Source organism: Ziziphus jujuba, chromosome 3, assembly GCF_031755915.1.
Source record: "Ziziphus jujuba cultivar Dongzao chromosome 3, ASM3175591v1".
In the NCBI taxonomy this organism is placed as follows: domain Eukaryota; kingdom Viridiplantae; phylum Streptophyta; class Magnoliopsida; order Rosales; family Rhamnaceae; genus Ziziphus; species Ziziphus jujuba.
In genome coordinates this window covers 33,069,193-33,136,154 of record NC_083381.1, presented here as the reverse complement: position 1 = coordinate 33,136,154, position 66,962 = coordinate 33,069,193, and the positions used below count along the sequence as shown (strand labels likewise).

The window sequence follows — 66,962 nt, the reverse complement described above, 5'->3', positions numbered from 1 at the left end:
AAGTAAACTTTTAAATGAAAAACATTTAAAAATGAGCTAATTAAATATTGACATGTCACTTGGTTAATAAATTTGATAAATATTTTTAATAACTTTAATATTATGGTAAAAAGAAAAAAAAATTAAAATCAAAGAAAACTAGGTGAACCAATAATAAAAAATGAAAAATAATTATTTGATAAGAATCTTTTAGTAAAACATATTCTTATATGTTTTACAAAAATATAAAATATAAAATATTGAAAATGAAATGTTTACAAATAGTAACATAATTATCTTCATGAAGAATTAGGAAAAATTGAACGAATAATAAAATAAATGGAAAAGTCATTATTTGATAATAATTTATGTGAAAAAGCCATATAAATAATTTAAAAATATAAAAATATATTTTACTAAAATATAAAAAAAAAATTTATTGCGTACAAACAATAAAAATTAAGTTGTTATTAATAAATATGTAATTACTGTTCATAAAGAATTAGGAAAAAATCGAATCAATAATTAAAAAAATGAAAAATAATGATTTGACTAGAATATTTATAGAAGGTCATATGAATAGTTTATTCATGTATCCAGGGTTAGATTCTTGTGGGCATGAATGGAGGGGGAGTGCACTTTTAAGATTGCCTAATTAGCTATCTAAGTGTGCATAAGTTGACCTGGACACACTTTAATGGTTAAAAGCAAGAAATAAAAAATAAAAACAAAATTCCAGAACCAATATTTTATAGTTATAATATTTTTATTCATTTTTTATTATTTTTGGAAAATGCACATGTGTAATGTTTCTTAAGTATCTATAAAGTTCTTTAGAGGAAAATATCATTTTTTTTTAAAAAAAAAAATTCATAGCAACTATATATTTTTCAATCTAATTATATTCTTTTAATGATTTATTATACACTATTTTCTTATTGCTAATAAATATTTTAAATTATTATAATTGTTAAACAAATAATTTGGCAGGTTTGAAAGTACCAATAGTCAACATTTTAATTTTAATTTTTTTTTTACAAAAAAAATTTAGATATAAATATTTTTGAAAAATTAGCATAATTGTCTCTAAGGGATGTCTTATTTGCATTTTATCTTTTTTCTGCAAGCTTATATAATAAAATGACCATTGATATTCTTTTATAAGCCTTGCACATGAAATTTTTATCGAGGATTTCACATAAAATTGTAAACATTATGAGTTTAAGGAGCAAAACGCCCAAAAAAAAAAAAACATTAAGACACCAAAATATAATAACTTATAAAGATCAAGGAGTATTTGTGTACCCTTTTAATTTTATCAAATTTGTATATGATAGTCTTTATTAAAAAAATTAAATTATCTATATTTTAAAAGTGTATATCCATCTACGTATATGGATGGATCTATTTGTATACCTTTTTTTTTTTTTGGGGGTGTGTGTGAAGAAATGCACAAAAAATTGAAGCTAATAAAAAAAAATTAAGGCACCAAAATATATTAACATGTAAAGTTCAAGCTATTTGTACTGATTACCTTTAAATGTAAACAAATTTATATATAATACTAGAATGATTATACAGTACAAACATCCGTATCTTTTTATCGTACAGACGTCTATAAAGACGACATTTTGTGAAGAAATTGTTATTTTTATATGATAGTATTGACAATAATTTTTTTAAAAACTGTCATTTTTGTGGACATCCGCATAACAGAAGGATCCTATAATACTATTGTAACACCCTGTCCCGAACCATGTCGGAATTTTTGCACGTTGACCGAGGTTGACTGTTGACCGTTGACCTAGGGCTCAAAAGTTGACTTTTTGACCCGGTTGGAATTCTAGGTTGACTGAGGTACCGTTACGAAGTAGACGTTGGCATGAGTTCGTAAACTAGTAGCACGTTGAAAACAGAGCTAAGGTTTGAAAGTTATGAGCAAAACAAGTTGAGGTCCAAACTGTCCAAGGGGTGCCGGAGTTGATTTTTTATTCATGCAAGGTTGAGCTTTGACTCATGCATGGTTGTGAAGTGCTCGTCGATACGAGTCCGTAGACTAGTGGCACGTCCGATTTGGACATGTGGTTTGAAAGTTATGGACCTGTAGAGTTTTTCAAACACCGTATTATTTTAATATTATTTTTAAAAGCGTAACGATGTGCCACGTGTGACTTAATGAAGGTGACCATGTGTCACCATGTTGAGAAGCCACATGTCAACCATGTGTAAAATCAAATTATTTTTATTATTATTTTTAATAATAATATTATTATTAATATTATTTAATTAATTTTCTTTTATTTCTTTTTCTTTTTCTTTTTTTTCTTTTTCTTTTCTTTTCCCCACGTGGGAAAACACCTTCTTTTTTTTTTTTTTTCCTTTTTTTCTTTTTTTTTTCCTTTCCCTTTCCTTCCCTTCTTCTTCCCCGAGCCCGACAGAGACAAAACGTAGAAATTTTTTTTCTCTCTCTCTCTCTCCTTTGACTCTCTCCCTCTTCCTGTTTGACCACCGTTTGGCCAGATTTCAGTCGCCAGAATGCCACATGCGCCGGCCAACGGTGTAGCCCACCTCCTCGCGACCTCAGCCACCAAATTTCCCGGCCAGTCGCCGCCGGACGCACCCAGATCGGGCCGGTGAAACCGGCGGCGGCCGGTTATTTTTTCCGGCGATTCTCGCCGTTTCCGACCAACCCAGCCCGACCCATACCTCTATTCCACCATTTTCGACCCCTCTGAGTCCATTTCAGGGGTTAGATTGCCCAAAATCCCCACCATTTGAGAGATCCCTCAAGTTTAAATATGGCCGAAGCTTTCCGGCCACCTCCAGCGGAATTGGGGTCGATGGAGACCAGATTTGTAATCCTCGTCGCTCAAGCTTCGATTCGGTATATTATTCGCCTATTTTGGTTAACGTTTGTGTTTGACCCCCCAGGTACGGGGTATTATTTACCCGATTAAAATATTAATTTATTTGACTGTGTGTGAATTTTGTTTTAGGAGCACCGGTGAGTCATGGAATTGATCCCATGGTGGATCATGGATTAATTGCGTGCTCCAGGTGAGTGACCCACCTTTGGAAATGTTTTTGGGGTAATTAATTGTATTTATGTGGTGTTAAATTGATATCTGTAATTTGTGCTCATGTGGCGTATTTTAAATATAATCGGGACAAATATTATTTTATATATATAATTATCCATTGGTGCTAAATGGAAATTTTGGGATCATTAGAAATTCCCGATTATTATTTTATTGTGATTAAATGGTATTTATTACACATGAGCAAGTATTTTCAGTAATTCGTTGTGTTTGGATTTTATATTATTTTTTGGGCATAATTGGGTTAAATATTTTACGAAAATATTTGTTTAAATTTTATAAATTATGCCCGCGGTATTTTTATGGTTGCATCTCGTACTTCGAGAAAGTTGTGGTTTGTTTGTTATCGATGGTTCGTACCGATGTATTAAATAAAAATATGTGGGATGGTAAGTGTGAGAATTTAATGTATTTCCCACGGTAGTTTTGGAAAACGGTACGGTTGGTTTAATAATTATTTTAGACGCATTCATACAGTATTGGTGTTCTGGTATATGTATATGTGGTTCAGCGCGCAAGTATTGTTATTTCACCCGTGAGTTGCCATTGGACCGTGGGCAGGCAAGTTTGTTATTGCGCATAGTCGCCCCCCTCCTTGGTCGGGATGATGGTTTCAGCAGCGGTACTGTCGGGACGCCGAAGTGCCGTTTGCAAGTTTCTCTCTTTAACCCCCCCGCCAGTCGGTGCTCAGGACGCTGGGTATCGGAGGGCATCACTGGTATATGGTGTGGTGCGTCAAGTGTAATCGTCAGGTGTAATTGTCAAGTGTAATTTTCAAATAAAGTTTCAAACCCCAAAGAGGACAAAATTATTTATTATAAATTATTGTAGTTTATTTATATTTGGGGTATTTATTTATTTATTTGTTGTTTGTTAAATTATTTGGTTCCTTGGTTTTCGGGAAGTACGAATATCGGGTTTTGTGAAAATGTTTTAAAAGGAGAATATTTCCAACGGAGTGAATAGTGAGGGTTTTGAGAGAAAGTATTACTTCAATTGTTTATTTATTTATTTATTTATTTGTTCGGTATTGATTTATTAAATCCCTTTATTTGGTATATTATTTATATTAAAGGTGTACAGTAGATAGAGTCACTCACTGAGATGATTAGCATCTCACACTCTTAAATTCCGTTCCTCTAGGTCCAGGTTGGAGACGTTGATTGTCCGGGGCGAGCCAAACGTCTCAGTTCATTGCCGAAGGTTCAAGAAGTTTTTCTTCCCTTTTTCCTCTCGAACTTGTATTGCTTCTTTATCTGTCATTTTATAAATTCCACATTTATCTGTATAATACTCTGTATATTGTATTGGACGTGTAGTTGTTATTTATGCACTGGGTTGCTGCTGTTATTATTTGGAGTGCTGTAAATTTGTGGAATCAAATTGTAGTAATGTGGGAGGAATAAGGGGATGAATTTTTGAAGTGTGTTTTCAGTGCAGGTAATTTTTGGTAAGTCCTACCCTTAGGGGAGGTGCTGCCGGATTTTCCGTTGGAAGGTTCGGTGGTATTTCCCTGGGATCAGGGCTTGTCTAAGGTTCCGGGGAAGGAATTCTGGACGGGTCCTAACAACTATCCATTTATTTATATTTTTAAAATATATGTACATCTACATGGACGGATCCATACAAGGCTCAAGGAACATTTATACTAAAATACAATAATTTGTAAAGTTTTAGAGGTATTTGTGCTAATTACCCTTTTAATCTTGTCAATGTAGAATAGTCTTTGTGAAAAAATTTAAATATAATAATATATATTTATCTATTCAGTTTTGTTATAAAGAGGACTGGATTCACACCAAGTAAAAATTCAACGCTAAACATAATCTTGAAAAGGTAAGTTTTGCGTCAGAGTGGATATTCTGTTATGTAACATGCCTACATACTCTGATAAAAAACTGATCCTTCTAAAATGATATTTAATATTAAATTTTCACTTTATAGAATAAATTTGATCTTCTCTGTACTAAAATGATTATTTATATTTTTAAAAGTATATATCCATCTACATGGATGGACCCACATTAGGCTCGTCCCTGCCTAATTTGTTTTTTTTACTATTTTTTGTTTATTATAAAATAATATTCAAGCAAAATACAAGTTGCCTCCCCTCTCAATTTCTCTTTACACACCGTGAAATTAGTTTGCAAATTTCCTTTTTTCCTTTTTTTTATTTTAGTAATTCTTTTTTCTTAGTTATCCATGAAACATTTTTTCTTTTTTTCTTTTTTTCTTTTTGTTCTTTTTTGATCTTTCAGCAAAGGATGTCTTTAATTAGGTAAAATCTTTAGGTTACGTTTGATTAAAAGAATGACTATTTTTAAAAAATAAGGATTAATAATTCCTAGGAACAAAAAAAGTGGAATAGAATATCTATTCCTATTATTTAGTTTGGTAGAAAAAGAGAAAAAAGTTAATATGAAACTAAAAAAATATCAAGGCGTAAACAAAAAGAATGTAACGTAGTGTATTTTGTATTCCTTTATTTTAGAGAATACAGATTCTAAGCTTTTTAAAAGGAATAGCAATTCTTTATTTTAAGGAATAAGAATTCTATAAGAATAGATAAAGCAAATTTTAAAAATTAAACCAAATAAAGGAATATTAAAATTTTAAGAATCCTTATTCTATTCCACTATCTATTTTATAAACCAAACGTATCCTTAGTATGGCAGTCTACTATTAACTCAACCAACATCTTGTTTATACTTAATATAGTTATTTTGATACTAACAAATGTTCATTGCTAATGGTATTACATTATTAATATTGTTTTCTCTTATATTATTTTTGAAAATTTTAAAGATCTTCAACAACCAACTAATTGGTCGCTTTAATAGTCATTGAAGGTCTCATCCAAATATTTTCTTATTTAATTTTCTGTTTAGAGCATCAACAACCCTAGAATTAGTCATTGATATGCACTTTTACTGACCAACATTCCTTGTCGCTAAAAAATTTATATTTATATTTTTTATTAGTTAGATTATCATCGACAGAATTTCTAGTCCTTAATAATGACTTTTAACGACCAAATATGTTTTGCTCTCTAAAACATGCTTTTCCCACCAAAGAAAAATGCGAGAAAAATTTCCCCGTCTCATCTTTAGAAACCAAATCTTTATTTGTCGTAGGAAAAATTTACTAGTGACCAATATTTTGGTCTTTGAAAGTGATTGACGGATGTTTACCATTTTTTCCTACAGCAGCTACAAAATATTTAGTTACACTATTAGAATCGCATTGATAAATGACGTAATTAATGCGTCGCACAAAATAAAGATTGACGTATTACGCTGCGTCGCCTAACGTCTCATCGCTAAATCCATAAGATAATGCGCGACACATTAATAGAGTAATCTATTTTAGAGTTTTTAGCAACGCATCTAGATTTTTAGCGATGCATTTATTAAATGTGTCAGATTTTCCATCAGATTTTTAGTGATGCATTTTCAGTGACGCTTTTAACTATGCATTAGATTTGATGTTCCACTTATAGCAACGCATTATTTAGTGATGCTGTATGAAACAATCGCTAAAAAATCTATTAGCGACTATTTTTTAAAGCGTCGCTAAAAATAGTCAATGAAAGGAGATTCTTCGTGAAACGTTGCTAAATGTTGAAAAACAACGTCGCCAAATATATTAGGTGACGCTATTTGTTTTAATGCGTCGCCCTTTATTTTGTTAAAAATTTTCTTTTTTAAATTTTTTTGAAAATTGATTAAAATAGTAGAAATATAAAAATAATTAAAATACAAAAAAAACTAAAACTAACTTCATCCAAAATAATTAGAATACGAAAATTTAAAATAAATATTTTTTCATAACAAAATAATTATCAAATAAATTAAATATTATCTAATTGACATATTTTTACATAATTTGGTAAACTATTGTATGTGCAAAAGCAAATTCAACATTAATTAAACTTCCATAAATGCATACTCGTTGAGATGGAAGTTGACGTTCTCTTGTTGACGATATTACACCCTTATACTGCATATGGAAAAATTAAAAAAGTTATTAACACTTATGCAAAATAAATAAATATTAATCAATATTAAATTTGTAATTTAATAAATGAAAATTTAAAGAATATTACCATTGTTCTTAAGATTTGGCGAGACACATTTCTCCTAATTAAAAGTGGAAAACATATAATGAAGCGGATAAAAAAAATAATTAAATGAATAATAATAAATGTCATAAATATTATTTAAAACATAAGTTAATAAATATACGTACCAATTTATTTAGAAGATATTATTTATCCATATCCCCTCATAGTCATTACAAACATAGTCACTCTCACATTTATCCTCATTATCATTTTTCATCAACACTTGGCAACTATATGAAAAATGGATTGTGCGCCATTGTAGTATCTCTAATAACATCTTCTTCAACAAAAGTACGATGTTGTGGTGAAATTAAAACAACCGACTATCTCAAATCAAGTTGATCTTCAATATAAAATACTTGTTGAACTTAGCAAAACAATGTCAAGCAATATCACAAACAAAATATCTACAAAAGCAAGATTAAGAAAACCCAACGAACCTAACCTGCGGTTAAAATTAAAAAAAAAAAAAAAAACCAACCCACCACATGTCTCCCCCAACCACAAGAAAAAAGAAACTCAGCAAAACAATAGAACGAAGAAAGAAGAAACCCAGTTAATCACAAGGGCGACACAGAGAAACCCATCTTCCCAACGACAATGTAAGCAAATGAAAAATGAAATCCGAAATATCCCACTCTTCAAGTCTCTCTTAGATTGCTTCCAAATCTAATATCTATTAGGTAGTGTACTTAATGTAGTTTTAAAAGAGAAAAGAGATTCAAAGGTGCGCGTAAAAATTTTAAAAAACACCAAAAATTTTCAAAAAATGGCATAAAGGCAGCCCTTTTGAAGATTCTTTTTTTTTTTTTTTTTTTTTTAAAATTGAGAGAACAGGATATGCATTTACATCTTAAAGCGTTTCCTGTTCCATCAATGTCATTATTATTTTTAATTAGTTTTTTATTCTTCATCTAAAAATAAATACTAAAAATATTTCTTATATATGTGAAACAAAATTACCAAAGTGGGAGTTTAATTATTTTATTTTCCAAATACAGTTTATTTACTTTAAAATCTTGTAAATTTCAATTTTTTGTTTTTTAAAAAGTGAATAAGCGACGCATTTACCACAGACAGCATCGCCCGTTTTAAGTTTGATGAACAGGCTACGCATAAAAAGCAAAAAGAGTCATCAGATACTTTTTATTTTTTTCTTTTTTAATAGTTATTAATTTGCTTTTAAAGTGCAGTTTATTTTCTTTTAAAAGTTACAAGTATTAAAATGTATTTTTTTTTTTTAACTTAAGAGAACAAGCGACACAATTACAATTAGAAGCATCACCGTTTCTCTCAATTTCATTTTTTTCTTTGATTAATTTTTTTTTTCATCTACAAATAAACACTGAAAGTATTTCTTAAAACTACGAAGTAAAATATCGAAGATTGCTGTTTCTTTTTCTGTTTTTCAAGTACACCTTTATTCTTTATAAAATTTGCATGTTTTTTAAAAATTTCGTTTTTTTAAAATGGAGAGAACAAGTGATACATTCTCTTCAAAAAATGTCACATGTTCTTGAATTGTGGGAGCAAGCGATGCATTATGGTCGAAAAGCGTCACCTATTCCATTTTTTATATTTTCTTTATAATCTTTAAATAATTTTATATTTTTTATATTTTTTATATTTTTAATTGTTCATCTACAAATATATTCATGTAGCAATCCAATGAACATAAATTCCATTGATCTAAAAACAGAAAATAGTTTTGTCAATGCTCTTCTCAATTATTCACATATATGTGTATAGACAAGGCACAAAATATCTCAAGACCTAATTTGAGATAGTGTACCGAATATAAAATTCTAATTCAACAAGCATTTATTGACCAATTTATCTTCATAAATATGTTAAATGAGCTTAACTTTCATGTGTTTGTGTTCAATGATAACTTTCTTGTTTTTAAAAATTGAAAGTCTATTAAATTGTTTTTTAAAAAAAAATAAAAAAATTGAAGGAACAGGTGATGCAATTCCATTAAAAAGCATCGCATATTCCATGTTATATTTTTTTTAATCTTTAATTAGTTTTTTTGATTTCTCATCTACAAATTAAAAAAATGCATATTTGCAAAAAATAAAAAATTACTAAAAGCAACTTTCAAATTGAAAAAAAATGTAAAAATTGGTTAGGTAAAAAGGCGACGCATTTGTTGGAAAATGCATCGCCTTTTTGTCTATTTGGCGACTCTTTGTTAAAACAATGTGTCACCTAAAACTATATAAAATAGTTGTTGTATTATTACATTCAAGTCATTTGGTCTAGTGGTGTAGAAGTTCCTTGAGAGTAAGAGGTTTTGGGTTCAATTCTTGGCATGATCCTATCTAATTTTATTTTTTTTATGGGTTCCTCTATTTGGCGACTCTTTGTTAAAACAATGCATCGCCTAAAACTATATTAACTAGTTCTTATTATATTATTATATCCAAGTCATTTGGTCTGGTGGTGTGGTGATTCCTTGAGAGTGTAAAAGGTTCTGGATTCAATTCTTGGCATGGCCTTACCTGATTTTTTTTTTACGAGTTTGTACACGTGTAAATAAAAAAATAAAAAAGAAAAAGAAAAGGCGATGCATTTGTTGAAAAATGCATCGCCTAAAACTATATTAGCTAGTTCTTGTTGTATTATTACTACATCCAAGTCATTTGATTTGGTGGTGTGGTGATTTCTTGAAAGTGTAAAAGGTTCTAGGTTCAATTCTTAGCGTGACCCCATCTGATTTTTTTTTTTTTATGTGTTTGTACATGTGTAAATAAAAAAATTGAAAAAAAAAAAAAGGCAATGTAGTTGTTAAAAAATGCATTGCCTTTTACTTTATTTGGCGCCTCTTTGGTAAGACAATGTGTCGCCTAACACTATATTAGCTAGTTCTTGTTATATTACTACATCCAAGTTATTTGGTCTGGTGGTGTAGTGATTCTTTGAGAGTGCAAGAGGTTTTTGGTTCAATTTTTGGCATGGCCTTATCTGATTTTATTTTTCTTATGCGTTTGCACATGTATGTGTGAATAAAAAAATTGAAAAAAAAGAAAGAAAAGGCAACACATTTTTTGAAAGATGCATCACCTTTTTTTCTATTTAGTGACTTTTTTTTTAAAAAAGGCGATGCATTTGTTGAAAGATGCGTCACCTTTACCTCTATTTGGTGACTCTTTTTTGAAAAAATGCATTGCCTATATTCTCTTTATCTTAAAAAAAAAAAGAAAAAAATACAATTTAAGAGATTTGCAAGTTTAATTAACAGAAAATAAACTATACAAACAAATGCGTCACCTTTTCCTCTATTTGGTGACTCTTTTTTAAAAAAAAAATGATGCATTTGTTGAAAGATGCCTCACCTTTTCCTCTATTTGGTGACTCTTTTTTAAAAGAATGCATTGCCTATTCTCTTTATCTTAAAAAAAAAAAAATACAATTTAAGAGATTTGCAAGTTTAATTAACAGAAAATAAACTGTACATGAACAACAAAATAATTGTATAACTACCTCAGTTATATTGCTTAAATATTTTCACTGATTATTTGAAGTTGAAAAAAACCCACATTGATTTAAAAAAAAAAAAAAAAAGGGAACAGGCAATGCGTCACCTATTCTCTTTATCTTAAAAAAAAAAAAAAACAAAAATACTATTTAAGAGATTTGCAAGTTTAATTAACAGAAAATAAACGGTACATGAAAAACAAAATAATTGTACAACTACCTCAATTATATTGCTTAAATACTTTCATTGGTTATTTGAAGTTGAAAAAGAACCACATTGATTTAAAAAAAAAAAAAATAGGGAATAGGCAGCACGTAATAAGTAGTTGCGTCGCCTGTTCCTTTTATCTAAAAAAAATAAAAAATACCTCAGTTATATTGCTTAAATATTTTCACTGGTTATTTAAAGTTGGAAGAAAATCATATTGATTTAAAAAAAAAAAAAAGGGTAACAGGCAATGCGGAATGAAGCTGTTGCTTTGCTTGTTCCCTTTATCCTAAAAAAAAAAAAAAAAATACTTCAGTTATATTGCTTAAATATTTTCACCGATTATTTAAATATTTTTATTGGTTATCTGAAATTGAAAAAAAAAACCACATTGATTAAAAAAAAAAGGGAACAGGCGACACATAATAAAGCAATTGCATCGTTTATTCCCTTTATATACAAAAAAAAAAAAAAAAATCATCTCAGTTATATTACTTAAATATTTTCACTGGTTATTTGAAGTTGGAAGAAAATCAGATTGATTTAAAAAGAAAGAAAAAAAAAAGGATAACTGGCAACGCGAAGTGAAGCTGTTGCATCGCTTGTTATCTTTATCCTATAAAAAAAAAAAAATACCTCAATTATATTCCTTAAATATTTTTACTGGTTATTTGAAGTTGAAAAAAAATTAGGTTGATTTAAAAAAAAAAAAAAAGAAGTAAACAGGTGACACGGAATGAAGTAGTTGCGTCACCTGTTCCCTTCTTTTTTTAAAAAAAAAAAATACAATTTAAGAGATTTGCAAGTTTAATTAACAGAAAATAAACTATACATGAAAAACAAAATAATTGTACAACTGTCAGGACCCGTCCAAGATCCCTCATCGGAACCGTAGACAAACCCTGATCCTAGGAAAATCCTATCGGACCTTCCAATGGAAAATCTGACAGAACCTCCCCTAAGGGTTGAACTTACCATAAATTCCCTGCACTGAAAACACGCTTCTATATATATATACCGCCTTATTCCTCCACTTTACTACAATTTAATTCCACAATAAACATCACTTCCATAAATTAAACAGGAAACTAATGCAATATTAAATAAAATATATCCAATACAGTATACAGAGCATCATAGGGTACAATTAAGTATAGAAGTTATACAACAAAGGATGAAAGAAATATTACAACAGAAATAAATGAAAAAGAAGAGAACTCATCGAAATACGACAGCAACAAAGATCAAGCTCGCTCCGGACGAACGTCTACCAATCTTTGTACCTAGGGGAATAGATTTAAAAATATGATATGCTAGTCATCTCAGTGAGTGGCCCTATTTATTATATAATTATAATAACAACGATAGTCATAGTACACTTGAATAATTAAGAATAAATAAGTAAATAATTAATAATTAATTGAAAATAATATTTTCTTTCAAAACCCTCACCATTCACTCCGTTAGAAAAGTTCCCCTTTTTAAAACATTTTTGCAAAACCCAATCTTTTATGCTCCAAAAATCAAGGAATAATTAATTTAATAAAATTTAAATAATCCAAATGCAAATAAAATATAATAAAATATAATAAAATAAATTTAGAATACTTGCATTAAAGAAATATAACATAAAAGGGAAATTCAATATATAATTCATAAAATTTGATTTAATAAATCAAAATAAACAATATCAAAAATATAATTTAAATAATTACAAACAATCATGTAAAATAAATGGTAGAAAAATACTATAATATTCATTTTGAAATGTTCAATCAATCTATATAATAAAAATATGGCAAGATGCATTTCAAAAACATTGATTTAAAATAAGTGACATAAAATATGAATAATTATATTTTAGAAAATACTAATTGGAAATAGGTGATAAAACAAATTAAATACATTTAATTTAAAGGCTGCTTTAAAACTTTAGGATTTGAAATTTATATCAGAAAAATAATACTTGACGCACCACACTATATACCAGTGATGCCCTACGATACCCAGCGTCCCGAGCACCATCCGACAGGAGGTTAAAGAGAGAAACTTGCATAAGGTCGCTTCGGCGTCCCGACAGCGCCGTTGCTTAAACCGTAAACCCGGCCATGGAGGGGGGCGACTTTTGGCCAATATCAAACTTGCCTACCCTCAGTCCGATGGCAACTCACGAGAGACATTATAATTTGCGCGCTCATCCACATACACAGTACAAAACACCGATAATGTATGAGTGCGTCTAAAATAAATAGCCATATCATTTTAAAAATAACAATTTTTCCAAAACTCACCGTGGGAATTATATCGTTTTTCAAATTTACATTCCCACATTTTTCTTTAATATCATCAGCATAAATCCATCGATAATATATAATTTTTCCCATATCATAAAATCAACCAGATAATATTTCAAGTGCATAAATATATATTTTGAGAGCACCATAACCTAAACCAAGATTTTGCTTGAAATCTTTAAAATCAAATCATGCCAAAAATATTATTAAAACCACGTGAAATTCATATATTCTTAAAATAATGTAAACGCATTCGTTAGGCGTTATAAAATCAACATCAAACTCAACAATAATTAATTAAAAACCTTAAACCATAATTCCTTTAAAATCCCAAATACATTTTTCGCAACAACACATATATTAAAACCATTATAAATCGGCATTGTAAAATTAAATGGAAATTCCTTCAAATATTAAACATATATTAAAATTCACATGAAAACTTTCTAGTTACACAATATTCCAACAATAAAATTTAACAATTATTAATAAAATTCCATATTCATAAAATTCTTGAAATCAAAATATTTTTTGATGCACAAATAATTATAATTCATTTAATTTTGGCATCAAGATTCCAAATATAAATTTACTAAATATTCAACACATAAAACATATTCTTCAAATAACCAATTAACATAAAATATATATATTTTAACATCCCAAAATAATTTTGAAGGTGGGTCACTCACCTCGAGCACGCAATCCAACCAAGATCCTCCATAGGATCAATTCTACGATTCACATGTGCTCATTCCGAAGATCGGACCCGAGGTAGCTGCAATTTCGCCGGGAAGGTTTTGGTCTTTAGGTTCTTGGCTCTCACAAACCACCGTGAATTAGAGAAAACCGACCTAAGATCTGGGTTCAGGGGGTCGGAATTAGTGGGAAAAGGTGGGCGGTGCAACTGGGAACTCGCCGGAAAATCAATTTTCCAACGAACCGCCGTGGTCAACGGAAATCCGTCACTGCCGGCGGCGCGTTCGGTGGCCACTGGTCGTGATTTTTGGTGGGAAGGTAGATCGGAGAATGGGTGACTCAATGGGACCAGCGGTGAGGCAAATGGAGGTCTGGTTTGGGAGAAATCAACTGGAGAAGGAAACAGGCCGCTCGCCGAAAAACACCCCGATCCGCCCACGTCGCCGGCTATCTGGCTGTGATTTTTGGCTGGCCAGCCAGTTTTGATGGGTGGGTTACGGTGGTCAAGCACGTGTACTGTTCTGGTGGTCTGAAATGGGTGAACGGCTGTTGGTCAGTCCTTTCCCTTTTTCTCTCTCTTTATCTATCCTCTTTCTCTCTCCTCCCTCCCCTTCTCAACCAGTCAAAATGCCCGTGGGTGCCACTGTGTACTCACGGGTCGATCCATTTTTTGTGACACGTGGGATCACTAGTCACACACATATAGATCCATGAATAGTAAATGTTGTCTCAAAAAAAAATTCATAGGTCCGTAACTTTCAAACCACATGTCCAAATCGGACGTGCCGCTAGTCTATGAACTTGTATCGATGAGTACTTCACAACCATGCATGAGTCAAAGCTCAACTTTGCATGAACAAAAAGTCAACTCGGGCACCCCTTGGACATTTTACACCTCAACTTGTTTTGCTCATAACTTTCAAACGGTAACTCCGACTTTGACATGCTACTAGTCTACGAACTCGAGACGATACGTACTTTAAATTGGTGCCTCGATCAATGCAAAATGCCATCCTGAACAAAAAGTCAAAATTTTGGCCCTCTCTGTCAACGATCAACCTTAGTCAATGTGCAAAAATTTCGATGTACTTTGGGACGGGGTGTTACAACAACCACCTCAGTTATATTGCTTAAATATTTTCATTAGTTATTTAAAATGGAAAGAAAATTAGATTGATTAAAAAAAAAGAATAAAAAAGGATGGAACAGGCGACGTGGAATGAAGGAGTTGTTTCGCTTGCTCCCTTTATCTTAAAAAAGAAAAAAAAAAAAACCACCTCAGTTATATTACTTAAATATTTTTACTGGTTATTTGAAGTTAAAAAAAAAAAAGAGAACAGGTGATGCGAAATGAAGCAGTTGCATCGCCTGTTCCCTATATCTTTTAAAAAAAAAAGAAAAAAAGGCAAAAAATCACCTCAGTTATATTGCTTAAATATTTTAACTGGTTATTTGAAGATGAAAGAAAATCAGATTGATTAAAAAAACAGAGAACAGGTGACGCGGAATGAAGCAGTTGCATCGCCTATTCCAATTATCTTAAAAAAAAAAAAAAAAAAACCACTTCAGTATATTGCTTCAATATTTTCATTAGTTATTTAAAGTTGAAAGAAAATCACATTGATTTAAAAAAAAAAAAAAAGGGAACAGGCAATGCAGAATGAATCCGTTGCGTCGCCTGTTCACTTTATTTTAAAAAAAAATAATAAAAAATACAAGAGATGTGCAAGTTTAATTAACAGAAAAAAAAACTGTACATGAAAAATTAAACAATTCAACAAGAACCTCAATTATATTGCTTAAATACTTTCACTGGTTATTTGAAAAAAAATCCCATTGTTAAAAAAAAAAGGGGAACAGGCGATGTGGAATGAAGTAGTTGCGTCGTCTATTCTCTTTATCTTAAAAAATATCTATATAATTTAAGAGATTTTCAAGTTTAATTAACAGAAAATAATTGTACATAAAAAATTAAATAATTAAACAGCAACTTCAGTTGTATTGCTTTTTTACAAGTTTAAGCAATTTCTTGTTTTTTATCATATTAAATATTAAGCATTGCATTTTATATTATAAAGGTTGCCTATTTTCATTTATATTTTAGTAGTCATATAATTAAATTTTGTTATTATGTAAATATGGATAAGTGGTTGGTTAATCATTTGCATGAATTTTTGTATTTCGTACTTCGTCGCCATTGTTGCAAATACCTATGAACCGGGCTCTTATACCACTTGTTTAGGAAATTGAGGTATAAAACTCACAATTGCAGCTGAAGTAGAAATGATAAAAATGAGAATTTGTGTGCAAAATATTCAAATAAAATACACACAAATATTTAACAATTGTAGAAGGATTTTATTAAAGCAAAAGAATAAAATAATTTCTCTCTAAAATAAGAAGAGCATAAATAACAATACCCTCTCTCTTATAATAAGAGAAAACCTACACACTCTCTTACAAAGGAAAGACATGAATATTTAGAAAAAATCTTTTCTTAATTTTCTCTCTAATACTCTCCTTCTCTCTCTTTGTTTCTATGTGTATTTCTCACACCAAAATGGAATCAAGGAAGAGAAAGACATATATATAGAGAAATATGGCGGTAGAAAGAGGTGGTAGAGGTTGTCAAATTCAAATTGGCCTCCTTTGCTAGTTGTAGCCGTGCCACCTATATGTGCAACTTGTCCACATAAATAGAAATCTCTACATTCTTCTTCCACCTCCTTTAACTAAGTTAAAATCTTAATTAAGAAGCAATCTTCCACCTCCTCTACATTCTTCCACCTCCATTGACTGGTCAATTTACTTAATTGATAAGCAAATGTGACTTTACTTGCTACGGCAAATTTTGCCTATAAATTCATAAACTTTATGTTTCTCTCAATTTTTTCATTATTTGCATTTGTTTGGATCAACAAGAATTTTACAGTTTGTGTTATTATCAAGGAAACATATTTATTTCAGTTATGGTCTTTATCTTTTTTATAATATGTTTGTTCAATCGCTTACCAAAATCTTTATGCTATCTTTGTACACATCTATTTATATAAAATTAATTTACATACTTTTGTTTTGTTCTGTTATGTGAAAGTTGTTCTAAATCAAAAAATCATATGCTCTTGTATATTTACTTCATTAATTGTTATAGGTCTATCTTTGTTTACTCATATTAAGTTTTTTACAAGAGTTAAAATTGATGTGGACTTACGACAGCATTCAAATAATCTACATAGTCATAGATAATATTTATTTGAATTGTTTTTACAAATGACGTTGAAGAAAAAAACAAAGAAAAAAAAAATCATAAACAATTCTTAACCCGTATAAATATTAATTTTCACACCAGTTGATTATGTGTCAATTTTCATGTGAAAGAGTGTGCAGCGAACTGCAAGTGGGTAACGTACCCAACCTTCCATTTGGACTTGGTCAAATTCTTCTTCCTTTTATTTTATTTTTTATTTTTTATTTTTTATTTTTTAAAAATATTTTGGGGAATTTGGTTAAAATTACATTGGATGCTTTTTTGATTTTTCTAAGAACCAAAACCGGGTCCTTGGCATTGACGTTGACTTTTGACTTCCGATGAGCCAATTAAGATTTTTCGAAGAACCTTATCTCAATCTACGGACCAATTGGCTTCCTCCTTCTTCCATCATATCTGAACAGTAGAACTCACTCTTTGCTTCTGCCATTCAGTAAGAGACCGACAAAGCAGATCCATTCTAATCCAGTAAGTTTGTTCGTATCTTCTTTCTCCGTCTTTGTCTTTTTTAATTATCTAATCTGACTAATTTTTAGCATGTATAATTTATAAACAAAAAATATATCCATAAAGAAAGAATAGAGCTTTAAATGGCATTTGGTTTGTGCAGATCTCATGCATCTTTGTTACTTTATTTATTTTATTCTATTTTCTTTCTTTCTTTTTTTGTTTTTTTTTGATAAAATATTAAAAAAAAAATTAAGAAAAGGAAAATACTCATTTTTATATGTATGCACATCTCCGTGATGTACACATACATTAATACGTGCACCCAAATTTGTAACATTTCATTTTTTATTATTGTTAAAAAAAATTAAGATGCGATTTAAATATATGGCCTCTCTATTATTAGTCTAACCAAATTTTAATAGAAAAATATGATATTTGTGTCAGGACACACTGATGATGTTGCTTAAAGAAGAAAATATTATGGACCAAATATCAAAAACTAGTTTTGGTAAAATAATAATAACTTAGGATTGGACATAATATTAGCTAAAGTATGAGAGCAAGACCGATTGACTGAGGATCTTCAAATTAACCAACATATTATGATCCTTAAGTCCTCATCTTGAAAAGCTAGAGATTGCCTAGGATTTTTTTATTTTTATTTTTTGTCTCGACATGCTATTTTCTTCATTTTTGTTTTGCTTTGTTATTACTTTTTTTTTTTATCTTTTTTATTTATCAGTTACGATTCGAACTCTAATTATTTTTTAACAAATGGCTTTGCTAGCATTAAACAAACTAATAAAAGTCATGTATTCATAGGCTTGGTTCAATATTAAATCCATTGAAAATAAAACTTCAGATATAGATTCAAACCTTAATCTAGATGAAATATCCTTTTTTATATCATAATATAAAAAAAGAAATAATAATAATAACAATAAAAAAATAAAAAAAGACACTAATAAAAACAAAATCAAATTAAAATTAGTCCGTACCTACACAATGGCTACATGAATATAAAAATGATAAGTCCTAATTTGTAGCAATTATAAAATAAAATTTAAACTTAAAATAAACAGAAAAATAGTTAAATGGGTATATATGGAGTATAGTGTATTACTAATTAAATAAGCTTATCGTGATGCATATATACTAGTTTGGATTAATGTAACTTTATATATATATATATATATATGTGTGTGTGTGTGTGTGTGTGTGTATCCTCTGTGCACATTTATATTTGCTCGTTTATATTTTCCTTTTTGATAAGAAATATATCTCCATCATAATTTGCTTGTTTCATAGTGAATTATACACAAGAATAGTAAATTATCAATATCATTATGAATAAATATTAATTAATGTTTTATGTTACGAAACGTTAATATTAGCATGAGCTTCTAATTTAGAATCAATATTAATGTTTTATGTTTTGCTTAACATTAGTATCAATGTGAGCTTCTAATTTGACGAGATGAAACACTTTGGTGAAGACTCATTTGATTTTTTTTATGGCTTATTCACCATAAAAATGTCTCTTATTCTGTAGTGGATGTTTAATTGGCCTTCAACTGTGATGCTTTTTGGTCGATGATCAGTCTTTTTTTTTCTTTTATAAGAAGATTTATTTTTTCTAACTGTTGATTTTCTTGAGCTAAACATTTCCCTGTTTAAGCACATAAAATATTCGTATGTTAGAATTGTAGACTATTTTGGATTGTTGCTTTATGTCTTCAAGCACACATAGTTATCTTCATGCACTAATTTTGTTAGGTATGGACACTGCATTGAACGTTCTAGAAAGAGTAATAAATTATGAGGGCATTGATGAAAAGATGAAAAAATTAAAAAGGAAATGCGACCGTTTAGAGAGTAGAGAAGAAGATGTCAAGGCAGAGCTCCAATATGCGGAACGCTTATCCTTGAAAAAACGAAGGAAAGTAGTTGAAAATTGGTTGACAGATGTTGCAAGCATAAAGAATGAAGTTAAGATGATGGAGCAACAAGTTCGTGAAAGTAGCTGGTTTTCTTCACATTTGCTACATGAATCAAAAATAGCAAGATTAACAGAAGGAGTGACAGAACTCATTCAGCAAGGTCAATTTCCTAAGGGGCTTACACTTGAGGTACATGGCAACCAACAGACTGAGTTAATTACAACAAAATTAATCGGTCAAAAATTTCAGCAACATAAAATTGTGGTATGGGAACGGTTGAGGAGCGGTAATGTCTCAAAAATTGGCGTATATGGAATGGGGGGAGTTGGTAAAACAACCTTGGTTACACCTATTCACAATGAACTTCTTGCTCATCCAGACTTCACTGTTTCATGGGTGACTGTGTCACAGAACTTTAGTATTCGAAAACTGCAGAGTAACATTGCAAAAAAAACAGGTCTCATACTAGAAAATGATGATGATGAGAGGGAAAGGGCTGCGAATCTAGCACAGAGCTTAAGAAAGATGAATAACTTAGTGCTCATCTTAGATGATGTGTGGCAAGATTTTGAACCGTATCTTGAGGTGGGAATTCCTCTAGGTAGAAATGAATGTAAGTTGATTTTGACAAGTCGATCATCAGAAGTTTGTGATAAGATAGGTTGTGAAGCAAAAATCAAAGTGGGGGAGCTTTCTGAGAAAGAAGCTTGGGAGTTATTTATTGATAAACTTGAGCATGGCGGAGCACTTTCTCCTGGAATCGAAGCCATTGCAAGGTCACTCACCAAAAAATGTTCTGGTTTACCTCTTGGGATTATTACCATGGCAGGATCCATGAAGGGGAAGGAAGACATAATTGAGTGGCATGATGCACTTGAAAAATTGAATAATTCAGTGGCAGAGCATCATGATGACATGGGACTTAAGGTATTTAAAGTATTAAAATACAGCTATGATCAATTGAAAGATCCAAAAGTGCAACAGTGTTTTTTATATTGCTCACTGTTTCCTAAGGACTATAACATCGACAGAGAAATATTGATTGAGCTTTTTATTGATGAGGGATTCGCTGATGGATTGAGGAGTAGGCAGGCGGAATTGGATAGGGGCCACACCGTGTTGAACAAACTTGAAAATGCCTGCTTATTGGAAGCTGGTATAAACTGGCTTGATGAGAAAAAGTATGTGAAGATGCATGATTTGGTAAGAAGCATGGCCATCCAAATTGGAAGAGCTAAATTTCAATTTTTAGTAGAAGCTGGAGAACAATGGAGAGAGATACCAGGAGAAGAAAAGTGGGCAGAGGATCTTAAAAAAGTTTCTTTAATGGATAATCTCTTATCACATACTCCTTCTAGTATATCGCCAAAGTGTCCGAGACTTAAAACACTGATGCTAAATCGTAATTTCCACCTAGAAATCATTCCAGATTGTTTTTTCGGTCATATGCCTCAGCTCAGTGTTCTTGATTTGTCTCATACGGGAATCAAAAATCTGCCCACATCAATTTCTGAGTTGGTGAATCTAATTGCGCTATGGCTTGAAGGGTGTCAGGAATTGAAGTATGTACCCTCTTTAGAAAACCTCAAGGCATTAAGGAGGCTGAACCTTAGAAAGACAGATATAACAGAAGTACCCCATGGTTTGGATATGCTGTTGAATCTGAGATATCTCAATCTTGAAGAAACAGCAATAGAAGAGATATCAGATGGCATTTTATCCAAACTATCTTGTCTTCAATATCTTGCAATTGACTCTCAACTTGATCTGTCAGATATCACAAGAAAAGTGAGAGGACAGGAGATAGTGGAGCTGAGTAAGCTTGAAACATTTAAAGGCTACTTGTATGATGTGAGCGACTTTAATACGTATGTAAGATGGAGAGAAGAAAATGGGGGCCCCAATAATTATGTACTTCTGTTGACAATGAGGGCGTTGACAGGGACGATAAAATACATTGATACTAAGGATGAACTATCTAAGAAAGATGTACGTTTATTTGGATGCAAGATAAGTAAAAGCAAAGGTGGAGAAGAGTCATTTGTGCTCCCTAAAGATGTTCAACATCTGTTAATGGAAAACTGCAACGATACTGCCAGTTTATGTGATATTCCGTCATTGCACAATGCAACCAAGCTGAGTGGGTGTGAAATTAGCAGTTGTCAAGGGATGGAACATGTTGTTTGTTCGTGCTGTAGCCTCCCTCTCATTCAATATCTTGACTCATTAGACCTTTATGACTTGAAGGAGTTGAGGGCTTTGATTGGGGCAGAGAGATGTTGTGCATCTGCATCATCAAATCTACTCCAACCTGATATGTTTTCCTCTCTTCGACGATTCTTTTTATATGATTGTCCAAAAATAAAGAGGTTGTTCATGCGTGATCTGCTACCTAATCTTAAGAACCTTGTCGAATTGGCAGTTCATAATTGTCACCAGATGGTGGAAATAATAGGAGATGCATCAGATGAAGATGAAGATGATGAGAACGAGGACGCAGTAAGTGCAACTAGTAGTATCATACACTCTCTCCCCGCATTAACTCAGCTACGGTTGTTCGGACTTCCAAAATTGAAGAGATTTTGTACTACTAAAATAGCTTTTGACTCTCTGAAGAAGATTGATATATATCAATGTCCGAAGCTGTCCTTCAATGGAGATAGAGTACAAAATGACGGAACTTATAGAGTGGTCAATTCTCGCATAGGTGAGCGCATAGGATGAGGAATTTTAAGATGGTGGGGTGGTCGGAAGTGAAGACAGTCAAAGCACTGCACATGTTTGGTGGTCTGTCATAAGTACTGCAATTCCTCGTTTTCTTTCATAATCTTCATCAAACAGCTAGCTGTTGCTCTTCTTCACCATTAATCATCATCATCATCATCATCTTGTCCTCTTCTTCTGCAAATGTATTGGGTAGTGAGATTCCGACATGCCTGTTATTCTTTTTTGAAAATTAAAAAAAAAAAATGCGTGTTATTCTTTTTTCTTTTTTTAAATATTTTGTAATTCTAGATTTTGAAAATCTAGCTTTCTTCATACGCTTCTTCTCTATTTTGGTTTTATAGAAATGAGTATTGCAGTCTCTTAGCAATCATTTTAGAGCAATGAATATTTGAATTTTTCTTACTTTCCTTTTTTTGGAAACTTCAAATGACAATAAGAAGAAAACGTCAATACATGGGCAATAATCAATATTTTAATGAGTGGTTCTTTTTACAATTCTAAAATGACTCTTTACAGTTTCATTCTTTATACACTACTATTTAAATGTGTAAAAAATATAAAATTACTTAATACAATATTATTTATTTCTAAAATATACCTAATTCATACCATTCCAAAATTACATATCTTTTACAAATAAAAATTCTTTTCACAATTCTAAAATAACTATATACAATCCCTTTAAAATTAATTTCATTAAAATATTTTTTTTTCTTTCTCTTTTGAATTAGGTTGATTTTCATTTTTGAACATCTTCAAAATTATAACTTATTATTTTGGAGCGTTCAGTTATAAATTTGCAAATGTTCGGTTGTGAACTTCTTAATGTTATCATGTTGTTTAGTTGTATACTTCTGAACATGCAATTCCACATGGGTACATTTTTAGATGTTCAGTCGTAAACTTTTGTACAACATTAAAATATTCGTTTGTATACCTTTGAACATCTTCAAAATTATAATTTATTATTTTGGAGCGTTCGATCATAAACTTCTGTATGTATTTCGAATGTTCGGTTGTGAACTTCTGAACAATATCCTTTTGTTTACCTGTATACTTTTGAATATGCAATTTCACATGGGTACATTTTTCGATGCTCAATCGTAAACTTTTGTACACTGTTAGAAAATTTGTTTGTATACTTTTGAACATATTAAAATTGTTCGATTGTAAATGTTCGAACGAAATTTAGAAAAATTAAATGGTCTAATTTTATTTAAAGATAAAAATACAAAATTATAATGGAACTGCTTTATATCAATCACCAAAAGTAAAAATACAAAAAGATCATTTTGAGATTGCATTTAGTGCCATAATCACAAATTAATTTGTTCAAAACTATAGACTGTCTAAATCTATTTTCTCATAAGAGGTTACATCATCTGAAATTAAGTCCTTGAAAGCTTTTGTTTGGAAAGCATATGGTGTTTCCCATCATTGAGCACATATTTGACGATGTTTAAACAATTTATCAACAACTGGCAACATTGGACATCTTAGTACCATTAAAAACTATAACAACAACAAAGGTAACAAAAATATTGTCAACATAAATATTAATATAATCCAACATTTTCATTATCTATATCTTTTTCATCCTGCATATTTTTTATATTCAATTAGATATAAACCATCAATGATTAAAAAAAAAAAAAAAGGGGCATGTTTCATAGCGTAAGTTATTTAATATCTGTGTGTATATATATATATATATAATGCTCGATAGATAAAAGCTAAACATCTTGAAAATATTCGGATGGACACTTCTGAACAATTAAAAAATGTTCAGTTTTAAACTTCCAAATAAAAGATGAATTTTGACATACCAGAATCAAATATAAGTCGACCTTGTCATTGGTACATGATAGAAAGAAAGAATCCAAACTAAAACAATTATCACAAAATGAAAAAAAGAAGAAAAAAGAAAAAGCTAAATATATCTTACTGTTTCATATTTTTGGGCTTCCATAATTTGTACATAATTATTGTATCTGCAACTCTAATTTTTAATGGAGTATAATTTAGATGGATATATGTAACTTATTATTTGAGAAGAAGAATGAAACTGTATAAAGAATTATTTAAATAAATTTAGTTAATAAATGTCTTTAATAGTAATTTTAAATGGGGATAGAAATGTAAATCAATAATGAAACTGTATAAAGTTTAAACGGTAGTGCAACTAGAAATTTTCTATTTTAATTTTTATTATTCTTTTTTGTCTGCAATTTTAAAAGAATAATATGCATCCCGATTTTTTTATTCTATGATATGTTTGTAACATATAGTATATTAAATTTACAGCGTCACACATCTAAATTCATGGTTGTATTATGGTGATTAATTAACAATTTGGTACATGTTTCACAATTTTTAAAATTATTTTGTTGGTTATTTATTCAGAGAATGATGATCCTTCATATTAACATAGGAAAATTCATACAATATTGATATAGTAATGTTCCTACTGTATATTGTAGTAAAATTAATCAATCTAATGAGTAGTGTATGCTCAACTTCAGCCACTCTTTTAATAATAATAATAATAATGAAAAAGTGTATCTTACATATTTGAAATAAAGATTACATTACAAGAAATTCAGCTTTTACTGACAAAAGAAAATTGTCGGCAAAAACTTAAAATTCATCAGTAAATGTTTTAGCGACAAAAATAAATTCGTCGGCCACTTCGTCGCCTATGCCCCGTTTGCAATTGTATTTACCAACAAAATTTCAATTTTTGCCGGCTAAACCCATTGCCAACAAAAGTTTGGTTTCCTCGCAAAAACCTATTCCCAACTAATCTAAAATCGTCGGTAATGAGTTTTGATGACAAAATATAGCATAAAACTGGTGAAAATATAATTAGCGACGAAATTATTTGTCGCAAACTGTTTTAGCGACAGAGGATTTTTTGTCGGTAAAGATAGTGACGGAGTTTTTGTTTGTTGGTAGAGATGATTTTAGCGACGAAGTATTGATTTCGTCGGTAAAGACTTATAAACACAAAAAAAATAAAATAAAATAAAAAATATTGATTGCCTCTCTATAAAAGGTTGTTTCTATATATATATTTATATATCGAGACAATAATTCAAATCCCCAAACCATCACAATCCATATTATATGTATAAAAATGAACAATAAAAGAGAACATAATACTGCAAAATCTCCAAATGTCAGAGACAGATGCAATCTCTGTTTTTATATAATATTATTTTATTATTATTATTATTTTTTTTATCTATTCGACAAACACAAGTAATGCACATATAAAATCTCCTAACTCAGTGAAAGAATGAATACTGGTGTAGTAATCGGGTCTCAACTTGTTCATTGATGTTGAATATACTGATACAGATTACATTCAGCTGTACAGAAATATGATAAACAGAGATAAAGATAAAGATGACCAGTAACTATAGCTTGGATAAGCATTAGCACTTCAGCAATACGTGAGCCTTGGTTAACTGTTATTCTAACACTCAGCCACACAAAATTTTAAACATCTTTCATATTGGTTCCTTTCGGATCTCCTACGAATATAAAACTTTATAAAGTATAATTTCAGAATACACTTTATTGTATCTTTAAAGAAACAACTCCTATTTTCACATTTTCTTTCTTCATGGTCATCGCTTGTGTCACCACACATACCAAGTAACTGTACCGTTGTTTCTAATCATCATAAATTCATTTCTCAACAGATAAAATGTACAAAGAAAAAATGATATTATGTAAATGCAACTTTAACATCAATTAATCTGCTTACTCATGTGAAGGAATTGTTGTTGGTTGATCTACGTTAAAGACAGATGATGCAAAATGGGTACGTCGTATGATTTCATATACATCTGAGTTACACCTCTGTTCAGCACCTTCCTTCTGACCAGAGGTCAAATGATAACAAACAAAGCACAACCGTGATTAACAAAGCGACATGCTCACAGAAAAAAATCCCTGCAACAACAACCATAGATTACTAAGATAGCAAGTAACATTAGGGAAGCATGTTTAACAATTAATCAATGCATATATTAAAATGAATCTCACGTTCTCTGAAATTACTAAGTTCTTTCCAGCACCTATTACTTTACTTGAATCATCTCCTTCGAGATCATAACAATTTGCGGTCCCGATTGGTTCCTCACTCATTAAATCTAACGGATCAATATCATCTGCAAGTACATCAGCAACAGAAGAAGTTCTTAACACTGGAGAGGGTGGGGCACTATAGCTTTTGTGTATGCTTTCAGGTTCTAAGGATTTGTTCAGAGTTCTTCGAATGATTGCCTCCCATTTTGGAATTGGTCTCGTATCTTCCACTCCTAGCACATTTCCAGCATTCAGAGGGACTACCTCCTGGAAGCTCTAAGAAATAGATGTAAACCATAAATTTAAACTCTGGCCAAAGAGAAACATATGTTAATCAATCGCATTAGCAGTTAAAACTTTTTGTTTGTTTTCTTTCTTTATTTATTTATTTACTTTTTGGTTCAACTCAAAGGGCCAATTCAAACAAGAGAGAGTTTGCATCCCAAAAAGTTCAGCTTAAAGCTACAAGAATTTTCAGCAACAAAAAAAGGAAATAAAACAGGTTTTAATATATTTTGGATCGAAACAGAGCTTCTTCATGCTATTTCACTTTGGATTCAACTCGCTCTTCATGAAAAATGGCTACTGAAGCTGATACTGTAGAAGCTATATATCATTTGGCTATCTATGTGTATGTTTATTTTAAATAAAGTCAATATGTCAAACAATATCAGTAACTAGACAGAGAGGAGAAAGACAGAGAACCTCAGTATTTGGGAGCAAAAAAAGACACAGAAAACAGACAAAAAGACAGGAGAAAAAAAAATGGCAGAAATCAACAATATACTGGGTTTGCGAAATGTACCATTACAGAAGAATCCATGACCTACATCCAAAAATGAAGAATGTGCTCTTTATCTTACACCCAAAAATGAATGACTATCAAATATTAGCAGCTTCGCTCCAAAATACCCACATTTTCAAGGTGACATCTTTTAGGTAAAGATTATCATGGTAACTCTAATAGTTCTGTAACTTCTGTTAACTTTTCCATTCAAAAAAATGCTTTTCCTCTGAAATTACTTAAGTTATTTACATCTGCATCTCTTAGAAACTTTCCTGGAGCAATTTCCTATCATCCAACTCCATATGAAAATGAATACAAATGTCTTAGTTTGCTATTCCTGTCAGTAAAGTTAGTAGGCACTAGCATAATAACTCCTAACCTAGAGGTCTAATGTTTCACAACATTCAACATAACGAAATCAAATGGCATACATTAAAGCAACAGGAAAGGATAATAAAAAATTTCCAGAAAAAATACTTCTGTAAATATAATTTAAACCTCAAGAAATTTAATTAAAATCTGCAACAAAGTTAATGTCCAAAGACAAATAAAGCATGAGACAAATTTAAGCAAAGTCAATACGTATTACATGAATACATGCCTTTGAAAATAACATAGTCCAAGCTTTAGCCGAGAACCTTTTCATAGAGGTAACCTTCGACACTGGTACTTTTCCATGGAAGCATTGGATGGAAGTGTTGTCAAGACTCAAGAACACTGCAGGTAAATACTATGTCAACCAATTGCAAAAAAGGGGAAAATAAATTAAAAACCAGTAGCCAAGACAGTATAGTTGCCATGGGAAACTAACATTGACATCAAAAAAAAACTTTTTTCTTGTGGTGGAGCAACATTGTCAGCCCACTGACGAAGCGAATCTGCAAAAATCCAATAAAAAGGATCTTCAAGTGATCGAACAGATGGTTCAGACAAAACTGATCGTACTTCCTGTCTTTGTTCTGTAATACGTTTCAACTCCATTTCTTTGTTCAATGTGTATTTTCGAACAAAGAGTTAGGCATCAGAGCGTTATGCAATGAACCTTTGAAAGAGTCGGCCCTAATCTTCTTATAAGGGCATTAACATGGCCTGATTGCTGCATATTTATAACAGAAAAAAGCATCAGTATTTTTTTTTTTCTTTTTTTGTTTTAGCGGTAGTATTTCTCAAGGACAAAATAAGAGAAAGATAGAGTCGCTCAGTAAATCTGAGGGCCAAATTAAAAAGTTGCAAAATTCACAACCCTAATGATATTTAGGAGTGAAATTCGCAAACAAATGGCAGATCTGCAAGAAAGACCGAGAGAGATAGAGAAAGAAAAAAGAGAAGGAAATGGGAAGCAAAGAGAACCAGAAAACTAACAATAATAGCAGAGGCTTCTGAGAGCTCCCTTCCCCAAGTGAAAGACAGACACAGAGAAAGAGAGAGAAGAGAGAGGGGGGTAAGAGCAAATAATTTTCTGCAGAACGGCAGAAAAAAAAAAAAAAAAAAAAACAGAACGGCAAAAAAAGAAACAAAAAATCAAAGAGAAATTCAAAGAGAACCTGTTGATTTGCTTCCAGCTTTCGAGATGCAGAGAGCTACTGATTTGCTTCAACCCAGATTTACCACAAAATTTTGAAAGAAGAAAATGGATTGGGCACATGGGTTTGCTGTGGACAAGGATTTTGCCTCAAAATATTTATAGAAGAGAAAAAAAAAAAAAAAAAAAAAAGAGAGAGAGAGAGCAGGAAAGAGATGCAATGGATATGGAGTGAAAAAAGAAAGAGATCAAAGTTAGAAAAATGTATGTGAGATTCATTAATTGTGTTGTTATTTATTTTCCAATTTTAGGTCTGGCGGGAGGTTTGCTAAAAAAAAAAAAAAAAAAAAAAAAAAAAAAAAAAAAAAAAAAAAAGGTCTGGCGGGAGGGGGATGCGCCAAAAATTTTTACTAAAAGTTCAACCATTTGCCGTCAAAAATTTACCAGTTTGTCGGAAATAGTAACTTCGCCGAGGAAAAAAAAAATTTGTTGGAAAAATTTCATCAGTACTTCCACAAATATGAAAATAAATATCAGCCTTTTATAAAGATGAAAAAAATTAGATATGTGGGATTTTTTTTCCCAAAAAAGTTTACATATACATGTCACAAAAATCCAAAACAAACATTAAAAAAATTAAATATGTGGTTTTTTCCCCCTCAAAAAATACATTTTTTCAAATTAAAAGACCACAACTTTTGCCAACAAAATTGTGAAATTTCGTTGGCAAAAGTCACATTTGCCGAGGAAATTTTTAATCATCGGTAAAAGGCATAACTTTCCCAACGTTTAATTTTGTAGGTAAATGTTAATTTTTTGCCGAGAAAATTTCAAATCGTCGCTAAAAGGTATTATCTTTGCCAACTAATTTCAATTTGGTCGGTATATGTTATCTTTTTACCGACAATATTTAAAGTTGTCAGTAAAATTTCAAACTTTTACCGATGAATTTTAATTTCGTTGGTATTATGTTTTTGCCGACAATTTTTATTTTTCGTCGGTAAAAGTTGGTCTAATACAAATTATGTTTTCGTCGGTAAAAATATAATATTTTCCGACGATTTTTATTTTTCGTCGCCAAAAGCATAATTTTTACCGAGAAATGTTTTGTTTGCCGGTAAATGTTCTCGTTCGCGACAAAATTGTTTTCCGTTGGTAAACATTTCGTCGCTAAATGATCATTTTCTAGTAGTGATTTCATAATCAGATTTTCATTTAAAAAAAAAAAAAAAGGAACAAATAGATAAATAAGTAAATAATAGCCCTTTTTTAATAATTGGACTAGCATAATTCAAATTGAAGATACGACTTGAGATGTCTTTAAAGAGACAAAAAAAATAAAAATAAAAAATCAATCCAATAAAGATGGAACTGAACTTTACACGTATATAATGAATACTCATTAAATTCGTTTTATGAATGTTTCAGCTTCTATAGAAAATTTTGAATAAAAATGATAATTTATAACATTTATGAGCTTAAGAAATTGATATGGTTAGCCATTAGCATTTCCGATATAATATGTCATTTTGACTATTTTTATATTCTCCTTTCTTACCTTTATTCTCATGCCGTATATTTTATTTATTTTTTTTAATTTTTCCTGTTTTCCCTATGCGTTTTTAATGTAGGATTCCAATAAGTTTCTTTCATAGATTTTCTGTATCTTCTGGACAAACAATTAATCGGATCTTTAATTCTAATAACCAACAATAATATTTAGAAATCTCATACACTGGAATCAATTGGACTAAAAGACAAATATGTAAAGCTTTTATTATCTCAGTTATTATTGTGGTTACAACACCAAACTTTTAAAAAATATGAAGATGACATATACCATGGAGGATATAGTTTTTGCTAAATAGCATGGCTTTACAGTTCTCATGCCATGTTTCAACGCCAAAAATACATCAGCATTCAGCATCAAAGGTGAACTAGCTAAACATTTCAATGGATACAATACCTTTTTCAACAAAATTTAATGATTTTCTTTACTCATTTTTTCATTTGGGACTACTTGCAGCACCAAACTTTCAAAAATGATGTAATTAGCAAGTTTTTCATTTTTTTACTCTTCTTGTTTTATTATTATTTTGTTTTTTTTTTTCATATATAATAGTTTTTTCTCAAATAATTAATTACAAGTTTGAAAGAAAGAAGAAAAAGTAAATAAACAAAAACCGAAAATTAATTTTTCTTTTTATAAAATCCCTCTTTTTATAATTTTTCTTCTCCAACTTCATGTGCACAAATGACCATTTAGATAAGAGATATTATTATTAAAAATCCCTAAACTATATAGTTTATGACAATTCCTAAAACTTTTTCTTTTTAGACAATTTCATCCCTGAACTAATTGGAAGTGTGCACCACTATTCCAAATTGCTAATTCCGTCAAATGTTTAACTAAACATGCACGTGGCCATCATATACCCATTTTATAAGGGCATTCAAAGTCATTATTTTAAGCATGCCTCTCTGTGCCTGAAGAACTTTCTCTTTCACATGTTCAGTGGTGCTCTCTTGACATCTTTCTCTCCACCAGAGTTTGGATCTTACTTGGTCTCACAGCTCACAAGTGGGTTCGGCTGACCTTCTATTCGAGCTTGTCGGTTGGTTTTGTCAACAGAGATGGTGAGTAGTAAAGTTGAAAGATCTAGTCTCGGCAATTTAGGATTTTGGTTCATGAAATCTCATTTCAACTTGAGCAATTCAAGATTTTTCTTGGATAAGATTTATATTTTCACAACTTAATAAGACCAAACCATTAGAAAAGTATAAGTTTCACTTTTCCAACCAATTTTTTAAGAAAATTCATTTGTAGATTAAACAAATGGCTAAAATGCATCAACTTTACACTAGTACTCTTCATAATAATAATGTAAGTTGAGGCTGTATCAACGCCTTGGATCAATCTACGTTTAAAAGTATGAAAAATATTATTAAAATTTAACAAAAATACAAATAAAAATAGAATATAAGGTAAGAAAGTAATTACGGCCCAATCCAAGGCTCAAAAACAAATTTTGTTGCTTTTTTAGAGTTCTACCACAACAAGTACACTAACCTGCGTTGTGTAGGATAACCCCCATACACATTCGCAAGAATCGCAACTTCACCACAGTAGTCAAAATCGTCGCAGCTTAGTCAACAGGCTGAAAGGGGAACCCAAGCCATCTTGAACATCTACCACCTTCGTCAGCAACTTGTCGTTCAAAGTTTTAGGCTCTCCAAAACGATTCCTAATCAACGGTCTCCAAAGATCCTTAAGGGATCGAAGATGATTTGAAATCTGATATTATGGAGTCGTTAAAGTCATCATAATTGAGGTCATAAGAGGAGGAGGGCATGTTGAGAACACTGACTTTTATTGGATGTCCAAGCTTGACCATCTTAGAAGTAGAAATGATCGTTAAAGCCTTTATAAAATGGGCATGTGACAGGAACATGCATGTTCACTTAAATATTTGGATGAACACGTTAAATATGAAATTGTTAAAAAAATAATTTAGGTATTAAAGTGTCACAAACAATATAATTTAAGGAAGAAGATATCCCTTTACATAATCATTTATTATTTATGTATATTTGAATTTGATTCTTTTAGTTAATATATATATATATATATATATATATGTATGAAATAAAAAAACTAACTTAAAATAAATTTATTAAACGGACTATGGATCTGTTGCGGCTTTTTTTTTTTTTTTTTTTTGGGAAGATTTCTGTCCAAACACTGGGGGTGTATACGTAGATCCACTGATATGATGATATCCCAAAAAAAGGAAAAAAAAAAAAACAATATTAGCAAAATATATGTACGTACAAAACCCAAGATGAAAAAAAAAAAAATATATATATATATATAATATGTTTCATCAAAAAAAAAAAAAGAAAAAAAAAGAAAAAGAAAATATATATAATAAATAACATGAAACAAACAAAGGATAAGCCACCATAAAAAAGATGACACCGTCACTCTGAGAACTGTTCATCTATGTTGTTATCGGAATCTGTGCATGCCATCTTTATTCTATTTCAAGCATCCTCAATTAATTTATTACCCAAAAAAAAAAAAAAAAAATCATCCTCGATTAATATACTTTTTTTTCCCTATAAGCAAACCTATCCAAATTTACCAAATACAAAAGCGAAAAAGCGAGCCAATCCTCATTTGGCAGTTGAAAAGAATTTTTAAGTTGACTATATTTTCAGTCTACCTATTTTAATTTGAGAAGTTATGGTTGTAATATAGTCAAATTTTATAAATTTTATATAGTCCAATTATAAATTTACAATTTTATTATTATCTAAACTTACAATTTTATCCCATCATTTGATATATTTAGTGCCTACGAATGGAGTAACAAGTCGTTGGTTAATTTACAAATGCATGAATGGGGTATTTCTTCACGAAAACATTTAATAAATGTGCTAGAGTTGTTGGAGAGGTTACCAATGGAAATTTTTGTTATGATTAACTTGAATCAACCATCAGTACCTTTTTCCTCCCCGAAAATAATATGGTGTTATTTGCTTTATATGCAGTTAACTTGTATGATGCTTTTATATCCACATGGACATACTGCAGGTTGTGATTCTTTGGTGCAAATGGCTCACATAATTATTGTATTTCCATTGATGAAGAAAATATTATTAGATAACAGAAGGAGAAAATCTGCATAATGGAATGAGATTAGAGAAGCTCAAATTAAAGCAATGTCTTTTACTTTGTAATATATATCCTTATTTTTGTGAAATGTGTTGCGTCAATCTCTTAGCAATAACTTAGAGCAATGTCTGAATTTCTCTTCATTTTATTTCTCATTCATGGGTTTAATCGTATGGAGCATTGATCAGTTATGCTATGCTGCTTTCTTGAAGCTTTTTCTGAAGCTTTCAATGGCGCGCATTTGTGTGTTTGAAGTGATTTGTATTTTCTTTTGTATGGAATCCCGAGGGAATAAATGCAATTTCCATTTTCTTTTCCTTTAACAACCAAATGAATAATCCATAAAAAAATAAAAAAATAAAATAAAATGAATAATCCATAAAATAAAAAAAATAAAAATAAAAACAAATGAATAATCCTTTTCTTTGTCTCTCTAGTATTATATTAAATGAATTATACCTCAATTTCTAGTTTTATTTTGTAATCGTTATTAACATAACATGTTTAGAACTATTATGGATTTTGGCTTTGGTTACTGAATACTTATTTTTATATGATATGTGTTTGGAAACAACTATAAATTCAGAGTGCCAAGTAATAAATATGAGAAATTTGGTTGGTTCTGCCCCAATGCAAGTATTGGTTGCTATTGGATTCCTACTTATTTGATTCATGTTTCTGAATCCTGAAACACTTGGTGCACAACAAGCTACCATTTCAGCAACTCTGTCAGATTTGCAGCCAGTAGGAGATGAACAAGCTGGTTGGTGAGGCAGGGTGCATTCCTCTGTTCATCAAGGTATATGCTTGAGGCTAAATCGAGTAGCACCAGAAAGATCACCATGCAGGCAATCTCAAGCTTGAGACGCTTTCACAGAATTGCAGAGAAGTCAAAGGGATGACCAAAAGGGTGCCAAATTTGTATCCAATTGCTTCCAAGTCCAGAAAGCACTTCCAAATAATTTTGGAGTTTTTCTGCCTAGGATTGCTTTCTTAGAAGTAAGACATGGAAGAAGCTCATGATTTCATATATAGTTTTGCAAGTTTTTATAATGTAATTTTTAATGAACTTCTCATTCTCATGTTTAGGTCTGTTCTGGATTTTGGCTTTGGTAACAGAAGACTTATTTTAATATGATTTGTTGGAAATATTGGTTTAAAGTTCAAAGGGTAACTAGTACTGAAAAACTACAAGAATTTTTGTTGGTTATGTTCCAATGGAAGTTCTGGTTGCTCTCATCTAAAACTAGGACTTCCATGACTCACAAAGCCATATATTTTGCTTCCCATTTGGTGGTCTTCTTTCTCTTTTAATAATTATCCGTAGCTGATGCTCTTATCCAGCATTGAAATCGAAGTCAGAGCTCCACTCTAAATTTGCTTCAGCTCATAATCTCCTACAAACTGCTAGTCTTCTACAGGTAGTGGTCCATGCAAATGTGAATGAACCTCAACATGTTATGCGTTCAATTCTTTTTCTATTTTTCTTTTTCCGGATATTCTTTCACTTAGATTTTGAAGATCACGCTTTTCTGCTATACTTCTATCATATTCTGGTTTTGAGAAATAACCAGTATCAATTTTTTGTCTGTTTATGATCAGGAGTTTGGAGGAATAAATGCAAGTGCCCTTTTGATGAACGTTCTTTTTTCTTCACTTTTCAGGTTATTTTTAGTTGTTGCATTGTCTTTATATGAATGAAACAAAATAGTTTATGCTATGAACTTTGATGCACAAGCTTGCTAATTGATTAAAAAATATATATATATTATGCTAATTCATAAAATATTGTTAAATTATCATTGATCCCGTGTTTATTATATATAAGTCCTAAGTGTTGACTCTTTAAATGAGTAGTTAATGTAACGATTGTAGAATTTTCAGCTTTAATACAATTTTTAATTAGTAATGATTCTAAAAGTTTAAGGTATTAGGATATGGATTAATTATGCATATCAAATTTTTTGTCTAACAAATATAAAATCTCAGTTTTTGTCCTATAAATTCATGATTTTTAATGTTTCTCTCATTTTTTTATTTTTTTGTCTCCTTTTATAATTTGATCATAGAAACAAATGGACTCTTGTAGCATGTGCTATAATAAAAAAAACATGTTAGTCTCTGTTATTGTCTTAATCCTTTTTGCGAGAGATAATCTTATTTCTAGTTTAATATGGTTTTATGTCTTCATATACACATTTCATAATACATCATGTACATAACTAAAATGAATTCTGGCTACTAGTAGATTATGTTTGTAGAATTAATTGTAAATTTTATCAGTTTGATTAGTTAATCTTTTAGCGAAGTTAGTGTAATATTTTCAATCATCTATCAATTGCTGTATACTATCTTTACAAAAATCCATGGGTTAAAAATGCTTTACAATCTGTTTAAAAAAAAAAAAAAATTAACTGTTTTAAAGAAACTCAAATTTTGAGCTTTTTTTTTTTTTTTTTATAGTACTTTAAAATACTTTAAATCTGTTTGATAAATTTTTTTTGGCCCAAAAGCTCTACTTGATGATAAAAAACTTTTAGTCAAAAAATAAAGATGTTTGGTAAAAGTCAATAAGCATTTGTAGACCAACTAACAACTTTTTAATTTGTTTTAGTAAAACCCAAAATTTTAAGCTTCTCTAGAAAGTTTTTTCATTTTTAGTTATCCAATGAGTATCTAATATAGTTTTTTAATTTACAACTAAAACCTTATTAGCTTTTCAATAAAAGTTTTTTTCAAAAAAATATATTATATAAAATTTTACAAGTAAAAGATTTACTTTCATTAGTTATACCAAATGGATACTTACTATCCTTTAGTTTGGGTAAAGTTTCATTTTGGGGTCCCTACATTTTTTATTTATTTATTTTGTTTGGCATTTAATACCCTTTTAATTTCAAAGGGTTGCATTTTAGTGATGAATTGTTGAATGTTAGGAAACAGTTAAGTTCATCCATTTTTTCACTCTACGTCTTTGTTTTTTTTTTTCTCATTTTTTTAAGTTTTGTATCTTTAATTCATCTTAAGATAACCCAAAATTCACTATTTCGTGGACAAAATAAATATAAAAAATAAAATAAAATTTAGATTAAAAAAGGGATGAATTTAATGGTTTGTCACGAAAATGCAACTTTTTGAAATTTAAAAGTATCAAATATATACATATATATATATATATATATATAGAGAGAGAGAGAGAGAGAGAGAGAGATCCTAAAATGAACTTTCCCTCCCAACACTAGAAAATAATAAAGTCCATTTAACCCAAAATCCATTTATAAAATTTACAAACTTTTGTTCTGTTGCCCTGGAATTTGTTCTAATCAAATTGGAATCTTAAACTCACACTTACATAACTTGTTTATAGTTATATATGTTTCTTTTACTCATGTTAAATTTCTTGGAAGAGCTAAATATTGATTTTGACAAATGATAGCGTCCAAATAACCGACTTGGATTATATTGGTTTCGATTGATTTATTACAGACAATATTGGTGAAAAAATAGAGGGAAAAATTGAACAATGTTTTTCATTCTTATTCTCATAAGGTAGTCTTTATTTATTGTCTCTTTTGCTTTGTTATGCATCTCCAGCTACTGCTGGATTCCAAACATCTTCACTCCATTTTCCTATAAATTCTAGGCAAAGAGTCAAAGTAAAAAGGTACATGAATTACTTCAAGTTCTATTGTGTGTGTGTGTGTGTGTGTGTGAGAGAGAGAGAGAGAGAGAGAGAGAAAGAGAGAGAATGATATCATGGAAGAATGGAAGAGTGTTTATGTTGTTGTAGTTTATTTATTTATTTATTTTTTTTTCAAATAACCATAATATTTGTTAAATAGAAATTTGGAAAAATGAAACACAAAATTTAAATATTGCTTGTCAAATAACACTTAAACGCCACTTCTTAAAATGTTTAACTCCAACAATATAATATTATTGTACCAATAATTTCACGTATTAATCATGTTCTGAATTTCAGGTGGATCCTAAAAATAAAGAATGATTCACATAATGAAACCAAAATATTATAAAATACATTTTTCCTTGTAAATGTTTATGAGTATTTGTTCTACATTTTTATTTTCAAAGAAATTCCTTATAACGTAAAGATATTTGGCAAAGAATTTACCCAAAAATAACACAGGGTAACATGACCCAATCGACTGTCCACTTGGATTCGGCCCAATTCCTCCGTCTGGATGGTTGCATTGGTTTGGACTTCCATTTTTGATATTTATAAGGGGAATTTAGCCCAATACCCTCATAGGACCGAGGTTAATGATTTTTGCCCCCTCACTTGATATCTTTTTTGTTCTACCCCTTAATATCCATTGTAACCTTCAAACAAAAAAAAATTACTTACATATCCTATTATATTTTAAACCAAACAAAAATCAACTTTTTTCTAAACGTCTTTACACGAACACACAAATACAAAAAACCAAACAAACGGTTTTACACGAACACACAAATACACGAAAATCCTAAAATTTCATAAAAGTGTCTCAAATTTTGCAAAAAAATTGGATGACTGTTCACCCTCGGTAATTCCATAGGAAACCGTCGGTAACCAACAAATACCCTCTGGAAAAATTACCGACGGTTTCGTCGGTAATTACCGAGGGTGTACAGTCCATAACATTTTACCAATTTTTTGGGCCCCACAAGTCCCATAACGTGTGTTGAATGAAAAAACATGGCAAATAGGGATTCTAAAATTATGCTAAGTAGAGAAAATCCCAAAATTTCATAAAAGTGTATCAAATTTTGCAAAACATTTGGATGACTGTTCACCCTCGGTAATTCCCGAGGAAATCGTCGGTAACCAACACATACCTTCTGGAAAAATTACCGACGGTTTCGTCGATAATTCCCGAGGGTGTACAGTCCATAACATTTTACCAATTTTTTGGGCCCCACAAGTCCCATAATGTGTGTTGAATGCAAAAACATGCAAAATAGGGATTCTAAAATTATACTAAGGAGAGAAAATCCCAAAATTTCATAAAAGTGTCTCAAATTTTGCAAAAAAATTGGATGACTATTCACCCTTGGTAATTCCCGAGGAAATCGTCGGTAACCAACAAATACCCTCTGGTAAAATTACTGACGGTTTCGTCGGTAATTCCCGAGGGTGTACAGTCCATAACATTTTACCAATTTTTTGGGCCCCATAAGTCCCATACCGTGTGTTGAATGCAAAAACATGGCAAATAGGGATTCTAAAATTATACTAAGTAGAGAAAATCCCAAAATTTCATAAAAGTGTATCAAATTTTGCAAAAACATTGGATGACTGTTCACCCTCGGTAATGCCCGAGGAAATCGTCGGTAACCAACACATACCCTCTGGAAAAATTACCGACGGTTTTGTCGGTAATTACCGAGGGTGTATAATCCATCACATTTTACAAGTTTTTTGGGCCGCACAAGTCCCATAACGTGTGTTGAATGCAAAATAGGGATTCTAAAATTATGCTAAGAAGAGAAAATCCCAAAATTTCCTAAACGTGTCTCAAATTTTGCAAAAAAATATGATGACTGTTCACCCTCGGTAAATACCGACGAAACCGTCGGTAATATTTCCAGAGGGTATGTGGATGGTTACCGACGGTTTCCTCGGGAATTACCGAGGGGGTACAATCATCCAATTTTTTTGTAAAATTTGAGACACGTTTATGAAATTTTGGGATTTTCTCTCCTTAGCATAATTTTAGAATCCCTACTTTGCATGTTTTTGCATTCAACACACGTTATGGGACTTGTGGGGCCCAAAAAACATGTAAAATGTGATGGACTGTACACCCTCGGTAATTACCGACGAAACCGTCGGTACTTTTTCCAGAGGGTATGTGTTGGTTACCGACGATTTCCTCGGGAATTACCAAGGGAATACAGTCATCCAATTTTTTTGCAAAATTTGAGAACTTTTTAAGCAATTTTAGGATTTTCTCTCCTTAGGATAATTTTAGAATCCATATTTTTCATTTTTTTGCATTCAACACACGTTATGGGGCTTGTAGGGCCCAACAAAATGGGTAAAATGTAATTGACTGTACACCCTCGGTAATTACCGACGAAACCGTCGGTAATTTTTCCAGAGGGTATGTGTTGGTTACCGATGATTTCCTCGGGAATTACCGAGGGTGAACAGTCATCCAAATTTTTTGCAAAATTTGATACACTTTTATGAAATTTTGGGATTTTCTCTACTTAGCATAATTTTAGAATCCCTATTTGCCATGTTTTTGCATTCAACACACGTTATGGGACTTGTGGGGCCCAAAAAATTGGTAAAATGTTATGGACTGTACACCCTCGGGAATTACCGACGAAACCATCGGTAATTTTTCCAGAGGGTATTTGTGGGTTACCGACGATTTCCTCGGGAATTACCGAGGGAATACAGACATCCAATTGTTTTGCAAAATTTGAGAACTTTTTAAGCAATTTGGGATTTTCTCTCCTTAGGATAATTTTAGAATCCATATTTTTCATTTTTTTGCATTCAACACACCTTAGGGGACTTGTGGGGCCCAAAAAATTGGTAAAATGTGATTGCCATAGGGTTTCGGTAATTACCGACGAAACCTTCGGTATTTTTTAATCAAAAACAAATTGAACGTTTTCATTTTTTAATGCCGTTTGATCACTTACTTTGCCAGAATTTATCATTAATAATGCTACATTTAGCATGTTATTGGTTGGAACATACATGATTGAAGTTGCCGGATGGAATTGTTGTGAGTCTTTTACGACGGTGTACAAATGTCAATTACCGATGATGCATTGGTCATTACCATTGGGCAGTAATATCATCCATGCAATAGTAAGAAACATACAAACAACTGAACCAAAAACTGAAGATGGAATGATATGTTATCAAAACAATACGACAGATGAATTTGACAATAAAAGAACACATAAAGCCAACGTCTATTACGCCAAAACACATGTTACGCGGTTGACCAACTAATTGCATTCCTGACTACATTTCATACACACGCATGCCACATAACATGGCCTCATTGTCTGAATATAGCATCATGCGATTGATGGGTGTTCGTTTCAGTGGTGCTGTTGGTTGTTAGTGCTATCAAGAGGTACGGCGGCGGAGCATGATCGGCTGCTGTGACCAACCTGTTTGCACCTCCCGCATCTATATTGAAGATGCTCCTCTCCTTGAGATTGAATCCTCTTCTTTCTTGGTCTTCCTGACTGTTTGCCAATCTTAGGTGGAAGTACAAGCTGGTTTATGACATCATCTCGAGCATACCACTGACATTTATCTCCAAGTGGATATATGGTTTCCGAATATGCGTCACAGAATGAGTCAACTTAGTAATGCACCGAGCAAAGGATATATGGAGAAATATGTCGATGCTTACATGCTTCAATTGCATGGACACAAGGAAATCCATCAATGTCTAATTCCTTGCATGAGCATGTCTTATTTTCTAAGTTGACTACTCCAACGAACATGCCATAGCCAACAATTTGAAACTTGTATAAGTTAAATGGAATAACACGTAAGCCGCTGCCATTATTTGAGCTCTTGCATGATATTTTCCAACCAATTAGTAACAAGAGTTTGCATTGCAGCTGCGTTATTTCGACGTTCATACCCCTTGTTGATTAATTCTTCAATCATGTCTGCAAACAAAACAGCTCAAAAACATTACAAACTCGAGTATTGCCCTTCCTCCTCATGATAATTATAGTAGACCATGCCTTCTAACGCAAGGAAAAAAAACTGCTAAATTATAACAAAACCAATATAATATCAACCAATATAATATTAAACACAGTAATCACATAATAAAAGCATTAAAAGTTAACTAAAGACTATAACTGTGGATATTTAGATATCATAAAACATCAACAGCAAGTAGACTTCTCATATAAAACATTTAATATGTCCCCAAGAAGATAATAATCAACAAATAAAATGGAGAACAATATTTGTGAAGTATCTCTTTGACACAAGAATAATTTAGTTGAATAAAAGATATTAAAGTAATAATAATAATATAAATAAAAATAGAAAGAAAAATGCACGCTGATACAAAAAAATAAAGGAAAAACAAAGTGCATTTACATTGGATATTAAGTGTTATGAAGCGGTACGAATGCAAATACTTTAAATCGAAAAACTCATTCATAGAACTCAAAGAAAGGCATTGAAAACAATATCACTAAACAATTCACTTCGTAAACCATGATTAATGCTGCAGAATAACACTACCCCAGGAAAACTTAACTCGTAGAGCCCAAATCCAACTAAAGCTACCAAAGGAACAGCTGAAAGTGAACTCAAAAACTTGAAGAATAGATATAGAAAATCTAATTAACAACAGCTTCAGAATTCCAATTGTTTGTAGGACAAAACTATATTGGAGAAAACATTAAAAGGCATCAGTGCAAACACTCAACAGCCTTAACAAATATTTGACAATAGTTTTTGTAGTCGAGTTCTATTACTTCACTTTCCTCTCCATTTTCTTCAATCTATATTCCTAGCCAAACCACTGAAAACCATTCTGAATAGGATCATTACAAAATTGTTCAAGATTGGCACACGTCCTATGTATGCGCAATCATACAAAGAAACCGAAAGATATTACGTGTTACTGTTTGCATTTAGATGGAAATTTCAATTTTTAAATAAAGAGAAGCACTAAAACAAAAGTTAACATCACACTGATAGAACATATTCTCTAAATGAATCAAAGAAACCAAGTTGGCCAGGAAGAGTTTCCAATAACCTACTAAGCGGGTGGCTAATATTGATTTAGATTTCCCATTTTCAAAAGAAAAAGTCAAAGAGTAGTTTTAAATTCTCCAAGATTCTTCATATGCTATCACCATTAATGCAAGTACCTTAAACATTTTTTAGCACAAGAAGAATTAAGTGTATCATGCAATCAGATTAATCTAATCAAACAACCAATATCAACCAGGAAGACCAGATTGTTTATACCTTTATGTACCTTCCAAATTTAGTTCCTTGATCTTTTCTAATAGTGGAACAACAGGCTCTATGACAATATAGATAGCAACCTTTGTCGTATTACCACAAAAAGTTTTAGTCTCCATACTATAAAGGAATGATAAAATATTTGGTTGTTTGACCTGAAAAGAACAAATGTGACCTTTTTATACTAGTAGGTAATGCAGAAAAATTCCTTTACAGAAGGCTAGTAACAGAAGGATAAAGTAGCTAGACAGGGAAACAAAACATGTATTAAAGCTTTAGAAAAATAGGCATACTATCAAACAAAATCTATGGACTCTAAAAAAACAACCATGTTGAGTTAATGCTTGATAAAATCAAAAATTTAAACATTTTTTTACAAAAATATTACACTTAAATTTTATCAGATTATTGGATTTCAAATTTCAGGGATGTTAGAATCTTTCATATCAATTCGCTGTTTGATTTTGATAGGTGTATGTGACAAGAAAATCCACAATGCATCAATCTGCTAATATCTAAATTCAAAAAAGTAGCAACCAAAATATTGAAAATTGCAAATAGAAGAATATTTAAACCAATCCAAGAAACCAAAGAGAATAAGAACTTTCTCAAGAAAAATACTAACCACATCAAAGAGTAAAACAGATGAGAACTTATAGTTCTGAGGCGCTTTACACCATTACGACCAGCAGCTAAATGTCCATCTTGGGCATTACTTCTAGAAAGAGAAAATATACATATAACAGATCCATCATCCTAAAATACCAATTAAAAATATATCAACATATCATGTATTTATATATGATAAAATTTTCTTAGATTAGAGGAACTGGAGATTGAAATTCGTAATTGACGTATAGGAAATAGCCAATAATAAGATCTTAGGAAGATTTGAGCATATAGACACATCCAAGACTTTAACAGAATAGGTTATGGAATAGCTTCACTACTAAAATTTTCTCTTCATTTGTATGAGCAAAAGCATTATATAATTTCTACGACACACACGCAACCCAATAAAACATATCAACAAACAGTTAAAATGCATATGATTTTGGCCCCAAATAATAAAACCCAAAAATAATAGCATTCTAAAAACAAGTTCAGTAATTAATAATTACTATATCCCATGTATAAGATCCATTAGCTTAATATTTTCAATTGTAATAATCAACAAAATTTCCAGAACAGCTAATAAAAACAAAAGTAAAAGCCGACCCAAAAAACTGAACGGAACAAAAAGTAAAAGAAGATTTAAGGGGGCTGAATGATCATCGTCACCTGATGAGGTTATTGTTTTAGTTGTCTCAGTGAGTCAGTGAGAAGCAGAGGAATGGGAAGAGTGGTGAGAAGAAGAAGAAGCAGAAGAATAAGAGGAAGGAGGAGTTTGTTGTAGACCAGCTCGTCGACTCTGAGGCTAAGACCGAGAAGGGCATGACAGAACGAAGGGCACTTCACCATTCTCTCTCACTTTCTTTTCCTCTTCTTCTTCGTGCTCCGTTTAGGGGAAAAATGGTGTAACCTTACATCTTCATTCTTCCTTTTCACATTTGCAAAGGGTAATATGGGGATATTTGAAAATAGAAGGGTAAAACAAAAAAGGTTGGAAACGGGTGGGTAGTTTTCATTAGAGCCTTTAAAACAAGGGTATTGGGCCAAATTCCCCTTTATAAAGACTTTTTCCTTATATAATGTCCTTCAGATTGATTTTGACTTCTGGTTTTCAATAAATCAAAACATATTCCCAATTGCTTCCTCTCCTCCTCCCATCAGTTTTGGAAATTATAATTCCTCCTTGCTTCTGCAATTGATCAGTAAGTTGCTCTCCTCTTTTCTTTCTCACTTGCTTTTCTAAATTAACACACTTTCTTTGTTTCTTTCTTTTTTTTTTTTTGTTAATTTAATCTGAGTATTTTTGTTAATTTACGTATTTTTGTTCTATAATCCATAAGTTGTCCTAAATCAAACTGAAATATGCTCCTAAATATTTACTTCCTTAATTGTTCTAAATCGATCTTTGTTTTTTCATATTAAGATTCTTATCAGATTTAAGATTTTCTTTTTTTATTATTGAGTAAATTTATAAAAGCTAAAATTTATGTGGACTGATGAAGCATTCAAATGACTTACATGAATAATATTTGTTTGAATTGTTACAAAAACAATGTTGAACCAAAAAATAAATAAATAAAAGAAAAAATCATAAGCAATCATTTTTTTTTCCCATTTTTAATATCTTATAGTATTTATTTATTTACTTGTTTATTCATTGTTATTGTTATTATTATCTATCCATTTTCCTTTGTTATGCCAGCAATCTTCTACCCGTTTTAGTATAAATGCTAGGCAAACAAACTGATTATAATTGTAGTTAACCAACAACAGTACTCGAAGAAATCTTATTTCGAAATCTTATGCATTAGAAGAAGTGACAAAGCAACTAAGATGTATTCTTAATTAACTCTCAAATGCTACTTTTGTTGTTAAAACAACAACAATCAAAAAAAAAAAAAAAAAAAGGAGCGAGAGAGAGAATGGCATGATAGAAGAATATTGTTTGTTATAAATAGCATGCGCTACTTAAGGTGTTTAACCCCTACAGTATGATCACATCAATAGTTCATGTGTGTCAATATCATGTCCTATAATTCAAACACTCTAAAATACATAATTTCTTTTTGGACATGGACACTAAAATACAGAATCATTTATATATGAAACCAAAATATTGCATAGAATCTGTTCCCTATTAAAATAAAGTATTTTGAAATTATTTGCATTTTTGGTGGATTGATTGCTTGGAATTGATAAGAATTGAAAAAAAAAAACTTATTTTCTATTTAATTGCCAACGATATTAGAAATTATGAATTGTGAATTTATTAGATAATTTAACAAATCATTTTAGAATCTATATCCATATTCATCTTTTTCTATATTATATATAAAAGTAAAATAGGTAGTAAAAAATTTATTCATGTGTCATCATTAGAATTAATTACCATTTGTGTAGATATCTTATTGCTTTTAAAAATGTATCTTTTTAACCAAGTGAAGAATATGATGACAAATTATGGAACAACACTTTTTATATATAAAAATAAAAAATTAATAAATTATGGTAAAGTTACAAAAATACCATCTTTTAATAGATAAAAAAATCTATATCATACAATTCACTAAATAAATTGCCTTATACATGATATTGATACTGCACACATGAGTTAGTTAAGCATTAATTTTAAACTTCAAAATTTAAAATTTGAAAGTATTTACCTATATAATTTTTTTATTTTTATAAATTATGAAATTAATTGTCCATATTGCATGCCCATTAATTTAAAACTTTAACTTTTCAACATAAGACTCATTAAAATTTAAATGTTATAATTTAAAATTTAAGAATTTGGCTCACATAAATTATTTATGGATATTATTTACCAATAGTAAATAGCATATTAATTTAAAAAGGGCAATTTCAATATAAAACTGTTCAAATTTCAAATTATATATATTGTTGTAATAAGTAATTAATATGGACAATTAAAGAAGAGCATATTAAAATATCAATTATGATATGGGGATGTTAAAATTTTAAAAAAAATTCCCACAAAAAGAATTTTATTAATCCCAAAGCTTAAAAAAACATCTTCTTAATCAAGTAAAAATTAGGATAATAAATTACGGGCAAACACTCTCCATTAATAAATTAAAAAAAATTCCACTTACTTCATAAATATTAATTAAATATCATTTATGTATAGTTAATATTACAATCAGTAATTAAGTTGTACTTGATTTCATTTGCATTTATAAATATGGGAAATAAAAAGGGAAACCAATTATTTAAGGCATGTTTGTCCAAAACACCCAAATTAAGTGTTTTTTTTTTTCCTTTTAAACACCTAAATTACAAATTTTAAATAGTAATAATAAATTTGGAAATTGGTTGTGGAACTAAGAGAGGCTGAATAAATCTACTTTTATTTTTTAAGAGATAATAAATGAATCCGAGTAAGGCAAATAATATGCTTTTAAAATAATTATTATTTTTTGGAACAAATGAAGCTGTGAATAAAGCTAATTATTTATTTTAAAAATAAATAATATTTTTCTTAAATGAATGAGGGTATAAATAAAGTTAGGTTCACAGCATTTAGATTGAAAAGGATAGTAACCATGAATAGTCATTTTTAAAATTAATTCAAATAATGGAAAAAATAAAAAGTATTAATTTAGAATAACAGCTTGATTTTAGGAATTGAAAAAAATTTATATTCATCATTCAAAATAATATTTATGTCATTATCAAGTTTTGAAAGTCTTCATCTATAAATAGGCAATGAAGTAAGTGATCTTTTAATTCCAAATTAATCAGACATATAGCTAGTGAATAATATTTCTTCCTTAATTTCAATTCTGGTTATAATATTTTTTTATTCTCTAAAAAAATTGATTGTTATTTTTTATTATCTCACTTAGTTGATTAAATTTATATTTAGTCCTTCTGATTACAAGCCATTTAAAAATCTTTAATTTGTTTATTCTCTGCCAAATTAGTAAAATCATCTTATTTTTATTAAATTTATTTTGCATAATTTTTATCATTTTTTTTTTCATTTTCTAATGAGAGTGACATTCTTGCACCCCTTAAAAAAGACATTCAAATTGTTTGATTTTTATAAATTACCAAACAATATTAATGAAAATTGTAAAATTGATAACAAATCATCAATAGTTTTTAGTCTTTATTCATCTAAAATAATATAATTAATTAATTTAATTTGATTTGGATATAATTAATTTTTAAAATTATCTATTACAGTTATATATCATATATTATATCAGATCAATAATAATAATAATGACGATGCTGATGTAGGGTTAGACATAATATTGGTTAAAGTATAAAAGTAAGACCGATTGACGATCTTCAAACCAGCATATTATAATCCTTAAGTCCTTGTCTTGAAAAGCTAGAAATTGCCAAGAACACTATATATATATATATATATATATATGGACATGCTATTTTCTTTCTTTCTCTGTTTCTTTTTTTTTTTTTTTTTTAATTGTATTGGAGTTGAGATTTAAACTTGGTATTTATTTTATGAGAAATGACTTTGCCATAGAAAGTGTTATCAAACTTGTAAAAGCATTATCAAATTCAAAATAGTCCCTAACTGAAAAAGTGGTTAAATGAATATATAAAATACCTAGTCCTAAATTAAAGAAAATACAAAATACAAATTAGACTAAAAATAAATAGGAAAATAATTAAATGGATATACATGATATAGTGTATTACTGATTAAACTACTAGCTGGGATTGTAAATTTACATCTCGTTTGTATATATATTTGCTCTTTTTTTAATCCTCCTTGTTGATATTATAACTCCATCTTAATTTGTTGTTTTATGTTGAAATCTACACAGTGATGGTGAGTTATTATTATTATGAACCAATACTAATATTTTATGTCACTAAAAAAAGGAGCAAGAGTGACAAGTTTTATGCTACGACTACAAATATTGCCACTAAAGATTCATCAACTCTGATATTGAATGTGACAATTTTTTCTGTGTCACAATAACATACGGTTTCGGTGACAGAAGTTCCTCTTACAGTATCACATTTTAACAATGTATTCATTGACAACTTTCGTAATGTCACATGATATATGACACAACGTTGCGTTTAATGATGCTCTGGTACAAAAATCCTTTATTTTCTAAAATTTTTTTCCATGTTCTGCCCCTTTCCATTTAACTTAAAAAGACCCACCCATCCCCTTCCTTCGCCCAAATCCATTCTGCATCTCATAGTTCGAAAAACCACCATCCATTCTTTACAAGAGCACCGTCTGTCTTCATAAAACTAACCTCACCATCCTTCTTCTTCTTTGTTCTTCCCACGCATCTCAGCAACAAAAAACTGTAAGGTTTTATACAAAGTTTTCCCTACGTTATGTATGCCCACATTGCTTTGAGTCCCTTTCCTTTTCCATCAGAATTGGAGACTTTGTCAATCTATTGGAAGAATCAGAGACTTCGTCATGGTGGTGGTGGTGGGTATTCAAAATCATAGCAAGGAAAGGCATCCAGCGTCTGAACCTGGGGTGATTGTTGGTGGTCCAATCGATTGGAAGCGTATCGACAACGATGGAGAAACTATTTGTACAAAGTTGCTTCGCATCAATCTGGGTTTCTTGCCCATCTCAGTCTCCAATGATTCTCGGATTAACATCATAAGCAGCACAACGATGGCTCTCGATCTCCTCCCTGTTGCCCTAAACTTGCTGTCTGAGGATTGCATTCAGTCCTACGTCCTATTCCTCGAGGCCATGCCATGGATGGATGAGCAGGCTGTCTAATCCTTCTCCCTCTGTAATCTTGCCTTACCTCCATTGCCACTGCCAATGGAGAAGATGAAGGGAAGAGTTATCTCAGTTGAGAGTTGACCATAGTCCACCTAACTCCACTCTCATCTGTCCTTTTGGTTTTGGAATAGGTAAGCTCGATGTCCATGAATATAATGTGAATTAGTTTTATGTTCTCACTAGTCATGAATTGGGTTACTGTTTTTTCTCCAATTTGTTTTCATTTTTATTAAATATTAGATTCAAAGGGGCTTGGTGGTAACGGAGGCAAATGGGTATCTCTGTTATGATTAGTCATGAACTGTGGGTTGTTTCATAGTGAGCTAGACTTCAATTAGGGAGCTTATGTGTGCCTTAATATTGCTTGCTAATTATGTTCAATTCCTAAACCTAAGCTGTTGTTTTCAAATTTAGTATGCATTTTATAGAAGTTCAAAATGAATGTCCACACAACTACTAAAAAACTGGAAGCGAAAGCAACTACAGAATGTTCAAACATAACATTAACATAAAGCATCTAGTCAGGTAATGATCAGAATTTAAATGTTAGCTCCGAGAATGAGAACAATCCTAATTATTTTTATCCCAAAGACGCTGATTGGATATGAAAAAATAAAAGAGAATGGACCTGACAGTTTGCCATTCTACTTATTGCAAAAACGCACTTTTTCTCTAACAAGAGAGTGTTCCTCAGCTGGCAAATTATAAGCTATTCCCACAGCTCTCGTGTTGTGCCTCTGTAATTTCCTGGGTCCAGACATCTTTTCTGGCCCCCAATCAACAAAGCATTTTCCTTTTTGAATATTCTACTTTTTCTTGCTATATTGCTTCAACTTTTCTTATCTCCAATTCATTATCAGATTTTAAGCTTTTATTTACAAAAAAGAAAAATAATTTAAGCATATTGTAATAAAGAGGTGAATATAGTGTAGAGGAAATTATATAAATGCAGATGGACTAAAATACAAAGGACAATGTGCATGAAAGTCTCATTACAAAGTTCTTGGAAAAGCAGAGATTAGCACTAATGCAGTAAGATTTTTTTTTTTAATTATTATTATTATCCTCTGGCTAGGTAGCCTTACAATACTAATGCACATATAGCATAACGCGGAAAATAAGTGGTGATAGATTCGTCAAACTTGTACATCTAATTATTACTAATTGTAGACCAAGTGGTCTGGATTCTTTCATGCAAACCATATGAGCACTCATCCTCGGTAACTGATGCAAAAGAGTTCCTATAATGTTATGTTATTTCTGGGTCATCATGAGCAGATCGATCTTTTCTTTTTGTTCTTGTTAATGTAGGTAGCTCAAAATTATGGAGCTCCTCTTGATACTTGTTCAGTACTAATATTGAAAGTAATTTGCATTTTATGTTTTTTAATTGAATCTGTTGTGGTTTATACCTTGTACAATTGTTCTTATTGTTTAATTTTTCTTTTTTTCCCTTTTTTTTTTTTTTTTTTTTTTTTTTCCTTTTTGGTATGAGTCATTAGATGTGGATGCTAAATCATTCTAAGTTGCAGGTTTATCTAACAGCATGCTTTGCAGAGGTGAACATATATATTGTTAGGTAAGAATAAATTTGGGAACACTTGGATCATTTCTGTTTTATATTATTTTTGAGGACTTCTTGTTTGCATATTTGTCCTTTCCATATCTCGCATTGCTAAGATAAAAACATCAAGATTTTTTTTTGGTTTTTTTTGTTTTTTTTTTTAGTTTTTTTGGCTTCGAGAGAAAAAGATCTTGGAATACAAAATATGCAACCAATGGAAGTAAAATTGCTTGTCATCAGTTACTATATCTGCTCATAAAATTGTGTAACAAATGTTAATGTAAATTAGGAGAGCATCAGAATCAAACATGCTAATGTTAATCAAACATGTTATGTTTGACTTCCCTTGCTTTCTTATGGCACTTTTCTGTGAAAGAGACCAAGTTAAGGTCATCCTGATCACTCAAAGTCAAACTTTTTTCTTTGTTCTTGTGCTATCTAATTTATTTATCTGTTTTTAATTAAAAATGAATGCAAATGACAGATCTTAGCAGGCTTATTGGATCAATATACATTGGGTGGAAATGGCCAAGCTTTTAAGATAATGACATGGATGGTCAACTACTTTTATGGCCATGTTCGGCATGTGATCACAAAGTACAATATAAAAATACACTATTTATCACCCAATGAAGAAACTGGTGGCATAAATGATACAATATAAAAATACACTATTTATCACTCAATGAGGAAACTGGTGGCATAAATTATGTCCTTTACAAACTATTCAGTTTAATTGTAAGTATTTTTATTAATTCTGACAGGATCTGTCCCGGGAACCCTCTCAGGACCTCCCGGGTGATTCCGCCTAGTGAAGTCCCACTGGACAATCTCTAGAAAATATCCAATGGAATCTCACCTTAAAACGTAGATAATCAAACACCAGCATTAACATTAATACCTCAAATATATAAACATATATATAAATAAGTCCACAACTAGCCTACTGTACCATAAGCCATAACTACACACATGAGTATTATGGTTTCTACTGAGTCCCATATTTAAAATCAGAGCATTCTAAGAGTGTCAACAAAGTCTATGAGTACAAAAAAGTAATAAATAAGTCCAGAAGATAACAATAGGTAAAGAAAAGATAAATACGGCTGTTGTAGTGGAAGGAAACAAGCGATAAGCTGTGCGCGAAGTAGACTGTTATTAGCAGCCTGGGCCTAGGGGAACGAATTTAAAACAATAAAACGTGAGATAAATAAATCTCAATGAGCAGCATAGTATAATAGAAAAATAATGATTTATTTCTGAAAAATCTTTCTCTCAAGACCTCTCATTCCACTCGTTGAAAAGTTCCCTGTTTAAAAATCATTTCACAAAACTCAAACTTGTACCCCAGTTAATATCATAAAAACCGGTGCTCAAAAGTATGAATGAACGATCATTGTAATATTATGAAATGTCTCAAATCCAGATATAAACATTTGAGCATAAACTATAATAAATATAGTTCCACCAAATAAATATGAAAATGCAAAAATCACCACAATATTTGTAAATCAACAATATATACAAACATATACAATGTACCATACGATGTACCAATCTGTAAACCGTGGGATACACCCACCTCACGACCCTCAATATATGAATGGTGTCGTGGAAATAATAAATAACCGTCGGGACGTACCCAACCTCACGGTCCGTGGCAATAATAAACCATTGGATGATACCAACCTCACAACACCATGGTGATAATAATAAACCGTCGGATAAACCAGACCTCACAGTCTGTGGTAATAATAGATGACCGTTGGATGAAACCAACCTCACGGCACCATGATAAACCCACGTGCGATAATATAATATAATATAATACTGATCCAAGGTATTGGCATTACATGGTACATCAATTTAAAAATAACCCATACAGTATACATGAAACAATCTTGTAAGATTATATGTATACTTTTCCAAACGATACTGTATCATAAATCATAATTTAACATTTAAACTTCCACCGCTTAATTAAATACTTCAAGAATCTCAAAACATCATTTCATATGAAAACCAGAAATACCACAGTGAAATATATTCACCATAAACTAATTTTAAGCACATAAAATTATAAAATATTTGATCATGCTTAAAATTATATGATTTTTAATCTGATTTCTCAAACCAAATAGTTTCCAAAATGATTTAAAATCTTAATTTAATTACCAAGATATTTAAATACTAAAAGTCCATTTATGGACCCGTTAAAATTGAAAATCATTTAAAATATTATCAAAAGTCATATAAAATGATAACACATATATGTGAAAGCAAATATTTATATATGTATAAAACAACATTTCAATCAAATGATATCTATACGTAAAATATTTAAACCACATATATACTATACTATATACCCAAATCATTTAAAAATGATATAACCACTCACAGTACTGTAGATGCTTACGCCTGCTCTTCTACAGGATCGCGTCCAGGCTCAACTCGAGTGCCTGTAATATAACAAAACAAAGACACTTATATAATCCAAATGTCTCAAATTAATTTATAGTACTACAAAATTGCATAAATTGGACACCAGACAGTCCAATTATACTGCATGTTCTTAGGATCCGGTACCCAAAATTGGAGATTTTCACTTGAAGCCTAATATTTCAAAATTGAACCACCTAATGGGTCCTAATAATATCCAATTTCACTAATTCAATTCCAATTTTAACTAATTTGACCAATTTTGTCCAAACACAATCCCCAACTTATCCGAAAATTAACTAATTGATCCAAAAATGGAAAAATTATCAAACGACCTCCAAAATTCACAAACTTTATATTGACGGAAAGCCCAAGAGACAAGGAACCCATCAATATACTCACCTTGGTCCAAAGTTTCCTCCGGTGGCCGGAAAATACTGTTGAAACGTCGGCTGAACTTCCCATTGTCGGATCTTTCAAACGGTGAGGAATCTGGAAAAAAAAAACCACGGAAATGAGTTCAGAGGGGTCAAAAATAGTGGAAAGGGTGTATGGGTTGGCCTGAAACGGCCAAGAAATGAGAAAATCCGGCGACCCACCTCGCCAGCCAGATCTGGGCGCATCCGGCGGCTTCTTGCCGTGAAATTTCACAGCTGAGCTCGCCTTCAAGTGACCTTCCTAGGTGGTTGGCGCGTGTAAGTGGTGGTTGGCCGGAAATGGGCAAAATGGTGATGACCCGATTCAACGATAAACAGGTCGAAACGACCCAGTTTGGACCCACGGGTCTGAGGAGAGAATTTCTCTGGTTTTGGGGAAGAAATGGGTATTTTGGGCTTTGTTTCCTGTTTGACACACTTGCCTAGGCTTGTATAAAGCCTTGGGTCACTAACAGACAAAAACTAGGGACTAGCTTGAACACTAATTTAAAACTTATGCTTAAAACTTCTCAGAACTATAATTTTTTACTCGTAACTCAGAATTTAGCGTGCCGCCAGTCTTTGAACTCATATCGACGAAATCTACACAATGGTACCTTAGTCAAACCAAAAATATTGGCTATTGAAAAAGTCAACTTGAACCCATACATTGTTCACTTGGTCAAATTTGGTCAAACTTAGTCAATTTGGTCAAACTTGTTTAATCATATATATTTTTTGGTATGGGGTGTTACAAATTCCCCCTCCATCTTCATGAGAATAAGTACTGTTATAAATACTGGTCTAGTTCTAATATGTAGTTGCATCGTACTCGTATCAATGTGGAATTTGGGTTTTGACAAGTACATTTCATGTTTCTATGATCAGAGAAATGCAAAGCATTAACTATTGGCCCACCCTTTTGACAAACCATGCTTTCTAGGTGTACTTGTAGTATAGGTAAACATTGTTTCTTTCTAGTAGCTTCTATGTTTCCATTCATTTTTAATTATCTATTTTTCCTTTCTTTATTCTATGCCATCTAATTTATTTGTTTGGAACTTTTGAGAAGCATTTCATTCTTTAATACTTGATATGTGGTGAACTTGCTCTAGAATGGAGACAATTTAAGGATTTCTATTTTTGTTTTATTTTCACCACCTACTTTTACAGAGTAATGCTCTTGCTTTTATTTTAAAAATGCTTTTAAATTCTTGCTTTTTGGTTAGTTACTCTTTATCTTACATATTATGATGGTTGCAGGCCTTTATGAAGGTGGTGTTTGGAAGATCCGACTAAGCTACTTGATGCTTATCCATAATAGTACCCATGAATTGGAACAAGATTTTCGGCCCTAATGTTGATGAGCTATGAGCATCCTACACTTTCAAAGAAATATGCAGTTTTCTGCCTTGGGTCACTTTTGAGTAAGAAATGCAAGAAGCTGATGATTTCATATGGAGCAATTGGATATCCAAAGAAGCTAAGAGAGATGGACATTCCAGGGGCCAAGAAGCTGCTTGAGAGGTTGGAAACATGAAAGTTCAGAAGTTTGTTCATGAGGAAATAGAGGGAAGAAAATGCAGTTCCTTTTTGTATAATGGAATGGTTTATTTTCTTTTCCTTTTTTTTTTTTGATTTTTTTTATAGTTGTTTCATTGTCTATATGAAACAAAGTAGTTCATGATATGAACTTTGATGCACAAGCTTGATGTGAGAGTCACTTGTCCCTTAGTATTTTGGTTGTAATCACCAAGCCAAGTTTATCCAGGGCCATTAGTTAAGCCCATGATCACTTATTTGGGTCATAATTTGTTTGTAAGGAATAGTACCATTATGATTCCTCACACATTTCCATATATATTCATGCCAGGATTAAAATGGCTAAATAAGCTTTTTAGAGGGGGATGGCTAGTCGGCGAGTTGTTGGACTAGACCACTATCATAGGTGAGAACTCTTAATTGCATGCTTGTAAACCTCTCTGTTGTTCTCTCCGTCGAGATCGAATAAAACGAACGCATTTCCATTCAATTATGTTGTTGCTTTGTTTACTGATCCTTTTTTAACGATTGTGATTACATGTTTTATTTTGTTGCTTGCTTGGTGCTTGCACAATACTAATATCGTGTGGGTTATTTGCTTACGAGCGACATTAACGGTTTGCTTACTACCCGCGAGGGGTGAGTAAGCACCGCATGGCCTCGTTGCGCACCTAGAACGGTGGGACCGTGACAGTTGGTATCAGAGCATGGTTGGGAGTCACTCGCACAAGATGCCGAAGCTGACAAACGAAATGCAGTTCGATACCATCGACCAACAGCTCGGGGAGCTTACTGGAGTTGTAGATGCACATATATAACACCCTATCCCAAACTACATCGCAATTCTTGCACTTTGACCGAGGTTGACCGTTGACCGAGTGGGTCAAAAAGTTGACTTTTTGTTCCGAGTGAAATTTCTAGTTGACCGTAGTACCGTAGCGAAGTACATGATGTCCCGAGTTCATAGACTCGTATCACATCCGAATCGGAGTTACCGTTTAAAAGTTATGGGCAAAATAAGTCGAGATCCGAACTGTCCAAAGGTGCCCGAAGTTGACTTTTTATGGTTGTAGAATTTTGTTTTGACTTTTGTATGGTTGTAAGGTACTCATTGATACGAGTTCATAGACTAGTGGCACACTTAAATTGGACATCTGGTTAAAAAGATATGGACTCACAAAATTTTTCGTATAGCGTATTATTTTATATTATTTTATTAGTGTGTAAAATTGGATACCACATGTCAAGGTCTCAGCCAGTCCCATGATGCACAGTGACACCCACGGGATGGCTTCTTATTGGCTCAACCCACGTGAGAGCCGTGTGAAAAGAGAAAGGAGGAGAGAGAGAAAGAGCTAGAGAGAGAAACCCAACTGGCCACCGCCAATTTGCCACTTTCCAGCCACCCTTTCCATACACATGCTAACCCACCTTGAAGCCTACTTGAAAACCGGTCGGACAGCCAAAAATCATGGTCAACCGACCGCAGAAGCGCCCGGATCGAGACTTTTTCCGGCGGCGGTGTTGATTTCTTCAAACCTAGATTTCTCCCTATTCCGGCCTCTGTTTGCCTCAACGCCGATCCCATTGAGTCACCCATTCCACGATCTACCTTCCCACCATAAATCACGACCAGTGGCCACTGGACGCACCGCCAGCAGTGACGAGTTCCAGTGACCATGGCAGCTCATTGGGAAATCGACTTTCCGACGAGTTTCCAGTTGCACCGCTCATTCTTTCCCACTAATTTCGACCCTCTAAACCTAAATCTGGTGTCCACGTTCCTCAATTCTTAATGAATTGTGAGAATCGAAGGCCTAAAATTCGAGAGCTTTCCGGCGAGATTCCGGCCACCTCGGGGTCCGATCTCCGGGAAGTAAGGCCAGATTCGTAATCCTCATTTCACAAGCTTTAATTCGGTATATTACTCATAAATTTTGGTTGTCGTTTGTGTTCCCTCTCCCGGTACCTATTTGGGAGTTACCCGATTAAAATATTAAAATAATTAGTTTTACGTATTGTGGATATTTTAGGTGTACGTGTGGGTAGTGGAGTTGATCCTGCAGAGGATCTCAATTGATATACATGCTTGAGGTGAGTGAGCCACCTTCAAAACTATTTTGGGTTGATAAATTTCATATATTTTATGTTGAATATGTGTTTGGAAATTATATTCATGTATTAATTATTTATAAATTATATTTGGGATTTTGATGCCACAATTGAATAAAATTATAGTATATTTATGCATTAAAGTATAATTTGATTTTGGTAAATTATGGAAATTTTATTTTATGAAATTGTGGATTTAATTTTATTTAAATTGTGGTTGAAATAAATTGTGAAATTATTTATGTTTAATAAGAATGTATTATCCATTGATGAATTGTGAGATCCAATTATATTTAAATTTTGAAGAATTGAAGTAATATTTATTTTTAATTATTGTTACATTCATGGATGAATTTGAAATTGATGGAAAGTATGCGATGGATTTACGACAATGATTTATAAAGAAATTGTGGAAAAATTTATGGGTTTAATTGAATGGAATAAACCCGATGGAATTTTTTTTGGGATTTGAAACTATATGGATTTTAAAATTTTTAGATGCACCACACACATACTGGTATTCTGTATATGTGGATATAATTAGTGCGCACATGGATATGATTAGCGCACAGGTGCGTGTGAGTAGCACGTAGGTGATTTATGGGTTGTCCTGTGGTTGCCATCGGACCGAGGGTCGGAAGTTGATATCGGCCGTAGCCACCCCCCTCCATGGCCAGGACGCCTGTTTGCAGCGACCGTATGCCAGTTTCTCTCTTTAACCTCCTGTCTGGCAGTACCTCGGGATGCTGGGTACCGTTGGCGCCACTAGTATATAGTGTGTGCATCAAATGGTTTTCACGAACTGATTTTTAATAAAATGTATTTAACAGTGTTTCATTAATTATTTAAATTGAAAGGTTATGCAATTTTTATAAAAACGCTTTTACGAAATTATTATTCAAATTGTTTTGGTATTTTGAAATCCATTCTAATATATTATATTTTCCTTCATTTTATTATATTCTTAACATTTATTTTAAATGGGTCTTTAATTGATTAAATTATTCCTTTATTTAATTGTGCATTTAATTGAGTTATTCTAATTATTTGATTATTTTCTGAATTGTTTTAATATGATTATCATTGATATATTTTTTTATCTGTTGATGATATGTTATTAATCTTTTAGGATTGTTACAAAAGTTTAATTTCATTTCTATTATTATTATCATTCTAATTTTGGATTCTTAATTTGTTGTTTTTTATTTGTAAATTATTTGGTTAATTATTTTTCTGAATCTTGGGCATAAAGCATCAGGTTTTGTGAAAACGTTTTAAAAAGAGAACATTTCCAACTGAGTGACCGTGAGGGTTTTGAGAGAAAAATTATTTTCAACCATTGTTACTAAACCATTCATGTATTTATTTATTTAATAATTATTTATTCATTTGCTTATTATTAAATTACTTGATTATTAGTAGTTAGTAGACTGGATCGCTCACTGAGATGATTAGCATCTCATGTTTTCAAAATTCGTTCCCTTAGACTCAGGTGGTAGACATTGTTCAATCAGGACGAGCTTGCTAGTTTGATCATTCCCAGAACTTCGAGAAGTCTTATTTCCTTCGTTTCTTATTATGTAATTTTCTTTCTACTTTGTTGTATAACTTTCGTACTTAATTGTATCTTATGATGCTTTGTATACCATGGGATATATTTCCTTAATTATTGCATTAGTTCTCTGTCATTTATTTGAAGTGCTGAAATTTATGGTAATATTTTGTAGTAAAGTGGGAGGAATAAGGTGGTGCATTTAGAAGTGTGTTTTCAATGCAAGAAAATTATGGTAAGTCCAACCCTTAGGGGAGGTTCTGCCGGATTTTCCATTGGAAGGTCCGGTAGGATTTCCCTGGAATCAGGGTTTGTATAGGGTTTCGGTGACGGATCTTGGACGGGTCCTGACACATATCAAAGGCAACAACTAGCAGGAGGTCTTTAAAAAGATGGAGACAATCGATGACATAGCCAGTCGAGTGTAGACCTGGCAATTTGGGTCATGACAAGGCGACACGACTCGAAAACGACATGGAATAAATGGGTTTGGGTTTATTATAAATGGGTTCAGGTCATAATCGGGTCAACCCGTTTAACACGATTATTAATCGTGTCATTTTCTGGTTGACCTGTTTAACTCCAAATTGACCTGTTACGACCCATTTATTAAACGTGTCAGTTTCAACCCGACACGATTATACACCTATTACAACCCATTTAAATTTAATTTTAAATTAATATTTTATCACTAATATAATATTTAATAACTAAAAAATATTATAAATTAAAAATTTTATAAAAATAATTTTCTATTACTAATTTTTTAAAAACAGAAAATAAATCTTTAATAAAAGAAAAACATAAAAATAAAAAAAAAAATTTCAATAAATAGGTTAGTTTTCGGGTTAATAGGTTAATTTTCGGGTTAACGGGTTAATAGGTCAACACGACCCGTTAAAATAATCGTGTTAAATGGGTCGTGTCTTGTTGACCTGTTTATAAATAGGTCGGGTTAGTGTTTTGAATACCTTACACAATTAATAAATAGGTCGTGTTCGTATTAGATATTTTTGACCCGATTATTAAATGGGTTGACACGAACACGACCCACAAACACGAATTGCCAGGTCTAGTAGAGTGAGCGCACTCGAGAGGAAACAAACCCCATGGGGGAATACTGGCCCTTCAAGCTCCACTGCGGGCGAGCGAGATGGAGTTGTGGAAGAGGCCATAGACAGCCTAATGGCTACGGTGAACGAATTGACGGAGAACTTTTGAGCCACTAGGGAAGCATTAAAGACGGAAATGGGGCAAATAAACACCAAGCTTGCCCTCACCATGTGAGCAATCGAAAATCAACGAGCTGCCTCAATGGGAGTGGACTACGGGCGGATCAAAGTGCTAGAACCTCGAGTGTACAAAGGTGCGTGCGATGCCAAGGAACTTGAAAACTTTCTGTTTGACATGGAAAAATACTTTCGAGTGGTAAGACTGGACTCAAAGGAGATGAAGGTGACCATGGCCACCATGTACCTAATGAATGATGCAAAACTGTCGTGGCGATCAAAATATGAGGACATCAAGAACAATAGATGTGTTATCGACACGTGGAACCAACTACAGAAGGAACTGAAAAGCCAATTCCTTCTCGAGAATGTGGACTACATAGCCTAGAGGCACTTGAGAGAACTGAGGCAAACTGGCAATGTGAGAGATTACGTGAAAGCATTCTCGGCACTCATGCTTGATATTCGCGATATGTTCGAGAAGGATAAGCTCTTCTACTTCCTAGAATGGTTGAAACTTTGGGCCAGGATAGAACTACAAAGACAAAGAGTACAAGATCTAGCTTTAGCACTAGAGGCAGCAGAGCGCCTAATGGATTACTCGACAGAAAGCCCCAGCAATCGAAGACCGTAACCGCTACCTCCAGGTGCCAACAATAGTAGGTTCCCTAAACCTGCCTATGTCCCATAGGCACGAGAGACCCTCCTCCTCAGACATTCAATGCATTCTGGACCAAACCCAGGCCGATGGCGTGTTTCCTATGTAATGGCCCACACAGAGTGGCAGAATGTCCTCATAGAACGGCCTTCAGTGCCCTACAAGCTTCTATTCGTTCGCAAGAACTGGGGGAAACGCAAGAAAAAGATACCAGAGAAAGGGAAAATAGTGCTCAGGTGGGGGCACTAAGATTCCTCAACGCCCTCAATAGACAAGTGGTTCAGGCCAAGAAAACCAATGAGAAAGGTCTCATGTTTGTAGATGCAATAATCAATGGGAAGATCGTGACGAGCGTGATGGTAGATATGGGGGCCACCCATAACTTTTGCTCGAAAGGCGAAGCCCGAAGATTAAGCTTACACCTGCACAGGGATGCAGTACAGATGAAGCCCGTGAATTCCAAAGCCTTGCCCACAATGGGTCTAGCAAAGCAAGTACCTCTCAAATTGGAAACTTTGGAGGATCATGTGGACCTGATTGTGGTCCAAATGGATGATTTTGATGTTATTATGGGTATGGACTTCCTTGTGGAAAAGAAGGCAATCCTAATTCCTGCTGCTAACAGTTTATTGATGATGGGAGAGCAAAATGGAGTAATCCCAGCACAATGGAAGCAACTAAGTGATTCCAAGTTCTTATCAGCCCTCCAGTCCAAGAAGGGGCTAAGGCGTAGAAAGCCATCTTATGAGGCTTTGATAGTAGCCAAAGAAGAAGAGGACGATGAACCAACCCATCCTGTCGTGGTAGAAGCTTTGAAATCCTTTGAGGATGTGATGCCGGATAGCTTACCGAGGAACTTACCTCCTCGACGCGACATGGACTATAAAATTGAGTTGACCCCTGAGTAAAACCCCCTACAAATGTGCCATACCGAATGGCTCCCTTGGAGCTGACTGAACTGAGGAAGCAATTGATAGAGCTCTTGGAAGCAGGGTTCATTAGACCATCAAAAATTCCATACGGCACCCCGGTGCTGTTTCAGAAGAAGCGAGATGGAAGTTTATGCCTATGTGTGGACCATTGAGCATTCAACAAAGTCACTGTGTGCAATAAATATCCAATCCTGCTGATAGCAGATTTGTTCGACCAACTTAGCGGCGCCAAATTCTTCACCAAATTGGACTTAAGGTCGGGATACTATCAGGTGAGGATTGCCGAAGGAGATGAAGAAAAGACTACCTGTGTCACGCGATACGGGTATTTTGAATTCTTAGTCATGCCATTCGGTCTGACCAATACGCCGGCAACATTTTACATGCTTATGAACCAAGTATTCTGGGACTTTCTTGACAAATTTGTGGTGGTATACCTGGATGACATTGTGATCTATAGTTCCTCTCTTGAAGAACACATCGAACATATTCGGTTGGTGCTCCAAAGACTCCAAGAAAACCAATTGTTTGTAAAAAAGGAGAAGTGTGCTTTCGCCAAGAGACCGATCAAATTTTTGGGCCATATAGCTGAGGAAGGAAGAATCCGCATGGACATGGAAAAGGTGAAGGCAATCCAGGAATGGAAAACTTCGGCCTATGTTAAAGAGCTCAGATCTTTCCCAGGGTTGGCAAACTAGTATCATCGATTCTTGAAAGGTTACTCCAAGAAGACAACACCCTTCATGGAATTGCTGAAGAAGGATGTGCCATGGGAATGGGGCGAAGAATGCCAAGTTGCATTTGAAGAACTAAAGGAAGCTATGATGAATGACCCAATTTTAGCACTTCTGGATGTCACGAAACCCTTTGAAGTGCAAACTGATGCATCTGACTTTGCGCTAAGTGGAGTCTTACTCCAGGACGATCACCCCATTGCTTATGAAAGCAAAACGTTGTCGGGGGCAGAGAGGAACTACATTGCTCAGGAAAAGGAGATGCTTGCGGTAATTCACTGCTTAAAGACGTGGAGACACTATCTATTGGGGTTGAGATTCATGGTGAAGACTGATGACTCGGCAGTCAATCACTTTCTCATGCAACCAAAGCTAACCCCAAAGCAGGCACATTGGCACGAGCTCATCGTCGAATTTGACCTTCACTTTGAGCACAAGGCGGGAACCAAGAATCAGGTGGCAGATGCCCTAAGCCGTAAGATGGAACTCGCAGCATTAAAGATGTTAGCAACTATGGCTGCTAGCACAATAAATACATCAATGCGGATCTCATAAAAAGACACCTAGGGGGAGATTTGTGCGCACAAAACATCTTAAAACTCTGTAAGGAAGGGAAAACCTGCCAATTTTGGGAGGAAGATGGCCTGTTGTGGATGAAAGGGAATAGATTGTTCGTCCTGAGAGCTAGAAACCTGAGGAAGATGTTACTACATGAGTGTCATGACACCTTATGGGCAGGACACCCAGGATGGTAAAGGACGTATGCACTAATCAAACAAGGTTACTACTGGCCGCAAATGCATGATGATATAATGGACTACGCCCGAACCTGCCTTGTGTGCCAATAGGACAAGATGGAGAGACAGAAACCACTGGGGTTGTTGGAACCACTCCTCGTACCTACTCGCCCCTGGGAGAGCATATCACTTAACTTCATCACCAACCTTCCTAAGATTGGGGATCTAACAAGTATTTTGGTGGTGGTGGATAGATTCTCAAAATATGCGACTTTCATTCCGACCTTTAAATATTGCACGGTCGAGGGTAAAATATTGGGGAGTGGTCCAACATATTGTCAGTGATCGAGATGCAAAGTTCACAGGGTCCTTCTAGACAGAGTTATATAAGCTTCTCAGGTCGTAGCTTAACATCTTCTTTAGCTATCACTCATAAACAGATAGACAGACTGAGAGATTCAATGGCATGCTGGAGGAATACCTACGACACTTCGTCAGTGCCAACTAGAAAAATTGGGTGCAACTCCTCGACGTAACCCAATTCTGCTTAAATGCATAAAAGGGTTCCCCCACAAAAAAATGTCCATTCGAGATAGTCAATGGCCAGAAACCCCTGCTGCCACATATTGTTGACGAATATGATGGCAAAAACCCGAGGGCCTTCAACTTCACCAAGGAATGGAAGAGCAACATGGAGATAGCTAAAGCCTACTTGGAGAAGGCGGCCAACTGAATGAAGAAATGGGCAGACAAAGAGCAGAGGCCTTTAGAATTCAATGTGGGAGACATGATGATGGTGAAACTTACACAAGAACAATTCTGTTGGCTTCGAGACAGAGACCCTAGATTGATGAGGAAGTATGAAGGGCTGATGCCAATCATCATCAAGGTCGGGAAAGCCTCATATAAGGTAGTAACCCCAGAGTGGATGAAGGTGCACCCAGTGTTTCACATGAGCAACCTCAAGCTGTACCATCCAGACAAAGAAGATCCAACACGCAACAAGCTAGCCAGAGCCGACGTCAAATCAAACAGTCGAAGATCATGAAAGAAGCGGAGGAGATCCTATCCGAGAGAATCAGACATGTCTACCAACAACCAGTATGGGAGTATCTCATCAAGTGGAAGGGACTAGGAGATGAAGAGACTAGATGGGAGAAAGAGATCAACCTGACACCTTTCAAGCAGATGATTGAAGAGTTCAAAGCAGCTTAGTCATCGAGGACGTCAACAGAATAGGTGGGGGAGGATGTGAGAGTCACTCGTCCCTTGGTATTTTGGTTGTAATCACCAAGCCAAGTTTATCCAGGGCCATTAGTTAAGCCCATGGTCACTTGCTTGGATCATAGTTTGTTTTGTAAGGAATAGTGCCATTATGATTCCTCGCACATTTCCATGTATATTCATGCCAAGATTAAAATGGCTAAATAAGCTCTTTTGAGGGGGTGGCTAGTCGGCGAGTTGTTGGACTAGACCACTGGCATAGGTGAGAACTCTTAATAGCATGCTTGTAAACCTCTCTACTGTTCTCTCCATCGAGATCGAATAAAACGAACACATTTCCATTCAATTGTGTTGTTGCCTTGTTTACTGATCCTTTTCTAAAGATTGTGATTACATGCTTTATTTTGTTGCTTGCTTAGTGCTTGCACAATACTAATATCGTGTGGGTTATTTGCTTGCGAGGGACATTAATGGTTGGCTTACTACCCGCGAGGGGCAAGTAAGCACCGCACGGCCCCATTGTGCACCTAGAACGGTGGGACCGTGACACTTAGCTTGGTATTCTAGCTCAAAAAAAGAAAATGTTGTACTACTTATTTATAAAATGTATAATATCTAAATGTTTCTCCTTCTTTTTTTGTTTTTTGTTTTTTTTTTTTGTTTTTTTCACGTTGTTACAAGTTGATATTAGAAACAACTTGACTTTTATAGTTTAATCTGTCCTCAAGGCCCAAAGGAACATGTTTATCTTAGCTATTTCTTTTTCCCGCATTGGGAGCCATATTAAGCTGAAATCATTTAACTTTGGGTTTTGAGTTCTACAAGACAAAACAGAATTCATTAGGTCAAATTTATTGAAAAGGGTATGTTATACCAGCCCCGACAGGTTTTATTTGCTTTAAGATGCTATTTTGGGCAATCCATGTGTCATACATGTATAAAAGCTTAATTTTACTAGTAGAATTTTGTCCATACTAAAATTAATTGATTATTTATTAAGGATAATGCATTGTAGAATTGATTAGCTGTATGAATTAACTATTCAGTGAAAACTCACTTAGCAAATGTTACACTATTCTCAAGTCCATCGAGAAAAAACAACGTAGTTTATTCTAAATCAAAGCTGGAATCCCAAGATCCTCCATATTGTTTTCTGTCTCTCTCCCACCCTCCTCACCACCTCATTAGCATAGAAATAATACCCAACTAAAACTGGCCCTTAAAGTCGTATTTCATTGTTATACTTGAAGGTTAATATATACCAGGTGACCAATCACATTAAAAAAATTAACCATAAAAGAATTGTGGGAAGAAATCCAATCCAACTCCTACTTTCTTCTTTACTTGCTCTTTGATTTTGCTGAGAACCTTACCTTGGTTGTTGACTTTGACTTTTGATTTCCCCACTGGGAATTTTAGCTCTTGGATCTAAACCCAATCCTAATTTCTTCCTCACCAGATCAGGAATTTAGAAAGAAGCTTTTTCATTTGTCCATCTGTAAATGCTTCTATATATGATTCTGTTTTATTACTTGGTCTACTGCACAAGCTTTTTCAGGTGTGTAGTCTTATCTTTAGTATGTTTGTAGTGGGTTTTCTCCTAGTATTGCCATACGACAACATTTGTTTGATTACACTATCATTATGTGGTGGATGTTTGATTGGCCTAAGTTGTGATGCTTTTACTTGATCAGTTTGATTTGTGTAATTTATTGATTATTTGAGTTAAACATTTGCCTACTTTAATCTTTCAACATATTGTCGAATATTTTTTTCTGTTGCTTTATGACTTCAAGTATGTTTATCTACATGTTCTTGCTTTTTTAGGTTTGGAGTACGTTAGGGGAATATAAGGATCACTATAGAAGGTGTAGGAAATTTTTTAGAACATTGATGAAGAGATGGACAAATTGAAAAGAAAATCTTAATGTTTAAAGAGTAGAGAAGAAGATGTCAAGGAAGAGCTAAAATATGCGTAGCACTAATCATTGAAGAAACGAAGGAAAGTAAATGAAAATTGGATGACAAATGTTGGAGCAGATGGGGTAAGAAATTCAAGAAAAAAAATGGTTTTCACATTTGCAACACCAACAGAAAATGGGCAGACTAACAGAAGAAGTGCCAGAACTCATTCGGGAAGGAGGATTCCATGAGGGGCTTACACTTGGAGCACATGGCAATGAACGGATCGAATTAGTGACATCAAAACTAATTGGTCAAAAATAAGAATGTGATGTGGGACTACTTGCTGAGTAATGAGGTCTCAAAAATTCGAATATATGGAATGGGGGGAATTTGAAGAACGACCTTGTTTACACATATTCACAATCAACTTTGTAATTATCCAAACTCCTTTGTTTCATGGGTGATTCAGATTTTCAACATTGGGATGATGTAATTTGTCTATGTGACATTGCATCATTGAAGAATGCAAAACAGCTGAGCAAGTGCTTTATGAGTTATTGAAATGGAATAAAGCATGTGCTTTGTTCTTGCTCATGTTCTAGCAGCCTTTCTCTCTTTCAAAGTCTTGAATCACTACAGCTACAATATTTGTTGGAATTGATTGCTTTAATTGGGAGAGAGATATGTTGTGGACATGCATCAACAAAACTGCTCCAAACTACCATGTTTTCTTTTCTAAAAGAGTTTGAAATAACTCAATCTCCAAAAATAAAGATGTTGTTTACCCTGTTTTGCTATTGCATCATAAACACCTTGAAGCAAAAGTTGATTATTGTAAGCAGATGGTGGAGATAATAGAAGAAGGGTAAAAAAAAAAGAGGAATACAAATATGAAGATGAAAGTGAAGAGGAAGAAGAGGATGAAAACTAGGAAGACCAAGAAGAAGAGGGAGAGAAAGAGGAAAAGGAAGAGAAAGAGGGAGAGGATGACAACAAGGAACCAGATAGTAAGAGTATCATATTGGCTCGCACAAAACTAACATCTCTCCAGTTAGGTCCCTTCCGAAGTTGGAGAGACTTTCAAGGAAATAGTTTTTGGTACTCTTAAGGAAGTTATTAGAGAGGGTTGTCCATTGCTTATAAGGTCCTTGGATTCATGTTCTTAAATCTGAATCACTTGGTGCAACACAAGCTGCGACATCAACATT

The 66,962-nt window shown here is 32.5% G+C and overlaps 1 protein-coding gene, 1 long non-coding RNA gene and 1 other non-coding gene across 7 annotated transcripts; 1 reads left to right on the top strand and 2 right to left on the bottom strand.

The window, feature by feature from the left end:
- Positions 1–17,475: 17,475 nt before the first annotated feature.
- LOC107433397 (probable disease resistance protein At4g27220) lies at positions 17,476–22,636 on the top strand. The gene is made up of 2 exons (XM_048477066.2): positions 17,476–17,617; positions 19,376–22,636. The coding sequence occupies exon 2, from the start codon at positions 19,378–19,380 to the stop codon at positions 22,261–22,263; it is 2,886 nt and encodes a 961-aa protein (XP_048333023.1). The 5' UTR covers positions 17,476–17,617; positions 19,376–19,377; the 3' UTR covers positions 22,264–22,636.
- A 2,936-nt stretch (positions 22,637–25,572) lies between these two features.
- On the bottom strand, positions 25,573–28,982 carry LOC125423143 (uncharacterized). 5 transcript variants are annotated; one of them, XR_009638456.1, is made up of 6 exons: positions 28,693–28,982; positions 28,511–28,538; positions 27,960–28,244; positions 27,787–27,865; positions 26,320–26,635; positions 25,573–26,226 (listed from the first exon to the last, which is right to left on the bottom strand). It is a non-coding gene; the product is annotated as an uncharacterized LOC125423143 (transcript). The 5 variants fall into 5 exon arrangements; XR_007241822.2 differs by having other exon boundaries at positions 28,511–28,527; XR_007241823.2 differs by lacking the exon at positions 28,511–28,538 and having other exon boundaries at positions 25,573–25,930; positions 26,039–26,226; positions 28,693–28,978.
- A 12,849-nt stretch (positions 28,983–41,831) lies between these two features.
- On the bottom strand, positions 41,832–43,755 carry LOC112489774 (uncharacterized). The gene is made up of 4 exons (XR_009638493.1): positions 43,610–43,755; positions 42,954–43,084; positions 42,332–42,483; positions 41,832–41,879 (listed from the first exon to the last, which is right to left on the bottom strand). It is a non-coding gene; the product is annotated as an uncharacterized LOC112489774 (long non-coding RNA).
- Between the last annotated feature and the right edge of the window lie 23,207 nt (positions 43,756–66,962).

What these genes read in the sequence shown, in the direction of transcription:
- LOC107433397 (XM_048477066.2), top strand. Translation starts at nt 19,378, where the DNA reads ATGGACACTGCATTGAACGTTCTAGAAAGAGTAATAAATTATGAGGGC.